Genomic DNA, 72,089 nt, shown 5'->3' on the forward strand with positions numbered 1-72,089 from the left:
TAGTAGCACTAGCTCTTCGAGGTCCTGCACCCTCAACAGTCAAGCCTTGAAATGATGTCCCTTCAGCAGACCCTGCTTCAACACAAGAGAAAGATGACACTTGGCTAACCAGATACGCCTCTTTACCATGTACAGTGACAAGCTTACCATTCCTCACAAACTTGAGTTTCTGATGTAGAGTAGAAGTTACTGCCCCAGCGTCGTGAATCCACGTTCTTTCAAGGAGACAACTGTAAGAAGCATTGATGCCCATGACCTGGAAAGTGATCTGAAATGTCTCAGGACCAATGGTAATTGGTAGATCCACCTCCCCAAGAACATCTTTACGAGACCCGTCAAAAGCCTTAACCAAATAGTTGCTTCCCCTTAGAGAAATTTCATGATGGCTCAACTGTCTCAGTGTAGACTCAGGCATTACATTTAAGGATGATCCAGTGTCCACCAGCACATTGGATATCATGTCGGACTTGCAGTGCACTGAGATATGCTGAGCCATGTTGTGGTGTTTCCCTGCTGCGGGGAGTTCATCGTCACCAAACCCCAAGTTATTGCAAGCAGTAATGTTACCCATTATTCCGTCGAACTGATCTACAGAGACTTCATGATCAACATAGGCCTGTTCCAGTACTTTCATCAACACTTTCTTGTGAGCTTCTGAGCTCAGGAGCAAAGACAAGATGGATATCTTCGATGGAGTTTGCAGCAACTGGTCAACAATCTTGTAATCGCTCTTTTTAATAAGCCTCAGAATTTCGTCCAGATTAGACTCTTCAATAGACTGGCCTGATGGGCCGGCATTCTTGTCAATAGGAGGGACAACTGGTGGAGTTACTGTGGCAATAGGCGTAACCACCTTCTTTTGAAACAAGGGTGGACGGACCTTTCCACTTCTCAGAGTTGTAATTTCTTCAGCAGCATTATCAACCGTAGCTGGGGATACCAAAGGCACTTCCACCCCATTCTCAACCATGGTTGCATCGTATTTGTAAGGGATTGCTTTAGGAGAGGCATAAGATACCGGGCCAGGTAACCTGATTATTAAAGGTTCAACATTCCTTGTCCGAGATGCACTTTCAGCAGGAGAATCATGAAACACTGGCACAATCACACAAACATCACTTACAATAAAATGTTTGCTATCCATTAGGCTTTGCATATCACCTTGCACCACATAACAACCCATAGGATTTTGAAGACATTCTGAACAGGAATCATGATCGTGATTAAACAAAAAAGCTTGGCAGAGCTTGACATGTAGTGGTACCAAAGGAGTAGCAACATTACGGACATCCAAGGCGGGGCCTTCTTGGGGAAGCTGAGCTCCCTCGAAAGCCTCAATCATATTAACAGCACCATGATTTGGAAGTGGATTGTCAAGCACATGAGGAACACTATTTTCAAAAGTCAATCGTCCTTTGTCTATCAGGTCCTTCACAACATACTTCAGAGCATAACAACCCTCAACATCATGGCCTTGAGCACCCTGATGGAATTCACATGTGAGATCCTGTCGGAACCTGGGAGGTAATGGTACAGGCGGAGGCTTGCCTGGTCTGGTGATACAATGTCCCTTAGCAAGTAGAGTCGGGAGCAGATCAGCGTACCGCATTGGTATTGGTGGAAAATAAGTTCTGGGCCGAGGACCCTGTTGTTGCGGGGGTTGCTGCTGAGCAAGAGGTTGTTGTTGTACTTGTTGAGCAATGGCATTAACGGACACTGATGGTTGACCCGGTGGCAGAGGATATTGCTGATAGAATGGTGGGAAGAAAGGATGTTGAGAGTACTGCATGTATTGGTAGGGTAGAGGTAACTGAGCAGCATTAATAGGAATGACAGTAGTTGTAGATTGGTTACCGGACACCATCCCTACTTCGGATTCCTTCCTCTTATGGTGGCCATTACCATACTTTTTCGGTTCACTAGCTGAGGACTCCCCTTTTTCAAGAACAATGATACCCTCTCTGACAGCCTCCTCTAGACGAGTTCCCATAGTAACCATGTCGGAGAAATTATGTAACACCCACGTCGTGGCTTTCGATATCCCGCTAGGTGGATACGAAAGGTTCCCGACCTAAGGGGAACGGTTTAAGCCGCAAGGGACCCCCACGACAATAGTAGGAACCGAAACACATCGGAATGAGAGGGATCCGGAGGCCGTGTAGGTATGAGACTACATGGTTGAAGGAAGGCTTATAAGAATTGTTAGGTACTACCCATATCAACAAGATGCATCTTCTTTTCGGGAGCTCAATCCATAGGAACTCCACAGTTAAGCGTGCTTGGCTTGGAGTAGTACTAGGATGGGTGACCTACCGGGAAGTTTCCGATAAGCATGTGAGTGAGGACAAAGCATGCTGAAAAGACTCGTGTTGGTTTGTGGGGTTAGTCGGCAATCCTGTAAGCAGTCTGGGATGTTACAAATTATTTGGTGCAGAGGCTATCATTCTTTCCATATATTCTTTCTTCAAAGTCTTCAGGAACGTCTGTGTCAATTCTTCCTTATCCAGCCGAGGAGAAACACGGGCAGCTGCCCCTCTCCATCTCTGAGCATATTCACGGAAAGTTTCATCTGACTTCTGAGACAAAGACTTAAGAGAATCCCTATTCAGCTTCAAGCGGGTGTTAAACTCATAGTGATTTTCAAAAGCAGCGGCGATTTCTTCAAAAGTATGGATATTGTCTTTGCTCAAACTAGTATACCAATCTGCCGCATCTTCTGCCAAGCTATCCTGGAAGCAGTGAATCATCAGAGCATCATTATCTGCGTAGTTGGCCATCTTTCGGACGTACCGAATGACATGGCTATGTGGACAAGAGGTTCCATTATATTTGTCAAAATCTGGCACTTTGAATTTCTTAGGAACCTCAAATCGGGATACCAAGCATAGATCACGAGCCTTAGCAGAAACACCGTTCCCACGGCTAGCTTTGACCTCACGGAGCTCTCCAGCTAGCTCTCTTAACTGTTTTCTCATAGCCTCCATTATAGGGTCTTGTCTATGCGGAGTATCAACATCAATTACCTGTTGCACAGTATGCACAATAGGATCGGTAACAACAGTAGTCACTTGAGGCATAGAGGTACTTGTAGGAGTAAAGGTTGTCACGGGAATCTGTCCTTGATTGCCAATACCAGAAACACCGGCTGCAGTATTAGGAGAATAGAAAGCTGAGAGTCCATAAGGATGGCCATTGGGCATAACAAAACGAGCATCAGCAGACACAGTGGATAGTGGGATAGATGGAATCACTTCTGTAGTAACTGGAACAGATGTAGTCAGTTGTTCTTGTGCAGCCAGTAGAGTAGACATAGTGTCATGAGCCTTAGCCAAGTCTTCTTTCATAGCAGCCAATTCGGCACGGAGCTGAGCATTCTCTTCTTCAACGTTAGCCATATTCTTTCTCTTGTATAACCTTATTTGATGAACTCTATCTGGTTGGTAAATCTTACGAGCACGAGCCACCTTTCAGACTGCGGCAGAAGAACCAGGAGGTAATGAGCACAATGGAAGTTTTGTGTTTTTGGTGACCAATGTATGATGCATATGATGCATGATATGCACATATGTATATGCAAAAGACTATTTTTCTGTGTTATCGAAGGGTTTTAGACGAATTAGAAATTTGTAAACACTACTAAACAACTGAAACATCATAACCAAATAGTATGCAAACATCATAAAAGTTTTACAGGATAATTCCCTTTGAAATGCTAAGCCAAGGGATAGACTTTGAAATGTAAAGCAACAACAGCTGGAAACAACAACAAGACATAGCAATCCTCAAGCATAGGAAGTGGAAGGATCATCCTCAGACTCAGACTCAGAGTCATAGCTGTAGTATCGGGCATAGAAATCATGGGCACCCCTAGCCCTCTTGTAATCTCTCATAAGCAACTTATCTTTTTCTTCAATCTCTTTTCTAGCCTTTGCCAACTCCTTCTTCAATGTCAAGACCTCATGAGTCTTTTGCTCATCCTTTCCATCCAAAGTCATGATCAAATTCTCAGCCTCATAGTATCTAGTCCTCCACTTATGCTTCTCTCGGCTCTCCATGGCTAGATGCTCCTGATACATCTCCTGAGTAGGTGGAAGTAGAGGTAAAGGCATGGTTGGGATAGATGCAGACACATATCTCATGGCGGGGTAAGGCATGCCAATCTTCTCGGCTTGGCTTATTACCCATTGGGTATAAGCCTCATGAGCAACACCGGATCTCACACCCATATGCTTCACATCTTTCTTCCGAAGCTTAGACCAAGCCCCTATGAAATCTTCTCTTATTCCTGTAGGTGCATTAGAGTAATGGAAGAAGTAAGGAGATGTAGCAAGATAGATGGGCTTCTCTTTCATCGGGAAACCAAATTGTCACAAGGCAAGCTCCGGATTATAGTTGATTCCACCCCGGGTACCAAGAAGAGGTACATTAAGAAACTTTCCACCACCGAAGATAATCTCCTTGACTCTAGCAGCGGGAGTGAGCCAAACCACCTCATTAGGAGTGAGAGCCATAATCCTCTGTGAAATAGACCAATTCTCTGGATTATCATGGAAAGACTTCAGAAGGTGCGAAATAAACCACCTATAGATAAGAGGTATACAACAAAGAATGTATCCACGACCCTTTTCGGATCGATCGTGAATAGCATGATATGTGTTAGCTAGCAAAGTAGGAACCAGATTCTTGGAACGGAAGATCATAATAGCATTCATATCCACGAAGTCATCAAGATTTGGAAAGAGAATAAGCCCGTAGATGAGTAGTGCAAGAATAGCCTCGAGAGTGTCCTGACAAGTGGTTTTGAGGTTGGCTTTCTCAAGTAGATACTCTAAAGTGAACCCTCGGATGTGAGCCTTAGTGACAAGATTCTTGGAGACATCGGTGGTCTTGAGATAGAGATCTTTAGCAATAACCAAGGGAGTAGGAGGATTCTCAAGTCCCGCGAAAGGTGTCCCCTTGGCTATAGGTAAGCCTGTCAAGGAAACATAAGCCTCTAGAGTAGGCATCAACTGAAAGTCGGCAAAAGTGAAGCACCGATAATCCCGATCATAGAATTGCACTAGAGTGTGCACAAGCTTCTCATCCACATTAGTCCGGAGAATAGTAAGTAAATCCCCATAACGATGTCGGAAACCAATCGGATCCTTGATCTTGAGTGCCAAATCTCTCAAACTAGCCAAATCAACCTCCTTGAACTTGTAGGATTTAGTCTTCCCCATTCCTACAATGTTTACAAATTCAAGTTTGTCTAAGCCCTTTGATAAATGCATGGAAAAAAGTTTATGCATGTATGCATGTATGCATGATCACATTCAAGTACGGAGAAAACATGGTGGGTTGGAATTCAAAGTCAAGGAGTTGAGGGTGGACACGGTGTCCGGTGAAACTAAGGCTTTAGGTAATAGTAACCGAGTTCTAAAAAGTTCCCAAGTCGCAACCTCTCCGACGTATATCATGGTGCCACGAGACGAACACTCGCTCCATGATTATCCGTAAGAAGGTTTAACTTGAGTGTAGTATTGCGTGATGACTAAAACTCGAGACAACACTCGGTTTAGCCTCCGCACTACATCCTAGAAAATAGGCCATGGATGGGTTTGGTTATCTACGGTTCATAGCGTCATAAAACAATTGGAAGTAAAGTGCCTAAACGCAAAAACACGCGCCGACAACATCACCCCCAAAATGCCTTAGCTATGTGTGATTGATCGCATAATCCAATACACGAGGTAACCCTCGGAATGAATTGTCGATTATATCCCCCCTAAATCCTAAGTTCACTCAGTCCGGGTGTAGGAATTTTGATATTCTCACCCCACACGTTAGCAAGAAATTAAACATTTATTCACGTAAGAAAACAAATAAAGGAAGCAAGCAAAAACAAGAGTGCAAGCGTAAAAATAAAGACTAGGCGTAACTCTCGAATTCCCCAGTGAAGTCGCCAGCAGTTTTATCTTGGTTTTTCGGGTGTCAAACATTGATTAAGTTTGAACCTTTCTAACCTTTGATATCTCATTTTTTCTTGGGAAGGGAAAAATAAGCAAAACCCTTGAGAATCGAGGTCCGGGAGTTGTTTTCGCTACGGGAAGGTGTTAGACACCCATAACGAATATAGTATCCTATAGGAACCGTCTTTACTTTCTACGCGGCGCTTTATTTTAAATGTTATTTGAAAGATGTTATTTACACCTAAGGGTTTACTAAGTGAAGAATTGGAGGGAGAAGAAAGTGTTTGAATTTTTATTTTATTTGAATTGAAGGAATATTGGTTCCTTGCCTACGTACCCTTTTAAGGGATCAAATCCATCGTAGTTCTCTTCCAAAAAATGTTTTTGTTTTTGTTGGTTGATTTTAAGTTTAAAAAGTGGAATTTTGAAGAATGAGAGAGAGAGGCCTCAAGGGCATAAGATTTGGAAAAGAGTGAGGTGGAATTGGTTATTTTGTAAAAGAAGTCAAAGTATTATTAGAATTCATTAAAGTTTTTGTTTAAGAAAATAAAAGGAAAATCAATGGGATTTTGATCCCAAGGTTTATTTAGAAAAATATTTGAGTGATGTTGTTCATATTTTTTTGGAAAAGGGATTTTTGTCTAAGTTTCAAAGTTCCTAAACATACATCTAAGCATACATTTCTAAACATACATCCAAGGCATGCATACCCTAAACATACATCTAAAGTACCTATGTGATGTGTGTGCATGTGTCGGTGCTTGTGTCGGTGTACATCATTAGAGTCCATTGTCCTTTACATCATTGGCCTAGATACATGCTATGGTCTTGCAAGAAATTAAAAGCATTAAGGAAATTACACAATTCCTAGGTCTTTACATTCTAAGTATTGGCATGAATTTTAAAGTGCAAACAAAAGACTCATAACCTTCACATGGTAAGAAAAGGTGTCAAAACGCACTTAACAAAATACCAAGATCCCAAGCAAACAAAAGACTCATAACCCTCACATTATAACATCTTTCAAAGAGTTTTAGGTTCAGCCTTAATATGAGAGTTACAAGAAAATCACAAGCCAAAGAGTTATGGTATATTCTTAAGTCTATTTTGCACTAATTCACATATTAAAATTCAAGTAACTTGCCATATAAGAAACCAATTATCATATATCACAAACAGCACCAAATATTTCAATTCAAACAACAAACAAGGTCTCCCAAACTACTCAACAATCACCAATTATTATGAGCCAAAAGATTGGAATTAGAACATGCAAAAAGTTTCACAAAATTGGACAAAACAACACAAAATCCAAGCAATTTCTCCATGTATTTTTCTATCAATTTTCAGCATTCAAAATTCACAAGAAACCATCCTAAATCAATCAACATTATTGCAATAAAGCTCACCAAATTTTTACAAGTTTTTGATCAAGGTTTTCAACAAAAATTAAAAAGAAATGAAATAAACCAAGGCAAAATAATCTTCCAATATTTCTTGATCAAACTTGACATGCAATATGTCAAAATTGATAAAAATATACTAGAAAAATTATAGGAATTTTTTCAGCATTTTATCAAAGGTTTTGAAACATGCAGTGGTGTAATTAGTCAAAACAGTGTTGAAATAGCACAAACATTAAAGGAAAACGAAATTCTGCAAGCTAAGAGCCCAGGCCCAAGGTCCCTCATGGATCTGGACTATCCATTGGCTTCACAGCCCTTGGATTGATCCAGGTCCATGTTTGACCTAGATCTGACGGTTATCAACACACAGCGCACAACAAGACACATCAGGTACACAGTAACATGCAATCTAGGCCGTACACGTACACCAGAAGCAAATTCAATGGTCAAAACGCAGAAGCATAGCAAGGGAGCATCACACGCGCGCGCGTGCGATCAAGGTAGGTATATAAACGTTGGAACAAACAGAAAAACACATAATCACACAACACTTCTCTCTCTAACATGCAAAGAAGAGAGAGAAGCTCTGCAACAGAGGTCTTCTTCTCCGGCGAGCTTAGTGACCGCCGGCGACGGTTACCGGCGCCGGCGAACTCCACCTACACCAATTCGAAATTTTTTTTTTGTGTTTCTGAAAGGTTTTTTCGCTCTTTTCTTGATTTTGCAAACGAATTCTTGAAAACAAATATGAATCGGTGTAGATCTAAGCTTTGAATCGTCGGAGTTTTTGAACAAAACGAAAAGCAGACGTGAGAGGAAGAGAACAACGTACCTGAGGTTGTGGATCGGAGAGGACAACAAACACGAAACGGAAAACTTTAAGAACTTCGGATTCTTTGAATTACAAACCGGAAATAAACCGTTTCTTGCCTTCTTCCACTCGATCTGGCTTGGCTCTTGAGAACGAAGCTCCGATAGTGAGCTTGTTGTTGCGTGAACTTGTTGATTAGTATTGCAGTCGTTGAGCTGGATTCGGATCTGGAATATTAGGTTTTCGAAGGAATTGTGATGGATTTTGAATCGGTTCAGTGGTGAATCTGAACTGGTGATGATGAATTCATGAAGAACAGTGTTGGAATTGGTTTTGGTGATTGTGATTTCTGGAATTTTATTGCGGTTGAAGATGAATATTCATGAAGATTCATGCGATATTCATCTTGTTCTTGAGCTTTTCGATTTTTTGATCTGAAAAAAAGAGAGAGAGAAACTTGTTTCTGTTTCTGTAACTGAATCCTTGGGGTTTGTGCAGAATGAGAATCTCTGTGTAGAAATGATTGAAAAACTGTGTATTTGACTTTGACTGGACCCACTTTATAGGCTGCTGAATGTGACCCTGGACCCTTAGGATTAGGACATGTGGCACCTGCAGATTGCATTGGACTAAAAAGGACTAAAGACTAAAAACAAAAGGACTAAAAATGTAAAAAAAATTAAAAATAAAATTGGTAAAAAAATGCAAATTGAAAATTAACGTAAAGTGCAACTTAATAAAACACAAAATGGACTAAAACGAACAAGCTACAAAAATGAGGTACTTCAAAGTAACCTCTCTCTGTCAAAATTTCATGTGAAATGACCAAAATGCGCCTAGGGACTAAACTGACTCAAAATGCCTCAGATGCAATTTTTGAAATGGGTTCTGACATGGGATTAAAGCAAAGATTCACAAACCAATTGAAAAGACTCAGAGACAATTTTCAAAGATTAAAAGGAATCTTAACACATGAAATGACTAAAATACCCTTTTTCATGTATTTTGCAAATAATATTGAAATAAAATGCAGAGAAATATGCAATTGATCAGAGACAAATTCAAATGACTTGAAATGCAAGAAAAGTATTTTGAATGACTTGAAATGCAAGAAAACATAGACAAATACACAGTTGGAAAGATTTTTAAAACTAAACTGGGAGATGAAGCAGAGTAAAGTGTCAGTGTAAACAATAGCAAATTGGCAATTCTTCAAGAGTAATAGACATATATCAAGCATGGAAAAATATTTTGAGCAAGTATTTTTAGGTCCAAAATTAGGGTATAACACCACGTAGCCCTGATCCTTGAAGAAGATGCATCTCGCGTAAGCGAGTTGGAAGCGAGCCAGCAGCGAGATCTGGTAGATGATCCCTGGAGAAATCTCGCGTAAGCGAGATTGACCTCGCGTAAGCGAGGTTGCTTAACCTTAAACCGCCTTTGAATCATGCTTGAGCGACATGGAAGCGAGATGGAAAGCGAGATTCACAATTGCTCCCTGGAGAAATCTCGCGTAAGCGAGATGATCTCGCGTAAGCGAGATTCTAAATTCCACAAGCGACCCTGGAAGCGAGATGTAAGCGAAATGTTCAGTTGCTCCCTGGAGAAATCTCACATAACCGAGATGATCTCGCGTAAGCGAGATTTGCTTGGTTCACACACTTGAGTTTTGGTCCTTGCTTGTCATTTTCTGCATAAATTGGGTAGAATTAGGCATATAAAGCATAAATGGTATAATTACAACAATTGATTGCTTTTCCGTAGATAACTTGCATAACAAGTCACTAAAAATGCCTCTTTTAACACATGAAATATATTACTTTTGAGCACTTATCAAACTCTCCCCAACTTAGCTTTTTGTTTGTCCTTAAACAAAAGAATCAAAAGGAAACTAACAAGGCTTTGGACAAGCTTTCCAGCACAGTACCAAACAATTGAAAACATTAAAAATTTTCAAGTGGTGATTCAAATGTGAATGCGCGGCAAGCATGAAGTTCTCCATTATTCTAAGCACAACTATGAATGTGAAACCAGTTCTAAACACAAAATTTACATCATAAACTTCAAAACATAAACATAACTAACTATGATAACTATGATACTTCAAAACTAAACATAACACACTTCTTTAAAAGTAAATGAATACTATGATAACAAAGCGAGGGTAATGAACACTCATCCAACAATCATGTTAACATCCTGATTAAATTAAGTGTCCATCCAAAAATCGTCTCAAAAAGCACAAAAGCATGGATCAAAAGGTCTTTCTAGGGTTATAACTTGGCCGGGTTGCAAAAGAAATGTCATATGTAGGGCAATTAATCAGAAAGCCTATCAAAGAGGAACATTCCTTGTATAAACAATTAAAACTCATTACCTTCCCTACCAATCATTACAAACCCTTGGTGATAAACAATCTAACCGATAACCTTGACAACTTATTCTATTTTTGATTTTTCTTTCTTTTTCTTCTTTTTTTTTTCTTTTCTTTTCTTTTTCTTTTTCTAATGTACAAAATTTTCTTTTCTTCAATGTTGTCAGGTTATTTTAACAAATCACCAAGATAATTGACATACAATGCCTCCTATTTCTCTCCAACTTGAATACAACAAAACTCTAATTGAATGTTCCCCTATCCTAAGGCAAGGGACAAAGTACAATAAGGTTAAGGGTTCAACAAAGTAAAAATATCAAAGTCCTATAAGAGTCAAGCATGAACTGGATTTTTGAAAAATTTCAGGCAAATTCAATGAGCATTGTGCTTATGAATATTGACAGTTCATGTTTGAGGACTTGATTCATTTGGCTCAGATTGGGGTATCAGATACTCGCTCTTCTCACAGGTAGGCTTTATGTGGTCAATTCGGTTAATCTCAATTCAAAAAGTGCCTTGATCCTTTCCATGCTTTCAAACAATTCAAAATAATTATCAGATTTAACATAATAAAAACAAGTTAGACAGTGATTATCGGTCTCCAGCATATATATACAACAGATTGAAGCTACCTCACATTTATGTTAAGTACTAAGTGGTTCAAAATTATTTATGTTTATGAAAAGAATTAAATGAGATACATTTTGTGCAAAGTACAAGTTTCAAATTCATAGTAACACCTAGAACAACAGGAAACCAATACCTTGGCTTTGCGCTTTCTCACAATTCATATCATTATCACTCACCTGCTTTTGCTCAATAATTGGCTCCTTGGAGCACTTTATACTTTGATGTTCATGAGCAATTTTTCTTTTGACGAAACACAAGCAAGATTAAACAACAATTTTCATCCAAAGCGATAAGTTAAAAACCAAACAACAAGCTAAGTTATTTAACCCAAAATGAAATTAAAACTAAACCAAAATGTTGAACACCCAAAACCGTGCTAAAAAAGTAAGAGTGCAAAAGCATAAAAATTGTTCCAACATAAAAATAAAAATATAAAATAAAGAGTCAAAGCAGAAGTCAAAGTAAACTAAGCATCACTAAAAAAACAAGAAATACAGTCAGTGTGCCGCATCATCATCTATATCCTCTTGAGATAAATGGACACTGGCTGTCCTCTCTGGATCATGATCAGCACCATGCAAGCTAGCAGTCATGTCCTGGGTATGAGCAGCACCTGCTCCACTGCCCCCTCTTGGGTAAATTGGCCTGTCCCCAGGCCACATGCAAGAATCATAGTACTGTGCATGAGTGAATGGGAAACACCGAGGATCCTGGTGAACATCATAAAGATGGGAATAAATGCCCTGGTTGCTGCGGAAGATAGCAGCCTGCTGATCCATTATGTGATTATCTCTCAGCTCTTGCCTCACAGCTCTATTCTGCGCATTCTGATCATGCTGTGTCATCTAAGCCTGCAAATAAGCAAAATCAAAAGTGCCGGGCTGCTGAGGTGGTGGCATAGTCTGGTGAGGATCATCATGCTCCGGAAAATCCGCAGGTGGGGGTACATCCTCAGGTGGGGGTACTTGAGAAGAAGAAGCGGCACCCTTAGATAGTGCTCTGGAAATGTAACCCCGAATGTACTTGTCATCAATGGGAGAAACCAGCTCTTCTGAAAAAGGCTCGGTGACGGGCTCCTGATGATGCCTAACTAAATTCATAATAAAGCCTGAAAAAGCTAGTCTGGTCTCTGGTCCTGCTACACCACCGAGAGCTGCATGCTTCAGCTCTCTTGAAATAATCGAAGCTAGATCCACCGGCCTTCCTTTGCAAATATGCCAAATCAGAGGAGGCATCACTTTCTTTGGAGTTGTGGTGACATGGCTTTTTGGCCAGACATTATGAACCAATAACTGAAAAATAATCCCAGCTTTTGGCCTCATATCAGTGAAGGCCGCCAAATTGCGGTTACCCACTTTGGATTCAGTGTACGTCCTTCCTGGTAGCAAAATCTCCCTTTCAATCTTACCAAGATCCCAATCAGCAGCATCATCTCTTTCCCCATAAGGACACAAGGCAGGTGTGTCAGGGTCATCGGAGTCGGGTAGGGTGTAAGGCTTGCCTAGGTAATCATTAATCGCATCCCTATCGAAGCGGATGGTCTTTCCTCTCACCATGGTGGTGTAAGAAAATGCAGCTTGCATTTCCTTAGCATCGCAATCTGGTAAGGCATTAGCATAAAACTCACACAGAAGGTCCAGGTTGATTTTGGGGTATGGGCTAAGGAGTTTCTCCCACTTTCTCTCAGAGAAAACGGCTGCAATGTCCGCATACTCAACCTTAGGGTTAATCCGGAAAATTTTGTCATGCCAAGTTTTCTCTTTTTTCAGCTCAAGAAACCTGGCATAGGTTTTGTTGGAAGTGTAAATGGTACGGTCCGGGTTTCTGGGTAAGTGTGCAGGACGGTTTACAACACCGGATGAGGAAGCAGTGGTTTTTCGTTTCTTGGTTTGTTGATTTTTGGGTGCCATCTGCAGAACAACCAGGAAAAACCATATACAGAATAGCAACAATTATCAGCATAAGTATGGAATGAAATGGGTTAAGATAGAAAGAACTTAAAACAATTTTCAGAGGAACAGAGAGATATCGCTTGAGACTCACTTAAGCGAGCTCAGAAGCGAGCTACCATCAGAATTTCTGGGAAAATTCGCTTGCGCGAGATTTTGAAGCAAGAACTTCGCTTAAGCGAGGTTTCTCTGTACCTGCGAAATTCAACCCATTTCCAGCATAACACAACCAACCCAACAATATTTTCAATAGAATTCAACCTTAATCCTCTACAAACAAAACCAATTCATGGAAAGGAACCAAAATCAAGAAATGTGCTCAACATTCAATCAAAACCCTTATTTTTCAAAGATTTCAAAATGGGTCAAAATTCACAAAATTGAATGTTGAAGGAAATCAGTTGTGATTTTGATTCACTTGCATTGTTATGAACCTATGGAACAGTCTCTAAACACACCAAAGTCTCTAACCTTAAGCCTAACCAATTCTACACATGCTAAGAACATGAAATTTTTAACATAAAAACAGAGAAATGGGTAGATTCAAACCTGTTAATGATGATGAATGCTGCAAGTACAAGATGAATATGATGAAGTGTGTGAGTGCTTGACTATAAAATGATTTGGGTTTGATTTGGTTGGACTTGGAATGTTGTAGAAGAAGTTTTAGGGTTTGTATATGTTTGAAAGGAAGAGTGTGTGTGTGTTTTGTGGCTTGGAACCGAAAAAGAGAGAAGTGGGGTGGTTGGGTGGTTTTAAGAGGAGTTATGGCATTGATATTGGGAACCGTTTTAAAACAACTCGCTTGAACGAGATAAACCTCGCGTGCGCGAGTTTAATGCCGTAACCAAATTCAAAAATAAACCAATCTCGTTTAAGCGAAATGCATCTCGCTTGCGCGAGATTTCCCCAGAACTGTCTCAAAAAGTTTGCTCTTTGTTTTGACTTCGCAATGCTCATGATAATATTCCTACATGCAATAAAACTAAAAATACTTACAAAACTGGGTGTGCCTCCCAGCAAGATCTTGTTTTACGTCATGAGCTCGACGTCTTTATCGTGAAGAAATCATGGTTCGATTAGTGAAATTGTCGACAAACTCCGATCAATTTCACCACCGAAATAGGGCTTAAGTCTTTGCCCATTAACTGTCCAGTTGACTTTTGTGACTGGATCCTTAAGTTCAACAGCTCCATATGGTTTGACCTCTTTAACCATGAAAGGTCCGGACCACTTAGACTTCAATTTGCCCGGAAACAGTCTTAGTCTTGAATTGAAAACTAACACCATTTGCCACGGCATGAATAGTCTTTGAATGATCTTCTTATCATGATATTTCTTGGTCCGTTCTTTGTAAAGCTTTGAAGACTCATAAGCTTGATTTCTCAATTCTTCAAGCTCATGCATTTGAATTTTTCGTCTTTCACCGGCCTTCTCTTGATCAAAGTTTAGGAACTTCAATGCCCAAAATGCTTTATGTTCGAGCTCGACCGGTAAGTGACAAGATTTGCCATAGACCATTTGGAAAGGAGTGAGGCCTATAGGAGACTGGTAAGAAGTCCTATATGCCCATAAAGCTTCATCAAGTTTAGCCGACCAATCCTTCCGAGATGTAGAGACCGTCTTCTCAAGTATTCGTCTGACCTCCCGGTTGGAAACTTCGGCTTGTCCATTCGTTTGCGGATGATACGGTGATGCTACCTTGTGCTTGACTCCATAGTGATCCAAGGCTTTGGCAAGTTGTGCATTGCAAAAGTGTGACCCTCCATCACTAATAAGAACTCTTGGTGTACCAAACTGGGTGAAAATATTCTTCTTTAGGAACTTCACTACCGTCTTGCTATCGGCTTTAGGCGATGCTACGGATTCCACCCACTTTGAAACATAATCAACAGCGACCAAGATGTACTCATTTGAATATGATGAAGGAAAAGGGCCAACAAAATCTATACCCCAACAATCAAACACTTCCACTTCAAGGATGATTTGTAGAGGCATCTCATTTCTTTTTGATATTGATCCGGTTCTTTGACATTCATCACAATGCTTGCAATGTGTATTAGCATCTTTGAATAAAGTTGGCCAATAGAACCCGGATTGAAGTACCTTTGTGGCGGTTCTTTCCCCGTTGAAGTGACCTCCATAGGGTGAATTGTAACATTGTCATAGGATCTTCTTTGCCTCTTCATCATCCACACATCTACACAAGAGATTGTCCGCTCCAATTTTGAACAAGTATGGCTCATCCCACACATAGTGATTAGCATCATGGAGTAACTTCTTGCGTTGTTGCCATTCATAATCTTCCGGAATGAACCGGATTGCTTTGTAGTTCACCATGTCGGCAAACCAAGGTCTCACATTGATTGCAAGCAACCTTTCATCGGGAAATTCTTCACGAACTTCCGGTTCATTCTTGGTTACCTCATTGTTTGTCAACCTTGAAAGGTGATCAGCTATAAGATTCTCCGTGCCTTTCTTATCTTTGATCTCTAAGTCAAACTCTTGAAGCAACAACATCCATCGGATGAGTCTTGTCTTTGAGTCGGACTTAGTAAGGAGATACTTGATAGCTGCATGGTCAGTATAGACAACAATTTTGGAACCTACAAGGTAAGAACGAAATTTCTCCATTGCATAAACTATTACAAGTAACTCTTTCTCAGTTGTGGCATAATTGATTTGTGCCTCATTTAAAACCTTACTTACATAGTGAATAGCATGAAAAATTTTGTCCTTACGTTGATCCAAGACCGCACCAACAGCATAATCACTTGCATCACACGTTAATTCAAAATTTAAGTCCCAATTAGGAGCAATGATTATTGGTGCGGTGGTCAACTTTTCTTTTAAAGCTTCAAATGCATAAAGACATTCATTATCAAAGACAAAAGACTTATCTTTGTTGAGCAAGTTGCTCATAGGCTTTGCAATCTTTGAGAAGTCTTTGATGAATCTCCGGTAGAACCCGGCATGACCAAGAAAACTCCGCACACCTTTGACATTCACCGGTGGTGGAAGCTTTCCAATGACATCGACCTTTGCTTGGTCTACCTCGATACCCTTTGAAGAAATTTTATGACCAAGGACAATACCCTCGGTAAACATGAAATGACATTTCTCCCAATTGAGCACCAAGCTAGTTTCAATACACCGCTTCAGCACGGTATCCAAGCTCTTCAAACACGTATCAAATGATGGTCCAAAAACTGAGAAATCATCCATGAACACCTCCATGCATTTACCAATTAAGTTGGAGAAGATTGCTTGAACACACCGTTGGAAAGTTGCGAGTGCATTACACAAGCCAAAACGCATTCTTCGATAAACAAAAATACCAAAGGGGCAAGTGAAAGCCGTCTTCTCGTGGTCATCTGGGTTCACGGTGATTTGATTGTAACCGGAGCAACCATCTAGGAAGCAATAAAAGGATTGAACGGAGAGTCTTTCAAGCATTTTATCCATGAAGGGCAATGGGAAGTGATCCTTCCTTGTTGCTTGATTGAGTCTTCTATAATCGATACACATCCTCCATCCGGTGACGGTTCTAGTTGGGATCAACTCATTTTTATCATTAGTGATCACCGTCATTCCTCCTTTCTTGGGAACTACTTGAACCGGGCTTACCCAAGCACTATCCGAGATTGGATAGATCATGCCGGCTTCAAGCAACTTCACTACTTCCTTTTGCACCACCTCTTTCATGTTTGGATTCAAGCGGCATTGCGGTTGTGCTACCGGTTTGAAGTTTTCTTCCATCATAATCTTGTGCATACAATAAGATGGACTTATCCCTTTCAAGTCCGATAACTTCCACCCTATCGCTTCCGTGTTGGCTTTGAGGACCTCTACCAACTTTGTTTCATCATTGATTGACAAGGAGCTACTAATGATCACCGGCTTTGTACCATCTTTCTCAAGAAAAACATATTTCAAATTAGATGGTAAAACATTTAATTCTACCTTGGTGTCATCAACTTTTGCTTCTTCCTTGGATTCTTCTTTCAAATCTTCAAGTATGGCTTGATTAGGAAGAATCTCCTTCAAGGAATCTAGCTCCTTCAAACACTCTTCAACGTCTCTTGCTTCATCTTCATCAATAACATTGAGTGTGTCCACCAAAGCACTCTCAAGGGGTGTTCTCTTGTGCAATTGCTTCCGAGTAGTCAAGATGACTTCTTCGGTTGCATCCATTTTGAAGCATGCACCCTTGTCTTTTGAGTACTTCAAGGCTTCCCGGATGTTGAAAGTAACCTCTTCATTATTTACCTTAACCTTCATGATATTATCATCAAGATCAATCATTATCCGAGCCGTTTGCATGAAATTCCTTCCCATTAAAAAAGGCACATCCTCATCTTCTTCGACATCCATAACCACAAAGTCAGCCGGAAAAACAAATTTATCCACTTTTACAAGAACATCTTCGGCCATACCTAGTGGTTTTGCAAAGGATTTGTCGGCCAATTGCAACATCATCCTAGTCCGCTTTATACAAAGGTCACCAACTCTTTTGGCAACGGACAAAGGCATGAGATTTATGCTTGATCCAAGATCAAGTAGTGCTTTACCTACATGGTTTGTGCCAATAGCTACCGGTAGAGTAACTCTTCCCGGATCTTGCTCTTTCTTTGGCAACCTTCTTTGAATGATAGCACTACAATTGGCATTAATTTGGATAGTCTCTTCATCATTGACTTTTCTCTTCTTAGAAAGGATGTCTTTCATGAATTTAGCATAGACCGGCATTTGCTCCAAGGCTTCTGAGAATGGTATGTCAATTTGCAACTTCTTGAAGAGTTCAAGAAACCTTGCGTATTGCCGCTCTTTATCTTTCTTCGATGGAGCATGTGGATACGGTAGACGTTGAGCCACCACTTGCTTATCAACTTCTTTCTTATTGCCTTTTTCTTGCACCACAGCTTTACTCTTTCTCTCCATCAACTCTTGTTCAACTAGTTCTCTTTTTTCATTTTTCTATTTTTCAACTAATTCACCTTTATTTTCTATGTACACATCATTCTCTATCTCCACTACATCCTCCTCGAACTTCACTAGATCCTCCTCGTTAACAACATCTTCAACCTTCTTTTCAAATACAATCTCTTCACCTACCCCTTTACCGATCACTCTCCCACTCCGTGTCGCAATAGCTTTTGATTGCTATGCTTTGTTATGCTCCTTAGGATTTGCTTGAGTGTTGGCGGTGAAAGTTCCCGTTTGCGGATTACCTTGAGACATTTGTTGTGCTTATTGACCAACTTGCGTTTCACGGCCTTTGATTGACGCGTCGGTATTCTTTTGATTCGCCATTGACATTTGCATAAATTGCTTCAAAGTCTCTTCGGTGCTTTGGGAATTGTTAGGTTGTTGGGGGTTATTTTGTGGTGGGAATTGATATTGGTTGTTGAATGGTTGTTGGAATTGAAGGTACGGTTGTTGATAGAAGTTGGATTGTGGATGTTGGTAGTTATTGTTGTAAGGGGTTCTCCATGGCCTTTGAAAGTTTTGGTTACCCGGATATCTTCCTTGAAAGTTGGAAGTACCCGGATTTTGAGCTTGTTGTGAGCTTCCGGCTTGTTGTGGATGGTTAGGTCTTTGTTGTTGATTTCCCACATAGTTGACCCCTTCTTCTTCAAAAGATCCAGGTGTGGGACAATAGCCGGTGGGATGATCTCCCGTACAAAGCTCACATGAGTTGACTTGAGATGTACCTCCTTCTTTCATGAGAGATTCAAGAATTTGTTTTGGCATAGCTCTCATCTCCTTTTGCATAGCTTCTATTTGTTGAGTGAGAAGCTTATTTTGAGCCAAAACCACATCATTTGCTTCTAGTTCAAGAATACTGGCTTTCCGTTGTTGAGGATTCCGGTTGTGAGATGATTTTCTAGTGTTGAGAGCCATTTGGTTTATGATTTTGACAGCATCAGCTGGACTTTTCAAAGAAATAGATCCTCCAGCACTTGCATCTAACATCGTCTTGGACATGTCTTGAAGCCCTTGACGGAAAAGGTAGATTTGCATCTGGCTATCATAACCGTGCTTCGGACAATTCCTAAGCAAAGATTTGTATCGCTCCCAAGCTTCACATAGAGACTCACTTTGGCCTTGAGAAAAAGTGGTGATTGATGTTTTAGCATCAAGATGCCTATCCTCCGGAAAAAACCTCTCTTGAAACGTTTTCTCTAGTTCTGGCCACTTTTTCATCAAAGAAGTAGCTTGATCAAGATACCATTCCTTAGCCTTACCAATTAGAGAATGAGGAAATAATTGGCAAAACATGTTTTCTTCCTCATCTTCCTTCATACCAAGAGTACCGGCGGTAACGTAGAAGTTTGTGAGATGCTTGTAAGGGTCTTCATGATCCATTCCGGTGAACGGATTTTGAGTGATCAAATGTATCAACCCCAATTTCAACTCGACTTGCTTGGTACCAGTTTGATTACCAAGGCTTGCAAGCCTTCTTGGACTAACCCACATCGGAAAAGCATTCTCATCTTCATTAGCCATTGTTACACTAGTTTCCCTTGGTGGTGATGATGGTGGTGTTGAGTGTAGAGAACCTCCCGGAGATAGTGTATGAACGACCCCGAAGGAGAGTGAATAGAACTAGATGAGTCCGGCTGAGCCAGCCTGGCTAATCTCTTAGCTTCCTTTGCTTGTGCCTTAAGTAACCTAGTAGTTTTCTCAATCTCAGGATCACATTGAAGGTCTTCTTTAGCAACGGTACCTCGCATAAACAAAGTTCACCAAGACTATACCAGGTGGTTAGCATAAAAAAAAATGAATGATATAAGTGTATAAGTATATGCATGAAAGAATTATGTGCAAAATTGACTTAACATGACAAAATTGTTTCAATACTTATGATAAAATTCCGTTACACCCCGGCAACGGTGCCATTTTGATGTAGTTTTTCTACATGTCATATAACTATGTACACGTGAGTATATATAGGATCGTTTTCCACAGGGAGTTGCGTTAATCATAAGCATTTTCACAATCTTTCACATTAAGGTATCGTTTATAAAATGTTTGTTTGTAACACTATATCCAAAAATGACAGAAAAGTAAAAACGAGAGAGGATCGAACTATTTCGCTTGCGGTATAAGATAACACGCAAGCATAACAACGGCAATCTCTAGATCGATTAACAGACTCTAGCTTTATAACCAATATTATCACAATCATTTCTACAACATCCTTCGTGTCCAAAGCGACATCGTTATTTCTAAGTTAGCGTTTAAACATTCGTGTCTAAATCCCTTAAACGATAACAAAGTCGATCGGATAACTTAATCGACCGTGTCCAGTCTGATTAAGTATCCGAAAGCATTAAATTCTTGATTAAAAGTAATTATCAAAGGTTTACAAACTTGTCAAGAGTGTTATAACATAAGATAGATTGTTATTCTAGTTCTAGATTCAAGAGTTTGTGTCCAAATCATCTTGAATCTCATTGAAAGCATTAAACATAAGAATAACAACAATATTGAATCATTAAGCTAGAACCTTATACATTAAAAGATCAAAAGATTACATAATAGCTTGTTTGTTACCTCAATACTACAAAGTAGATGATAGCTACACATAGACATGTATACTACACAAGGGATGAAGGAAAGATGAAGATTCCATGTCAAGATCCTTCGTGTCCAAAGTGATCTTGAGTTGAATCTACTCCTAAACCACTTGCTTTGTGTTTCTCTCTTGGAAATAGCTCTGACCTCTCTCTTAGAATTTATAAAATTATCAATGGAATAGTGAATAGTCCAAAAGAGAGGTAAAACTTCTATTTAAATGGGCTATTTTCATGTAATCTCACTTAAGCGAGGTAAATCTCGCTCAAGCGAGAAGCAATATATCTAAAACTGGCCAATGAAGCCTTGCCACGTAGCCCTGATCCTTGAAGAAGATGCATCTCGCGTAAGCGAGTTGGAAGCGAGCCAGCAGCGAGTTCTGGTAGATGATCCCTAGAGAAATCTCGCGTAAGCGAGATTGACCTCGCGTAAGCGAGGTTGCTTTACCTTAAACCGCCTTTGAATCATGCTTGAGCGACATGGAAGCGAGATTCACAATTGCTCCCTGGAGAAATCTCGTGTAAGCGAGATGATCTCGCGTAAGCGAGATTCTAAATTCCACAAGCGACCCTGGAAGCGAGATGTAAGCGAAATGTTCAGCTGCTCCCTGGAGAAATCTCGCGTAAGCGAGATGATCTCGCGTAAGCGAGATGATCTCGCGTAAGCGAGATTTGCTTGGTTCACACACTTGAGTTTTGGTCCTTGCTTGTCATTTCCTGCATAAATTGGGTAGAATTAGGCATATAAAGCATAAATGGTATAATTACAACAATTGATTGCTTTTCCGTAGATAACTTGCATAACAAGTCACTAAAAATGCCTCTTTTAACACATGAAATATATTACTTTTGAGCACTTATCATCCACTGACTTTCCCAAATTCCGAACATCCTCCGACAACACCTTTTTATCATGAACCATCAACCAATTTTCCAAATCTTTATTAACCGAAGAATGGAGAAGTCTTAATATTTGCAGAATTTAAAGGAGAGCCCGAAGTTGTAACCTCAATTGTTTGTAAATGATCATTGCTAGCCTGCCCTTTCCTTTTAACGTAACGCTTGTGTTTCTTCAAAATGTGAATGATTTGCTTCCGATCAACATCCGGCATACGTGCAATTTTTTTTCATAAACCCAACTGATTGCTTAAAACGCCTACCCTTCCTCTGCCCCGAATTTAATTGTACAGCTTGTGAAGGAATTTTATCCGAGCCAAAAATGAGCATTGATAAATAACATGCCAAAGAATTCTCTTGCCTTGTTGAAAACTTGCCACACATCTTCCCCTTCGAGACAATGTATAAAAACTCTATCACCCCCATTGGAATAACAACCAAATTAGAAAAACCTGTGTCCTCTACCTTTTGCTGTAACTCCACCGCTGATTCTCCTGAAACTAGCATTGCAGTCGCCCACTTCAAATCCTCCTCTCGTGAATTAAACACAGGAACATATTCGTTTACAGTTTGAACAACTTTTGATGGCCCATCCTTTTTCTTCTTCCCTTCCAATCGTTTAAGAACATTCCCCACTGGCACCGGAACTTCCCCAACCGTCATGGAACAGTCTCCCTCAACCTTCTTCTATGCCACTGATAGTTTACTGCCTCCACCTACCGCCTTACTCCCTCCGACCTTGTCAACCACAAGCTCCTTCCTCACACCAGCACGTGAAGGAGAAACAACCACGTCGTTACGAGCGAATCTGTCAAACTTAGCTTCCATTGCCCATATTTGACATTACTCCACCCACACATTATTCAAAGTCTGTAGTAGTTTGTCTGAGTTTTTCACATTAACATACCTTACAAAACCAAATTCTTGCCCGCGAGCATTTCAGTGCCTTGCAACATAGACATCTGATAACATTCCACACACCTCGAAAGGTTGCCGTAATCGAAACAGTGGCATTTTGTCAGGAAAGTTTATGACATAGAATGACGCTTTCTGACCTTGATTGCCATATACCAACGCAGCACCAGTACCATGCCACTCTGAAGAAGCAACACGTCCTCCCACAAAATTGGAAGACCTACCATTAACCCTACCTTCTTTTGCTTGCATGTCTCGATAATGATCCTCAGAATCCCAATCCAAAACCTGTTGTCGAGCCTGCCCTTTACCTATCGCCGCCTTTCCATGTCTGTAGTCGCCTCTTGATCTGTCCCTTCCTCGAATCATCGGTTCTGTCGCTTTCCTCTTCCTAGACCTCACCACAGTCCAATCTCCCATATCCCCCTAATATCTGCCACCCTGGCGGGACCCCTCTCCCCCCTATGTGTCTCACTGCCGGAGAATAGCTCCAGCGCGGTTGCCGTAGGATAACCCTAAGGTTTCCGCCACTCTGTCGCTCACTAGCTCTCATGTTTCCTGGTATGATTAGTGTGCTTAGTATTAAATGCTTTATTTTAGGGGGCTTAATATTAAATGATATGGTTATGTCTGGTCTTGCTATAAAATTAGCTGCGTTATACTCTTTTTCTTCCACATTACGTCATTTTAACAAAAAAAACTATTCTAAATTATATGTCATTTTACAATATCAACGAGGAATTAATGTTTATATTTCCATTATGCCCTTTACTATTTATTACTTTATCATTTTTCAATTCTTTTGATAAATGCATTATAGTTACTCTTTTCTATACAAAAATGAATTATATTTCTTAATATATGTGAAATTTCTAAAAAGACATAATTTAGAACGGCGAAAATACACGTAAAGATCTGAGTTCGAAACTCGCATTATCTACTTATTCACCTTAAAACGTGAATTGTAGTCACTAGATTACTTGATAAAAAAGTCAATTACAACAAATATTATGAGTGAATTTTAAATAGTTTGAATATTATAAAGTCAAACAATTTTAAGCAATCAAGGATTACAATTATAATGGATTATAGTGTAAAAAATCTTTACACTACTTACAAGTATATCAATTATTCAATAAAGTTCGGGGAAAAATTCTATCATCACTACTAGAAAATATACATTTGACATCCGGGTATCCACATCAGTGGTCAAAAACCTGAGGTGAAAAGTAACACGGTGGTAATATCACATCAGTTGAATAAATGCCTGAGGGGAAAATTAGTCATGAAAGTTGTCATAAATGGTTGTACATATATCACTACTCTAAATAGAAAGGCCTTATCGTTTGTTTTTGCGTTAAAAAAAATAAAACACTAGTTGAAGTCCACACTATCTTAGATCGGAAAAATCATTTAATAAAACAAAAAGACAATTTTAGCCATCATTTACCCCCAACAAAAAGTGTTGCAAAGATGATAATAGTATGTTAAATTGGTGATTTGCCTCAAAAATGTTAGATTGGTGCTGAAATAAGACAATACATAATATATTGAAATCATTATAGAGAAAGTTAGACAACTCTATTGTAAAAAATAAATAAATAAATAAATAATCGTAATTGTTTTCTTTTAGGGCAATATGAGGAAAATATCCACTAAAGCACCATTACTAAAAAAATCCACTAAGGCAATAGTAAGCAGATTAGATTAAATATGGGGTTGGCCACTTGGTTTGGGATCTTAGAGTTTGATCTTTTCAAGGTTTTAGATTCGATTTCCGCTGGTACCAATTTCGGTGGGCAAGCCTAAACTATGGTCTGACTTTAAATGGGACCCCATAAGTGGGTTTGGTCCCCTCAAATTAGTCGATTCTTGGATCGGATACCAAGTTAAAAAAAAAAAAAAAAAGATTAGATTAATCAGATAAAAATCAAAAAATTAGAAGACCGATAGTATACTATAAACCCCTCAAAAAGAAATATTGTACTATAATCAAGTTATATAGATATCTAGAAGGAAAATAGTGTACTGTGTATATATATACACTAAAGCATTAACTACGTTAATGTTAAGAATCCAAAAGAAAACCCTTAATAAGCTTGATATAATAAAACAATCAACTGAATGAAGTCAGCACACAACCTAGAGTGCAAGAAAGAATATCAAAAGAGGCAAAATAATTTCAATTCAATTAGTTAGTGCTTGCAAGAAATCCAAACATGTGATGTTTGGTATACATGGCTCCTACACCTGAATCAAACCCACAATAACCACAGCACGTAAATGGGGAAGTGATATATAGAAGTTATAAATAGGTGACATTTTTTTATTCTTCAGTTTTGAAATGTTCTTGCTTTGAGCTTAGTGGCCCGTTTTTAGTGCAATAATAGATAGCATGACACGTGAATAGAAGTGAAAGCATACAAACTTGCGATTACCTTCAGTAAAATCAACCAGCAAAAAAATCAGGTGTTTAGAATCTAAACGTGTAACACAGTAAAGTTGTAGTTATGGATATATATGTACACTCAATAATTGACTTTGGTACCGACCATACACATTTCCTTAATGACGAAAAACACTACTTAAGCTTAAGCTACAACCATGACTTTCATCAATTGCATACTTTTTCTTGAATAAGAAACTACATTTCTCTGTTACAAACTTCAATAGCCCAGAATTGACTTAGTTGATTGACTTAAGCTTAAGCTACAGTATTTGCTGGTTATACAAGAATGGAATCATGCCAAGCTACAAGATACTCTTATTCATCAGCAGAAGACAATTTTTGCTTCTTCCATTTGTAAGCAGCTTCGAAGAACTTGAGATTGGTTGTCTGTGTTTCCTCAGGGAATAGATAGTCGATGATTTCTCCGATTCTGCAAAATCAAATTGAGAAGAATGAAGTAGGAAAAAAGAAATTGTTTTATTAACAAATTTAACACAGAATATCGTTCGTAGTCAACAAACAAGCCTAATGCTAACGATACCAGAAAATAGCAGTGACCAAATTGCAAACAAGGCCATATAAACTAACCCTTGGAAACCACTCAAAAGACAAACAATGAGTTAGTAACATATACCTAGAAGAACCATTTTCAGTAGAAACTTGTCTTCTCTTCTTGAGCTTCTTGGGCAGCTTAGACTGGACTAAGCTGACATCACCTAGCTCCCCAGATGAAGCCTCCAAGTTGAGCCATTTCTCCAATAGCATTGCCCTTTCTTCTTTTAAATCTGGAGCTGATGATCTGAAGTGGTTTAGAGCATTCTCAAACACCTCTATAAACAGGCACAAAACAAAATATGATGAGAATCACAAAACAAAACATACAATCATGATTTATAGCATACGCTTAAAGCTGTGATCACATACTTCTCGCACGAATAAGGCATTGCTCCTTTTGTTCCTGTTCGGATAAGTCTAAACTCTCATCTATAGCTGTTGCTTCAAACTCTGCATAGCTCATCCATACCTTCAAGTGCTTTGTTCGATCAAGAAGCCTTTCATAAAGCACTCTTGCTCTCTCAAATTCACACTCAACAGTTTCAAAATCAATGTATGGCTGTTATATACTCACAATTTTACAGTTAGGTTATGACCAGCATGCATAGATGGTTCATAGATGTGGTATGCATCAGAAGATGACAACAAAGGAGAAAGAGAAATCACATAGGGCACGGCACAATTATATTAGAAGCTTCCATAGGACATAAATGCTATGATTTGGCTTTTGTACAATAAAATAATAAATTTTATGTGTACCTTCCATAACAACTCAGGCATGTCCAGTGCTGGTTGGGCAATTGCAAGCTCAAATATTGCTCTAGCTCGTTCGGTCTCAGCTAAAGATCTCTCTAGTTCTGCATACTTGCTCCATGCATAGCAATTTTCAGGTGACCACTCCAAATACTTTTCATATAGTTTTCTGCATCGATCTATATTACCAAGCTGCAGTTCTATCTCTATATACTTCTTAAATATCTGTTGACAAAGATAAAAGGTGTCTGTGAAGTTAACCATGCAGCAATGAAAGTAAGCAATATAATATTTCATCTAGATAGATATTAGTATGTTACCTTATCTTTTTGAGCCTTTCCAATAGCATTTCCTAATATTTGACGAGCACCGGTGAGATTCAGCTGACGTATTTCAAACTGGGCTGCTAGAAGCCATATCTTTGCAAATGAGAACTTCTGGTGAGGTATCTGGTTGAGACACTCCCTAAGGAAATGAAAGTAGTGTCAATACTCAATAGTATAATACCGCAACGATAAATTTAATAATTTTGTATCTTGCCACATTAAGCATCTATTTTTACTTAATATTTGAAATAAAAATAAGAATCAGAATGAATAACAGGGTCTCATCTTAATACTTTTACTAGAGATTTAACATAATCCAAATATAACGTCAAGGTTTCGAATTTTGGAGTCACCACTAAGTTGAGAGCCTTACTTACCACTGACTACTACTAGAGGGTTAATCCAAAGAACAATAAAAAAAAAAAAACAGCTACTATGTATATAGAGTAAAGCATGGACAGAAAGTACTACAAATCCAACAAAACAGAGACTTAAACAAAATACTTGGAAGTTCACAAAAGGCTGCTTACTTGTACACATCTCTTGTTCGCTCCATATCTCCAGCATCAAGTTCTTCATAAAGTGCATAATTAATCCTACGATACACACAGAAAATAATAAATACCACTAGAAAATGCAAAATCACTAAATAATAAATAAACAAACCGATAACAAAACAGAATTCAAATCAAACGTACCACAAATAAATATAGCGCTGCCAGTATCGCTTCTCCTCAGCTGGAGGAACATTAGCTATAGCTCTCTCATAAACCTCCCTAGTTCTTTCCTTATTCCCGACACTCTCTTCCAATCTTACATAATCAAACCATAAATCATAATTCAATGGATTTTTCCTAACTTCATCTTCATACTGAAACCTTCTCTTCCCAACAATAGCATCCTCAATCCCTTCCCTATCACCATACTGTTTCTCAAATGCCACAAACTTCCGATACAAATCCTCAGCCCTCCCCTTCGGAATATGATCAAGTGCAAATTTATAAATACACCTCGCACGCTCTGCCTCCTTACATCTTTCCTCAAACTCCGCAAACGCCACAAAAAGAAGCTCTGCTTCGTCATCATCCACTAGCTTCTCCACCGCTCTTTCATAAACATTCCTCGCCTTAGGAACCTCGCCATTCTTCATCTCAAACTTGGCATAACGAATCCAAGCACCAACCCTAGGATGACACAAAACAAATCTCTCGAAAATCCCTCTCGCTCGTTCAATCTCATTATATCTAAGCTCAAATTTTATATAAGATAACCATCCTTGCTGATCCGGCATCCACTTGATCCATCTCTCGAAAACCTGCCTCGCCCCCGCAACATTGCCAAGCATCTCCTCCATATGAATATACTTATACCACAACTGATCAACCCGCGGCAAAAGAGTAACAGCGCGATCCCAAACATTCCGCGCATGATTAATAAACTTATTCTTCATCTCAACTTGAGCATACTTCAACCACAAAGTATGATTCTTATAATCAACTTCCAATGCTCGTTCCCAAACCGAACGTGCACGTGTAGAATCCTTCTGCGACTCTTCCCACTGTGCATACTTAATCCAAACACTAACATTCCACCTCACTCGCCGAATTAAATCCTCGAATTCCTTTCTTTTCCGGAGACGATACTCGCCGAGTTCGGTTGAATCGGTGATTTTCTGCTTTGGAGGACGGATCTCAGCTTCTTGACGCTCCCTAGCTTCACGAAGAATTTGCTCCGCTGTGATTTGAATAGGAGCGGGGGTTTTGTTCTTAACCCTAGTTGGACGTGGAAGTTTTACTTCAGTGTCTTTTCGAGTGAGGTAACCTAGGGTTGGGTCTGCAACTTTGGAAGAAGACATGGCAAGGGTTTGGAAAACCCTAACGATAGAGAAAGAGGAAGAAGACGATACAAGAAAAGAAGAAGAATGTGTTTTTGCTGAATGTGTAAATCTTATTCAAAGAGGTTTATTGATGGGCTTTTCGGCTCAAAAATATGCAAAGGTTAATTTTTTTTATTACTTGAATCTTACGTATCTTTCTTAGTAATTTAAAAATATATATTTTGAAAAATAAAAATTGATAATGTTTTCACAACCAAAATGAAGCTTGATGCTATTATCCATTTGTTGACAAAGCATGCTTTTAATGATCCTGGTAAAATCTGAATAGGTTTCAATCTTCATTCATGAATCTTGTGCTTTGTGTTGTTTCAAGTATCAACTCTTTCTTCTTTGTTGATGTTTCTCTTTCTAAAATGATAAAAGAAGAAAAAATCACAATATTTTTTTTGTTAAGTAATTTAGTGAATAGAAACTAACCTCTTAAAGTGAACAAGTAAGGAATTCGAGATTCGAACTCTGACTAACCTATCTTCATAGTGAGACGTGTTCTCTTTTTCTTTTTTAGACTTAGGTTACGCCAACAAAATCTGACAACTCGATGATGAAAAATATATACATCCACTTAACCCTCTTAAGATAGTCCATTTGATAGTTTATTACAAACAAAAAAAGAGTTTTAGAACTATCAAGTTGTACAACTTGTCTTTCAAAAAAAAAATTGTACAACTTGTGTTCTAAAAACTTAAGGATTAAAGAGATTTGAATCCAATTAAAAAAAATGTTGGTGATTAGGAGCAGGAACAAGTACAACGAGAAAATAGAGCATATTTTCAATGTTGAATAAGACGATAATCGAGGTGACATGTGTGAGGAGCGACAACGATCATGGTGGTTGCAAACCGTCACAATGGTGGTGGAAACTCTCTCTGTTTCGTTTTTGGTTTATATTGGTTATTTTTGTTGAAATGGATTTGAGTAGATTTTGAAATGTTTTTACTTAGTGAAATGTTAACAAGTGCCCTAAAGGCACTTGATAAGAAATTCAAAAAAGAAACTTTATCTTATAAATGGTGCATTTAACACCTTTAATTTTTAAAAGTTTACTTTTTTTTTTATCATAAATTTGTCACTTATTTCCATTTTAAGCTTCTTAACAAGTACTCTAAGGGCACTTAGGACACTTGTTATCATTACCTTTTACTTATCGTTTGAAGAAGAGATTACGTGGAAACTCTCTCTGTCAAATCCCAAACATAATTTATTTCAGAGGCCATTTGCTTTTCGTGCAAACTAGAAATGTATTTCCCTTCGTATTCCTTTGATTTCTGAGATACATAGCAATAATTACATCTATTTCACTCTATTTCATTGGAATGTAAGTGTATATTTGTGGAAAACATGTTTTGATTGGATGTATGACTACTGCGGATCAAGCAAAAATCTACATGATATAATTAAGCGTGTTCAAGGATGCGCCACGCCTTCCTGTTTAACTTCCAATTGTTGTCAACGAAACGAGTCATCAAAGACATACAATGATAATTCTTGGAAGATGTCCTTAACCTCAAATAGGCTTACCTACTATAAGATCTTTTTGAATACATCAAGATCACTTTTCTTCTTGTTTTCATTTCGGAAGCCAACTTCTGATACTTGGCTTTCACTTTTCTTCTTGTTTTCACTTTTCTTACCGAATGACCTCTAGTTTTCATCACAGTCAACTTTGTTTCCTGAATACACAACACCAACGGAAGTTTCTCATTAACCAGCCTCTGAATCTCCGCCCTCTTCTCACCACCCCCTAAACCCCTCACATTATAACCAATAATCTTCATCGATAATAACCTTCCATCCCAACACACGCCGACATACCCACCCTTCTTACTCCTCTACACCTCCCTCGTAACCCTTTCCTAACTCCCTCACCACCTCACACCCTCCTTCTGCCCTCCACTTTCTTCTACCCTCCTTAGACAACAAATTGAAACAATTAGAGGTGTCACAATGATATTCTAACCCCACTGATGTAGTTTTTCTACATGTCATATAACTACGTTCACGTGAGTATATATTGGATCGTTTTCCACAGGGAGTTACGTTAATCATAAGCATTTTCACAATCTTTCACATTAAGGTATCGTTTATAAAATGTTTGTTTGTAACACTATATCCAAAAATGACATAAAAGTAAAAACGAGAGAGGATCGAACTATTTCACTTGCGGTATAAGATAACACGCAAGCATAACAACGGCAATCTCTAGATCGATTAACAGACTCTAGCTTTATAACCAATATTATCACAATCATTTCTACAACATCCTTCGTGTCCAAAGCGACATCGTTATTTCTAAGTTAGCGTTTAAACATTCGTGTCTAAATCCCTTAAACGATAACAAAGTCGATCGGATAACTTAATCGACCGTGTCCAGCCTGATTAAGTATCCGAAAGCATTAAATTCTTGATTAAAAGTAATTATCAAAGGTTTACAAACTTGTCAAGAGTGTTATAACATAAGATAGATTGTTATTCTAGTTCTAGATTCAAGAGTTTGTGTCCAAATCATCTTGAATCTCATTGAAAGCATTAAACATAAGAATAACAACAATATTGAATCATTAAGCTAGAACCTTATACATTAAAAGATCAAAAGATTACATAATAGCTTGTTTGTTACCTCAATACTACAAAGTAGATGATAGCTACACATAGACATGTATACTACACAAGGGATGAAGGAAAGATGAAGATTCCATGTCAAGATCCTTCGTGTCCAAAGTGATCTTGAGTTAAATCTACTCCTAAACCACTTGCTTTGTGTTTCTCTCTTGGAAATAGCTCTGACCTCTCTCTTAGAATGTATAAAATTATCAATGGAATAGTGAATAGTTCAAAAGAGAGGTAAAACTTCTATTTAAATGGGCTATTTTCGTGTAATCCCGCTTAAGCGAGGTAAATCTTGCTCAAGCGAGAAGCAATATATCTAAAACTGGCCAATGAAGCCTTGGCACGTAGCCCTGATCCTTGAAGAAGATGCATCTCGCGTAAGCGAGTTGGAAGCGAGCCAGCAGCGAGTTCTGGTAGATGATCCCTGGAGAAATCTCGCGTAAGCGAGATTGACCTCGCGTAAGTGAGGTTGCTTAACCTTAAACCGCCTTTGAATCATGCTTGAGCGACATGGAAGCGAGATGGAAAGCGAGATTCACAATTGCTCCCTAGAGAAATCTCGCGTAAGCGAGATGATCTCGCGTAAGCGAGATTCTAAATTCCACAAGCGACCCTGGAAGCGAGATGTAAGCGAAATGTTCAGCTGCTCCCTGGAGAAATCTCGCGTAAGCGAGATGATCTCGCGTAAGCGAGATTTCCTTGGTTCACACACTTGAGTTTTGGTCCTTGCTTGTCATTTCCTGCATAAATTGGGTAGAGTTAGGCATATAAAGCATAAATGGTATAATTACAACAATTGATTGCTTTTCCGTAGATAACTTGCATAACAAGTCACTAAAAATGCCTCTTTTAACACATGAAATATATTACTTTTGAGCACTTATCAAACTCTCCCCAACTTAGCTTTTTGTTTGTCCTCAAACAAAAGAATCAAAAGGAAACTAACAAGGCTTTGGACAAGCTTTCCAGCACAGTACCAAACAATTCAAAACATTAAAAATTTTCAAGTGTTGATTCAAATGTGAATGCGCGGCAAGCATGAAGTTCTCCATTATTCTAAGCACAACTATGAATGTGAAACCAGTTCTAAACACAAAATTTACATCATAAACTTCAAAACATAAACATAACTAACTATGAACCACACCTAACACACTTCTTTAAAAGTAAATGAATACTATGATAACAAAGCGAGGGTAATGAACACTCATCCAACAATCATGTTAACATCCTGATTAAATTAGGTGTCCATCCAAAAATCGTCTCAAAAAGCACAAAAGCATGGATCAAAAGGTCTTTCTAGGGTTATAACTTGGCCGGGTTGCAAAAGAAATGTCATATGTGGGGCAATTGATCAGAAAGCCTATCAAAGAGGAACATTCCTTGTATAAACAATTAAAACTCATTACCTTCCCTACCAATCATTACAAACCCTTGGTGATAAACAATCTAACCGATAACCTTGACAACTTATTCTATTTTTGATTTTTCTTTCTTTTTCTTCTTTTTTTTTCTTTTCTTTTCTTTTTCTTTTTCTAATGTACAAAATTTTCTTTTCTTCAATGTTGTCAGGTTATTTTAACAAATCACCAAGATAATTGACATACAATGCCTCCTATTTCTCTCCAACTTGAATACAACAAAACTTTAATTGAATGTTCCCCTATCTTAAGGCAAGGGACACTGTACAATAAGGTTAAGGGTTCAACAAAGTAAAAATATCAAAGTCCTATAAGAGTCAAGCATGAACTGGATTTTTGAAAAATTTCATGCAAATTCAATGAGCATTGTGCTTATGAATATTGACAGTTCATGTTTGAGGACTTGATTCATTTGGCTCAGATTGGGGTATCAGATACTCACTCTTCTCACAGGTAGGCTTTATGTGGTCAATTCGGTTAATCTCAATTCAAAAAGTCCCTTGATCCTTTCCATGCTTTCGAACAATTCAAAATAATTATCAGATTTAACATAATAAAAACAAGTTAGACAGTGATTATCGGTCTCCAGCATATATATACAACAGATTGAAGCTACCTCACATTTATGTTAAGTACTAAGTGGTTCAAAATTATTTATGTTTATGAAAAGAATTAAATGAGATACATTTTGTGCAAAGTACAAGTTTCAAATTCGTAGTAACACCTAGAACAACAGGAAACCAATACCTTGGCTTTGCGCTTTCTCACAATTCATATCATTATCACTCACCTGCTTTTGCTCAATAATTGGCTCCTTGGAGCACTTTATACTTTGATGTTCATGAGCAATTTTTCTTTTGACGAAACACAAGCAAGATTAAACAACAATTTTCATCCAAAGCGATAAGTTAAAAACCAAACAACAATCTAAGTTATTTAACCCAAAATGAAATTAAAACTAAACCAAAATGTTGAACACCCAAAACCGTGCTCAAAAAGTAAGAGTGCGAAAGCATAAAAATTGTTCCAACATAAAAATAAAAATATAAAATAAAGAGTCAAAGCAGAAGTCAAAGCAAACTAAGCATCACTAAAAAAACAAGAAATACAGTCAGTGTGCCGCATCATCATCCATATCCTCCTGAGATAAATGGACACTGGCTGTCCTCTCTGGATCATGATCAGCACCATGGAAGCTAGCAGTCTTGTCCTGGGTATGAGCAGCACCTGCTCCACTGCCCCCTCCTGGGTAAATTGGCCTGTCCCCAGGCCACATGCAAGAATCATTGTACTGTGCAGGAGTGAATGGGAAACATCGAGGATCCTGGTGAACATCATAAAGATGGGAATAAATGCCCTGGTTGCTGCGGAAGATAGCAGCCTGCTGATCCATTATGTGATTATCTCTCAGCTCTTGCCTCATAGCTCTATTCCGCGCATTCTGCTCATGCTGTGTCATCCAAGCCTGCAAAGAAGCAAAATCAAAAGTGTCGGGCTGCTGAGGTGGTGGCATAGTCTGGTGAGGATCATCATGCTCCGGAAAATCCGCAGGTGGGGTACATCCTCAGGTGGGGGTACTTGAGAAGAAGAAGCGGCACCCTTAGATAGTGCTCTGGAAATGTAACCCCGAATGTACTTGTCATCAATGGGAGAAACAAGCTCTTCTGAAAAAGGCTCGGTGACGGGCACCTGATGATGCCTAAGTAAATTCATAATAAAGCCCGGAAAAGCTAGTCTGGTCTCTGGTCCTGCTACACCACCGAGAGCTACATGCTTCAGCTCTCTTGAAATAATCGAAGCTAGATCCACCGGCCTTCCTTTGCAAATATGCCAAATCAGAGGAGGCATCACTTTCTTTGGAGTTGTGGTGACATGGCTTTTTGGCCAGACATTATGAACCAATAACTTAAAAATAATCCCAGCTTTTGGCCTCATATCAGTGAAGGCCGCCAAATTGCGGTTACCCGCTTTGGATTCAGTGTACGTCCTTCCCGGTAGCAAAATCTCCCTCTCAATCTTACCAAGTTCCCAATCAGCAGCATCCTCTCTTTCCCCATAAGGACACAAGGCAGGTGTGTCAGGGTCATCGGAGTCGGGTAGGGTGTAAGGCTTGCCTAGGTAATCATTAATCGCATCCCTATCGAAGCGGATGGTCTTTCCTCTCACCATGGTGGTGTAAGAAAATGCAGCTTGCATTTCCTTAGCATCGCAATCTGGTAAGGCATTAGCATAAAACTCACACAGAAGGTCCAGGTTGATTTTGGGGTATGGGCTAAGGAGTTTCTCCCACTTTCTCTCAGAGAAAACGGCTGCAATGTCCGCATACTCACCCTTAGGGTTAATCCGGAAAATTTTGTCATGCCAAGTTTTCTCTTTTTTCAGCTCAAGAAACCTGGCATAGGTTTTGTTGGAAGTGTAAATGGTACGGTCCGGGTTTCTGGGTAAGTGTGCAGGACGGTTTACAACACCGGATGAGGAAGCAGTGGTTTTTCGTTTCTTGGTTTGTTGATTTTTGGGTGCCATCTGCAGAACAACCAGGAAAAACCATATACAGAATAGCAACAATTATCAGCATAAGTATGGAATGAAATGGGTTAAGATAGAAAGAACTTAAAACAATTTTCAGAGGAACAGAGAGATCTCGCTTGAGACTCGCTTAAGCGAGCTCAGAAGCGAGCTACCATCAGAATTTCTGGGAAAATTCGCTTGCGCGAGATTTTGAAGCAAGAACTTCGCTTAAGCGAGGTTTCTCTGTACCTGCGAAATTCAACCCATTTCCAGCATAACACAACCAACCCCACAATATTTTCAATAGAATTCAACCTTAATCCTCTACAAACAAAACCAATTCATGGAAAGGAACCAAAATCAAGAAATGTGCTCAACATTCAATCAAAACCCTTATTTTTCAAAGATTTCAAAATGGGTCAAAATTCACAAAATTGAATGTTGAAGGAAATCGGTTGTGATTTTGATTCACTTGCATTGTTATGAACCTATGGAACAGTCTCTAAACACACCAAAGTCTCTAACCTTAAGCCTAACCAATTCTACACATGCTAAGAACATGAAATTTTTAACATAAAAACAGAGAAATGGGTAGATTCAAACTTGTTAATGATAATGAATGCTGCAAGTACAAGATGAATATGATGAAGTGTGTGAGTGCTTGACTATAAAATGATTTGGGTTTGATTTGGTTGGACTTGGAATGTTGTAGAAGAAGTTTTTAGGGTTTGTATATGTTTGAAAGGAAGAGTGTGTGTGTTTTGTGGCTTGGAACCGAAAAAGAGAGAAGTGGGGTGGTTGGGTGGTTTTAAGAGGAGTTATGGCATTGATATTGGGAACCGTTTTAAATCAACTCGCTTGCGCGAGATAAACCTCGCATGCGCGAGTTTAATGCCATAACCAAATTCAAAAATAAACCAATCTCGCTTAAGCGAAATGCATCTCGCTTGCGCGAGATTTCCCCAGAACTGTCTCAAAAAGTTTGCTCTTTGTTTTGGCTTTGCAATGCTCATGATAATATTCCTACATGCAATAAAACTAAAAATACTTACAAAACTGGGTGTGCCTCCCAGCAAGAGCTTGTTTTACGTCATGAGCTCGACGTCTTTATCGTGAAGAAATCATGGTTCGATTAGTGAAATTGTCGACAAACTCCGATCAATTTCACCACCAAAATAGGGCTTAAGTCTTTGCCCATTAACTGTCCAGTTGGCTTTTGTGACTGGATCCTCAAGTTCAACAGCTCCATATGGTTTGACCTCTTTAACCATGAAAGGTCCGGACCACTTAGACTTCAATTTGCCCGGAAACAGTCTTAGTCTTGAATTGAAAACTAACACCATTTGCCCCGGCATGAATTGTCTTTGAATGATCTTCTTATCATGATATTTCTTGGTCCGTTCTTTGTAAAGCTTTGAAGACTCATAAGCTTGATTTCTCAATTCTTCAAGCTCATGCATTTGAATTTTTCGTCTTTCACCGGCCTTCTCTTGATCAAAGTTTAGGAACTTCAATGCCCAAAATGCTTTATGTTCGAGCTCGACCGGTAAGTGACAAGATTTGCCATAGACCATTTGGAAAGGAGTGAGGCCTATAGGAGACTGGTAAGCAGTCCTATATGCCCATAAAGATTCATCAAGTTTAGCCGACCAATCCTTCCGAGATGTAGAGACCATCTTCTCAAGTATTCGTCTGACCTCCTGGTTGGAAACTTCGTCTTGTCCATTCGTTTGCGGATGATACGGTGATGCTACCTTGTGCTTGACTCCATAGTGATCCAAGGCTTTGGCAAGTTGTGCATTGCAAAAGTGTGAGCCTCCATCACTAATAAGAACTCTTGGTGTACCAAACTGGGTGAAAATATTCTTCTTTAGGAACTTCACTACCGTCTTGCTATCGGCTTTAGGCGATGCTACGGATTCCACCCACTTTGAAACATAATCAACAGCGACCAAGATGTACTCATTTGAATATGATGAAGGAAAAGGGCCAACAAAATCTATACCCCAACAATCAAACACTTCCACTTCAAGGATGATTTGTAAAGGCATCTCATTTCTTTTTGATATTGATCCGGTTCTTTGACATTCATCACAATGCTTGCAATGTGTATTAGCATCTTTGAATAAAGTTGGCCAATAGAACCCGGATTGAAGTACCTTTGTGGCGGTTCTTTCCCCGTTGAAGTGGCCTCCATAGGGTGAATTGTAACATTGTCATAGGATCTTCTTTGCCTCTTCATCATCCACACACCTACACAAGAGATTGTCCGCTCCAATTTTGAAAAAGTATGGCTCATCCCACACATAGTGATTAGCATCATGGAGTAACTTCTTGCGTTGTTGCCATTCATAATCTTCCGGAATGAACCGGATTGCTTTGTAGTTCACCATGTCGGCAAACCAAGGTCTCACATTGATTGCAAGCAACCTTTCATCGGGAAATTCTTCAGGAACTTCCGGTTCATTCTTGGTTACCTCATTGTTTGTCAACCTTGAAAGGTGATCAGCTACAAGATTCTCTGTGCCTTTCTTATCTTTGATTTCTAAGTCAAACTCTTGAAGCAACAACATCCATCGGATGAGTCTTGGCTTTGAGTCGGACTTAGTAAGGAGATACTTGATAGCTGCATGGTCAGTATAGACAACAATTTTGGAACCTACAAGGTAAGAACGAAATTTCTCCATTGCATAAACTATTACAAGTAACTCTTTCTCAGTTGTGGCATAATTGATTTGTGCCTCATTTAAAACATTACTTACATAGTGAATAGCATGAAAAATTTTGTCCTTACGTTGACCCAAGACCGCACCAACAGCATAATCACTTGCATCACACATTAATTCAAAATTTAAGTCCCAATTAGGAGCAATGATTATTGGTGCGGTGGTCAACTTTTCTTTTAAAGCTTCAAATGCATAAAGACATTCATTATCAAAGACAAAAGACTTATCTTTGTTGAGCAAGTTGCTCATAGGCTTTGCAATCTTTGAGAAGTCTTTGATGAATCTCCGGTAGAACCCGACATGACCAAGAAAACTCCGCACACCTTTGACATTCACCGGTGGTGGAAGCTTTCCAATGACATCGACCTTTGCTTGGTCTACCTCGATACCCTTTGAAGAAATTTTATGACCAAGGACAATACCCTCGGTAAACATGAAATGACATTTCTCCCAATTGAGCACCAAGCTAGTTTCAATACACCGCTTCAGCACGGTATCCAAGCTCTTCAAACACGTATCAAATGATGGTCCAAAAACTGAGAAATCATCCATGAACACCTCCATGCATTTACCAATTAAGTTGGAGAAGATTGCTTGAACACACCGTTGGAAAGTTGCGAGTGCATTACACAAGCCAAAAGGCATTCTTTGATAAGCAAAAATACCAAAGGGGCAAGTGAAAGCCGTCTTCTCATGGTCATCTGGGCTCACGGCGATTTGATTGTAACCGGAGCAACCATCTAGGAAGCAATAAAAGGATTGACCGGAGAGTCTTTCAAGCATTTTATCCATGAAGGGCAATGGGAAGTGATCCTTCCTTGTTGCTTGATTGAGTCATCTATAATCGATACACATCCTCCATCTGGTGACGGTTCTAGTTGGGATCAACTCATTTTTATCATTAGTGATCACCGTCATTCCTCCTTTCTTAGGAACTACTTGAACCGGGCTTACCCAAGCACTATCCGAGATTGGATAGATCATGCCGGCTTTAAGCAACTTCACTACTTCCTTTCGCACCACCTCTTTCATGTTTGGATTCAAGTGGCGTTGCGGTTGTGCTACCGGTTTGAAGTTTTCTTCCATCATAATCTTGTGCATACAATAAGATGGACTTATCCCTTTCAAGTCGGATAACTTCCATCCTATCGCTTCCTTGTTGGCTTTGAGGACCTCTACCAACTTTGTTTCATCATTGATGGACAAGGAGCTACTAATGATCACCGACTTTGTACCATCTTTCTCAAGAAAAACATATTTCAAATTAGATGGTAAAACATTTAATTCTACCTTGGTGTCATCAACTTTTGCTTCTTCCTTGGATTCTTCTTTCAAATCTTCAAGTATGGCTTGATTAGGAAGAATCTCCTTCAAGGAATCTAGCTCCTTCAAACACTCTTCAACGTCTCTTGCTTCATCTTCATCAATAACATTGAGTGTGTCCACCAAAGCACTCTCAAGGGGTGTTCTCTTGTGCAATTGCTTCCGAGTAGTCAAGATGTCTTCTTCGGTTGCATCCATTTTGAAGCATGCACCCTTGTCTTTTGAGTACTTCAAGGCTTCCCGGATGTTGAAAGTAACCTCTTCATTATTTACCTTAACCTTCATGATATTATCATCAAGATCAATCATCATCCGAGCCGTTTGCATGAAATTCCTTCCCATTAAAAGAGGCACATCCTCATCTTCTTCGACATCCATAACCACAAAGTCAGCCGGAAAAACAAATTTGTCCACTTTTACAAGAACATCTTCGGCCATACCTAGTGGTTTTGCAAAGGATTTGTCGGCCAATTGCAACATCATCCTAGTCCGCTTTATACAAAGGTCACCAACTCTTTTGGCAACGGACAAAGGCATGAGATTTATGCTTGATCCAAGATCAAGTAGTGCTTTACCTACATGGTTTGTGCCAATAGCTACCAGTAGAGTAACTCTTCCCGGATCTTGCTCTTTCTTTGGCAACCTTCTTTGAATGATAGCACTACAATTGGCATTAATTTGGATAGTCTCTTCATCATTGACTTTTCTCTTCTTAGAAAGGATGTCTTTCATGAATTTAGCATAGACCGGCATTTGCTCCAAGGCTTCTGAGAATGGTATGTCAATTTGCAACTTCTTGAAGAGTTCAAGAAACCTTGCGTATTGCCGCTCTTTATCTTTCTTCGATGGAGCATGTGGATACGGTAGACGTTGAGCCACCACTTGCTTATTAACTTCGTTCTTCTTGCCTTTTTCTTGCACCACAGCTTTACTTTTTCTCTCCATCGACTCTTGTTCAACGAATTCTCTTTTTTCATTTTTCTATTTTTCAACTAATTCACCTTTATTTTCTATGTACACATCCTTTTCTATCTCCACTACATCCTCCTCGAACTTCACTAGATCCTCCTCGTTAACAACATCTTCAACCTTCTTTTCAAATACAATCTCTTCACCTACCCCTTTACCGATCACTCTCCCACTCCGTGTCGCAATAGCTTTTGATTGCTATGCTTTGTTATGCTCCTTAGGATTTGCTTGAGTGTTGGCGGTGAAAGTTCCCGTTTGCGGATTACCTTGAGACATTTGTTGTGCTAATTGACCAACTTGTGTTTCAAGGCCTTTGATTAACGCGTCGGTATTCTTTTGATTCGCCATTGACATTTGCATAAATTGCTTCAAAGTCTCTTCGGTGCTTTGGGAATTGTTAGGTTGTTGGGGGTTATTTTGTGGTGGGAATTGATATTGGTTGTTGAATGGTTGTTGGAATTGAGGGTACGGTTGTTGATAGAAGTTAGATTATGGATGTTGGTAGTTATTGTTGTAAGGGGTTCTCCATGGCCTTTGAAAGTTTTGGTTACCCGGATATCTTCCTTGAAAGTTGGAAGTACCCGGATTTTGAGCTTGTTGTGAGCTTCCGGCTTGTTGTGGTTGGTTAGGTCTTTGTTGTTGATTTCCCACATAGTTGACCTCTTCTTCTTCAAAAGATCCAGGTGCGGGACAATAGCCGGTGGGATGATCTCCCGTACAAAGCTCACATGAGTTGACTTGAGATGTACCTCCTTCTTTCATGAGAGATTCAAGAATTTGTTTTGGCATAGCTCTCATCTCCTTTTGCATAGCTTCTATTTGTTGAGTGAGAAGCTTATTTTGAGCCAAAACCACATCATTTGCTTCTAGTTCAAGAATACCGGCTTTCCGTTGTTGAGGATTCCGGTTGTGAGATGATTTTCTAGTGTTGAGAGCCATTTGGTTTATGATTTTGACAGCATCAGCTGGACTTTTCAAAGAAATAGATCCTCCAGCACTTGCATCTAACATCGTCTTGGACATGTCTTGAAGCCCTTGACGGAAAAGGTAGATTTGCATCTTGCTATCATAACCGTGCTTCGGACAATTCCTAAGCAAAGATTTGTATCGCTCCCAAGCTTCACATAGAGACTCACTTTGACCTTGAGAAAAAGTGGTGATTGATGTTTTAGCTTCAAGATGCCTATCCTCCGGAAAGAACCTCTCTTGAAACGTTTTCTCTAGTTCCGGTCAGTTTTTCATCAAAGAAGTAGCTTGATCAAGATATCATTCCTTAGCCTTACCAATTAGAGAATGAGGAAATAATTGGCAAAACATGTTTTCTTCCTCATCTTCCTTCATAGCAAGAGTACCGGCGGTAACGTAGAAGTTTGTGTGATGCTTGTAAGGGTCTTCATGATCCATTCCGGTGAACGGATTTTGAGTGATCAAATGTATCAACCCCGATTTCAACTCGACTTGCTTGGTACCAGTTTGATTACCAAGGCTTGCAAGCCTTCTTGGACTAACCCACATCGGAAAAGCATTCTCATCTTCATTAGCCATTGTTACACTAGTTTCCCTTGGTGGTGGTGATGGTGGTGTTGAGTGTAGAGAACCTCCCGGAGATAGTGTATGAACGACCCCGAAGGAGAGTGAATAGAACTAGATGAGTCCGACTGAGCCAGCCTGGCTAATCTCTTAGCTTCCTTTGCTTGTGTAACACCCCGTTTTCCCAACATAGAAATTTCATAAATAAATCAGAGTTTTTCAACATAAAACGGAATGTCACATTCTTTTCTTAAAAATCATAAATGGAATAAATAATAATTTATCCTTCAAAAATCATTCAACATAAGTATTTCTAAACTTTGCAGCGGAATTAGTTCAACATCATAAAAATAGTCTTTGACACCAAGGCCTCATCACTATAGTGTTCGTTTCAAGTTCAACAATTAAAAAAATCTGCATCTAATGGATATAAGCTCAATCAACTACAAATCTAGCACATAAAAATAGTGAAGTCAGATATAAGGATATACCCAAAAGCACAATAAATTAGAGCATGAATTTAAACTCATTAAAAAGAAAAAGATCATAAAAAAACAATGAAAAACAAAACCCTTCACTACCCATATGTTTATACAATCTTTATGATGAATATAGACTCCCCCTTACATCAATTCAACGGTTTTTCATCACCTAATCATCAATTCTCACTCAAACCCTAATTCTCATAATCTTACAAAACTCATCCTAAAACACGTTAGATGCAATCTAATGATCTACAGACTTAATATTAGTGAAATATAGTCTCACCCTTACCTTAGATTAATTCCTGAATCAGCAGCAGCGTTCTTCTTTCCTAAGGTATTCTCCTCTTCTCTTGACTTTTCTCTTCTCTTCTCTTCTTTCTTGTTCTCCTCTTTTCCAAAAAGCGGTTTAAGGTAAACTCTTTCCAACCTAAGCTTCTCTATTTATAATACTAAAATATTCTTCCCAAATCTATTTAGGCCCAACAACTTATTCTTCTTTCTATTCTAACCCCCAAATCCACTCACACTAATAACCCTCATATTCTAATAAATAATATTTCTCTACTAAATATAGTCTTCCACTAAATATATAATAATACACCATATAACAAATAATAGCATATTTTATCAAAATATATATGTATATAATATTTTAACACCAAATAACAAATATACCTCTTCATTGAATAATAAATATATTTCTACACCAGATAACATATATATTTCCACAAAAAATAACAAATATATTTCTACACTAAATAACATATATATTTCCACACAAAATAACAAATATATTTCTACACCAAATAATATATATATTTCTACACAAAATAACAAATATATCTCTTCATCAAATAACAAATATATTTCTACACAAAATAACTCCACAACTTAATATTTATTTTATTTTATTTTCGAATCTTATTTTATTAAACAATAAAATAAGTCACAACGTCTCATAAATTTCTCTAAAATCATATAAATCACATAAATCATATAAATCACACAAATCATATAAATATATTCTAAAACTCATTTAAAATAATTAAATAAAAAGGAGGGCGTTACAACTCTCCCCAACTTAAAGGAATTTCGTCCTCGAAATTCAAGCACAATAGAAAATAAGTTTAGTCATTACTTCATCAAACAAAACATAAAAACTACATCAAGTTGGTCAGTTAAACATGATCACATAAAAAAAACATAACAGCTAACTAGAAAACATGACGACACGACACAACGACTCATCTACTTGGCCGGACGGACCAACCTGCTCTGATACCAATTGTAACACCCCGTTTTCCCAACATAGAAATTTCATAAATAAATCAGAGTTTTTCAACATAAAACGGAATGTCACATTCTTTTCTTAAAAATCATAAATAGAATAAATAATAATTTATCCTTCAAAAATCATTCAACATAAGTATATCTAAACTTTGCAGCGGAATTAGTTCAACATCATAAAAATAATCTTTGACACCAAGGCCTCATCACTATAGTCTCATAAATAGTCTAAACATCATGATTTGTTAAATCCGACAACTTCATTATAATTCTCATAAAAACAATACGTAAGGAATAGAAAGTAAAGACATAATTCTCATCCCGTTACGTATCAGAGCACCTAAGACGACACGGCGGAGATTACTCACAACAACAGCTAGTCCTGGTTACGTGCGCGTTACCAACATAAGGGCAACATTCCAACAGAAGGGGTGAGATTTCTCAAACAATAATATTAAGCTCATAAATCATAAATTACATTTAACAACATAAACATCTTATAATTTAACAACTATAATTAAACACATAAACATCATCATTTATCTTAGCAAAATATCATCATATAGCAGTCACAGTCATTGTCACATATCATCATACTAAAAGACATCACAAAGTAATTCGTTAAAACATCACAACTTATAAATATACTCCTAGGGCATAAGCCCCCATCGTCGTGGTTGAGCATAAGCTCCATCGTCGTGGTTGAGCAAAAGCTCCATCGTCTTGGTTGAGCAAAAGCTCCAGGGCATGAGCCCTCATCTTTAAATGAGTATGCATGGACTCAACATCTTACGTCTTAGAAACTTCATGAACATCTATGACATCTTAACATCTTGACAACATAACATCTTAACAACTTGATGACTTCATAACGACTCGACGACTTAACAAACTCTTTGACTTATCCCGAAACTTACATCTTAAATAAGACTCAACAGTATATAAATAATTCGTATCACATCAGCATCACAACATAACAACAAACGGTAATCCACAACATCTTAAACATCGCATCATCATAAGCATCATAATTAACACATAATAACACATAATTATTTATGCAAATTAAAAGAACTAACGAAGTTAGTTATCCTCAGCTAATTAAATTAAGATGATTGGCTAAACAAACATGTTCAAAAAAAACAATAATTTATCACGTGACTATTTTAGTTCATCAAAAGTAGCACTATCAATTTATTTAGAAAGAAATCATGTTTCCCTTTTTAATCCCCTAATCTAAAACTAATGGCTATTATCACGGTTGAAAAAAAAGAGCAACAATTAAAATTCAATTATGATGAACTATTCTCCATTGAGTTTTTAAGTAACAAATCGAACAGCAAGTATTGGCCGTTTATAAATTAACAGAGTAGTGTATATATGGGTAAGCACAACACATACAACTAAATCAATAGGGAAGAAAACACAAAATGACACATTCCTCGGCAAAAGCGTTAATTAATAACAGTACTTGCTCAAACATTATTTGATCAAAATAAAGTAACTGATATCATTATGGGTTTTCCCTCGTGGTAAAATATTTTGTCTCGTTCGTTTCAAGTTCAACAATTAAAAAAATCTGCATCTAATGGATATAAGCTCAATCAACTACAAATCTAGCACATAAAAATAGTGAAGTCAGATATAAGGATATACCCAAAAGCACAATAAATTAGAGCATGAATTTAAACTCATTAAAAAGAAAAAGATCATAAAAAAAAAATGAAAAACAAAACCCTTCACTACCCATATGTTTATACAATCTTTATGATGAATATAGACTCCCCCTTACATCAATTCAACGGTTTTTCATCACCTAATCATCAATTCTCACTCAAACCCTAATTCTCATAATCTTACAAAACTCATCCTAAAACACGTTAGATGCAATCTAATGATCTACAGACTTAATATTAGTGAAATATAGTCTCACCCTTACCTTAGATTAATTCCTGAATCAGCAGCAGCGTTCTTCTTTCCTAAGGTATTCTCCTCTTCTCTTGACTTTTCTCTTCTCTTCTCTTCTTTCTTGTTCTCCTCTTTTCCAAAAAGCGGTTTAAGGTAAACTCTTTCCAACCTAAGCTTCTCTATTTATAATACTAAAATATTCTTCCCAAATCTATTTAGGCCCAACAACTTATTCTTCTTTCTATTCTAACCCCCAAATCCACTCACACTAATAACCCTCATATTCTAATAAATAATATTTCTCTACTAAATATAGTCTTCCACTAAATATATAATAATACACCATATAACAAATAATAGCATATTTTATCAAAATATATATGTATATAATATTTTAACACCAAATAACAAATATACATTTTCATTGAATAATAAATATATTTCTACTCCAGATAACATATATATTTCCACACAAAATAACAAATATATTTCTACACTAAATAACATATATATTTCCACACAAAATAACAAATATATTTCTACACCAAATAATATATATATTTCTACACAAAATAACAAATATATCTCTTCATCAAATAACAAATATATTTCTACACAAAATAACTCCACAACTTAATATTTATTTTATTTTATTTTCGAATCTTATTTTATTAAACAATAAAATAAGTCACAACGTCTCATAAATTTCTCTAAAATCATATAAATCACATAAATCATATAAATCACACAAATCATATAAATATATTCTAAAACTCATTTAAAATAATTAAATAAAAAGGAGGGCGTTACAACTCTCCCCAACTTAAAGGAATTTCGTCCTCGAAATTCAAGCACAATGGAAAATAAGTTTAGTCATTACTTCATCAAACAAAACATAAAAACTACATCAAGTTGGTCAGTTAAACATGATCACATAAAAAAAACATAACAACTAACTAGAAAACATGACGACACGACACAACGACTCATCTACTTGGCCGGACGGACCAACCTGCTCTGATACCAATTGTAACACCCCGTTTTCCCAACATAGAAATTTCATAAATAAATCAGAGTTTTTCAACATAAAACGGAATGTCACATTCTTTTCTTAAAAATCATAAATAGAATAAATAATAATTTATCCTTCAAAAATCATTCAACATAAGTATTTCTAAACTTTGCAGCGGAATTAGTTCAACATCATAAAAATAATCTTTGACACCAAGGCCTCATCACTATAGTCTCATAAATAGTCTAAACATCATGATTTGTTAAATCCGACAACTTCATTATAATTCTCATAAAAACAATACGTAAGGAATAGAAAGTAAAGACATAATTCTCATCCCGTTACGTATCAGAGCACCTAAGACGACACGGCGGAGATTACTCACAACAACAGCTAGTCCTGGTTACGTGCGCGTTACCAACATAAGGGCAACATTCCAACAGAAGGGGTGAGATTTCTCAAACAATAATATTAAGCTCACACTACAAGAAATTTGCCATATAGCAACGGTGACCTTTAGCAACTCTAGAAGAAGGCGTTGATATAGGCAACCTATAACAACCGAAATTCCAAACCATCCGTTGCTATAGGATCCGAGATAAAACGCGCCCAAATTTTCCCAATTTTCACCAAATATTCAGATACCGCGAAATACCAAGCGCTCAATTTTTTCACCCTCTTTTAATTGTTTTTCTTCGTATTTCTCTCTCTCTCACCATAAAACTCCTCACAGAACAAAAACTTCAATCCCTAGTTTGAGAATCTCAATCCCAAATCGATCCTCACCCCAAATCAAATCCAGATCGTCTCAGATTCAAGATCCCACCTTCCCTGAACGCAATCGCACATCCTTTCAATTGATTTCCAATAGAATCGCTTCTCACAACCTAAATCAATTCCAGATTGCCCGGTTAGAAGATCCCAACTCTGGCGATCTCTTCGCCGCGTGTTTTGTTTTTCCTGGTCAGCGTGTGGGTTCGGTTGAACCGGTTCTCGATTCGTCGATATATTTCGTGCTTAAGATTGAGGATGGACAAGGGAAGCATGCGTTTATTGGATTAGGGTTTGCGGAGAGGAATGAAGCTTTTGATTTCAATGTGGCGCTTTCTGATCATGAGATGTATGTGAGGAGGGAACATGATAAGGAGTCTGGTGATGCTGATGCCGCGGAGGATTCGCAGATCGATATTCATCCTGCTGTTAATCATAGGCTTAAGGTAGTTTCTATCAGCAATTTTGTGCGGTCAATCTAATTCGCTTGATTATGCAGTTGAACTTTAATTAATTGTAGCGGTTATCATTATGATGATTTGCTTACTATTTTCAGTTTAAAAGTAGTTTATAATAGAAATTTAGTGAGATAAGTTTATTTTTAGTATGCATAAATGATTGATTAGTTTGTGTAATTTTTGTTAGTGTTAATTGTTGTGGATAAGTAGATCACTTCGATGCTTGTGTTTTGATTACAATTGCTTTGTGATATTATCATGATCATGGTGAATTGTTTGAGGGTGTTTTTTTTGGCCACATCGGATGTTTAGAGTAGTTTCTAGTTGTGTTTATGTTTCTCAAACAATGTTTTAAATCATGGTTGTGGTCGCATCATGATTTGCTATTGCAAATGATCGTGGTCAAATGGGGCCAATGTAGTCTCAATAGTGGTTGCAGAGACATCATATTTCTAAAACCTTGATGTCGCAACCCATATCGAAAACCCTTTTTCAAAACCATGTTTACAAATCACGGTCTTCTCTTAACAGTGTTTTTTGTAAGTTCTCCCAAACTTTCTCACAAAATCTATATCAGTAGATAAGCTCAAAAAAGCCAATCCAATCAGGGTCTTGGAGTGTTTTAATTATCTGGTCGTAATGGGTGGAAGTGATTGTGACTAAATTCTTTCATGTGCTGTGCTCAACTTCCAATGTGCATTTAGTTGTAGTTCTCTTGTTCTTCTCTGATTCAAATCTTCAATTAGCATGACTAAGAATTTGTATTTATGCTATGTTTTAATCTTGGGATAAAACCTGGTTGTAGGAACGTGTTAAGAAGCTGAAGAAAGAGCATGGAAGTGTTGAATTGGGAAAAATCACTGCTGATATGGTAATTATATTACATGTTTATTAGCTACAGAGTTTCTAGTTACTAGCAGTATTAAATGAAGTCCCACTTTCTTAGCTATAAGCTTGCAATGTAACTTATTTTTGGAACTGCATTTTCTAATTAAAAGGTACTTGATGGAATGAGAGGAATGACAGCTTTAGTGTGGCTAGGCTCAGCTGTTGACCCAGATGATGTAAATATTTCAATTGACTCAGGCTTTGCTTAGTATATTTGCGAAAGAGTAATGTAAGTGAGTTATGACATGCTAATGACTATTGATTAGTTATAGAATCTCAGATGTAGTATTTGTTTGTTATTGTTCTCTAATTGGATCTGAGGTTAGCATGTTTTCCCACCTTCCCTGAACGCAATCGCACATCCTTTCAATTGATTTCCAATAGAATCGCTTCTGACAACCTAAATCAATTCCAGATTGCTTCTCAGATTCGCTAGTCTCAACCATACTCGATTCAGATTTTTGTTTTCTCCACCGATTCATCCAAATCTCATCTTCACAAATCACAAACCTTACTCGTACACAGGGAAAGCGTCATCGAACCAAATCGTGCTAAGTGTGCTGCTCGTGAAGTTAATTATGCTCCTACTCGACCTCGGTCCCATAAGAGGAAGGTTAATTCGAAGAAAACTGGTACGAATCATTGAATCCCTTCATTCTTGTTTGATTATTTATTTTATTAATTGAAATTAATGTTTTTTGTGTTGGTTATGGTTGCAGTTAAGATTGGGAGGCCTGGGTATTGTGTGATATTTGATCCTGATACCAAGCAAAGATATCTGCTTTTTCAGGTTTTTTTTAATCCTCTTTGAAGTTTGAAGTGGATTTTGTTTGTTAGATACATGCAAATATACTAATAAATGTGCCTTGAGGCATATGTTAAATTATTATATGTGAAATTGTTTTTGTGGTCATTTATGCTATTTAATTATAATGAATTAGTGATTAGGGATTTAATTGGACTGAAACTTGGGCTGTGTTTGGAGAAAGAGCTTATTTGGTAGCTTATGACATAAGCTTCTATCATTTAAGAGCTGATGATTAAGCTATTTCTATAACACAAGATAAAATAAATTCAAAATATTTTTGGAAAAGCTATAAGTTGTTTTTATGAGTTATCCTAGAGAGTGTATGTAACAACTAATGGACATGATATAAGTTGTTTTCATAAGTTTTCTCAAACATTGTCACAATTTAATTGTTGTGAGAGTGAGACTTAGGCCTTTTTTCGATAAAAAGCTTACTTTGTTGCTTATAGCATAAAGGGTCTTTATAAATAAGTTATTTCTATAGCAAAAGATAAAGTAGAGTTGAACTATTTTTCTTATAAAATTGCCATTGTGACATGTCCAAGTGAAATGAATATCTGCAGTCACTTTGTAAAATTAGGTACTCAGTTCTCTTACTCTCAAGTGTGGTTAAATTTGAGGATGTGAGTAATGTAAAATTGTCTTGCTGACTTACTTTTAGGTTCATTAATGTAGACCTACTTTTCAGTTGAGGATGTGAGTTTGAATAATATTCTTAAGATGTAGATGTCTCTAATTTTGATATTTGAAGTTGATTTTGTATTATACCTACCTCACTGATTCTCACTTTTGTTTTGAATGATTCAGCGCAGGGGATAGCAAAAGCTGTGAACTGATTAACTTTGAAGCTTGCATTAACTTTATGGATCTTTTCTGTGAATAATCCACATGCTTATTTTCTACATTTGTTTTCTTGTTGAATATGTCTCTCACTAATTGATATTGGTTCTTACTGGGTAAATGAACACTAAAGGTTCAACTATTGTGTTTGCTTGACTTAGATAATGATTGGCATGAGAGTTATTGTACTCAATACTCTTTTTGATCATTTTTGTTCTTGAGGTCATAAATCTGTTCCGATTTGCTTATATGGTGTAGTAATACCCTTCTATATTTATGCTGAAATCATCCATATAACTAGATTGTGGGCAAAACATTTTTTAACAATTTATGCGCAAATTTTGTTGTGGATGAAAGCACTATAAACTTGGGATTATAGGATGTTGTTGGTAACAATTAGACAAAATTAAGCAACATTTTCTGCTTCTTGTTTGTTTTTTGTGGTTTAAATTATTGTTTGGTTAACAGGTCAGGAAGATTAACATGTTCAACTTTTTGTTCTTGTTTGTTTCAGCCTTTTTTTCCTTGTTGCTTTCATATTTTATTTTCTAACAGTCCAGATGATTATGTTCCCATTTCATTATCTTATCAATTAATGCGAAGACATGATACATATTTTTTTGGTTCTTTTATTTACACAATTAGATATCACTGAACACCAGTTTATACAATGATGTCCATGTCCTTTGTCTTCTAAGGCTCTTTCAAAGAGTTCCAAAGAGGTATTAAAAATATAAATTGGTTTATGAATGATGTTGTTAACTGAGTCGTTAGATGTGTTGCAGAAAACTTATTTAATTCTTCTTTTTAGATTATAAGAGTGCAGTTTGGAAGTTCCTTGAAGAATCAAACTACCAAGTTTCAACACTTCATGCGAATTTTTACAAAGAGAAAGCCACTTCTCTTCAGACCTTGCAAGGTACTTCGTATACCATTATCATTTGAGGGACTATTTAGCATTATTTGTTGAGAGTTGACTAGAATAGACATTCTGATTGTGTTTTGTTGTGCTGAGTGAATACTGATATTAAAATATGACCGGGATGATAACGGGCAAAATGTTACACCCACCTTTACATGGCATAAGCGTTTTTTGTTGATGAGAATTCTTTTAGGATTGATTGCATTTTCTCCCTATTGTGTTTTGTTATTGTAGGACGTAGGCTTTTTGTGTGCTTTGTGTTTCCTGTTCGGTGTTGTGTAAACCAAAGGATCCTGACTGTGTTGTACAAGAAAGAGAACATTAAGACTTATCTCTTTTTATGATAATCTGCAATTTTTCTGTTTTCAGTTTGATAACTACATCTCCATTAAGAGTTATAATATACTTGTTCAGCGTGATTAAAATACTTGCAATTATATGTCTGAAATTGTAATTATTATTGCAGGTTTGCTATCCTCGGATGACAAGGATTATAGAGACTGCTAAATTTCAAAAGAATAAGAATGGAGAGCACAATGAATTGACATCAGGTCATCAGAATCTTGTAGAAGAGTGAAAGTGGCAAGTTCGAAGTTTACTTCCTCACAACATCTGCTGATGTGTGTGCCGGGCTCAAATATGATTCAAAGATTGTGTTGATAACCTTCTCCGTTCCAGTTTCTTAAGAGAATATGATTAAATCGTTAATAGAAATCCAAACATAAGTCATCAATAGTTAGTCTTAAGTAAGTTCTATAAGCATAAGAGCTTGGTATGTAGCTTTGTTATTTTGTAAGATGTTAGTTCCACATGTTTGTAAGACTTGTTAATTTGGCAAATATAATTGAAATTTTCTTTTATTTTGCTTTAAATATTGTGCGGTGCATATAAAAAATATTTTATTTTCGACAAAAATATTATTTGTAAAAAAAAAAAAAAACAGAAGCAGACCTATAGCAACGGACAGTCTGGACTTATACCAACAGCGGGCTAAATCTATTAAATAGGGGTAAAACGCCGTTGCTATAGCTCCAAATATTTTTCCAACGCTCCAAATTTCAGTTGGTATAGGCTATTGCAACTGCATTTTGCCGTTGGTATAGGCATATTATTGTAGACGGCAACAAGTGGCCGTTGGTATAGGTTTTTGACCTATAGCAACGGTTTTTTGGACCTTTACCAACTGTTTTTGCCGTTGCTATATGGCAAGTTTCTACATTTAACAACATAAACATCTTATAATTTAACAACTATAATTAAACACATAAACATCATCATTTATCTTAGCAAAATATCATCATATAGCAGTCACAGTCATTGTCACATATCATCATACTAAAAGACATCACAAAGTAATTCGTTAAAACATCACAACTTAACAACTTGACTTGACAATGCATCTAAACTCGACTATGCAACTCTTAACGTCTTAAACCATCTTGAATCATCATGAAATGCAAATGCATGTGGTACCATTTTAGGGCATAAGCCCTCATCGTCGTGGTTGAGCATAAATATACTCCTAGGGCATAAGCCCCCATCGTCGTGGTTGAGCATAAGCTCCATCGTCGTGGTTGAGCAAAAGCTCCATCGTCTTGGTTGAGCAAAAGCTCCAGGGCATGAGCCCTCATCTTTAAATGAGTATGCATGGACTCAACATCTTACGTCTTAGAAACTTCATGAACATCTATGACATCTTAACATCTTGACAACATAACATCTTAACAACTTGATGACTTCATAACGACTCGACGACTTAACAAACTCTTTGACTTATCCCGAAACTTACATCTTAAATAAGACTCAACAGTATATAAATAATTCGTATCACATCAGCATCACAACATAACAACAAACGGTAATCCACAACATCTTAAACATCGCATCATCATAAGCATCATAATTAACACATAATAACACATAATTATTTATGCAAATTAAAAGAACTAACGAAGTTAGTTATCCTCAGCTAATTAAATTAAGATGATTGGCTAAACAAACATGTTCAAAAAAAACAATAATTTATCACGTGACTATTTTAGTTCATCAAAAGTAGCACTATCAATTTATTTAGAAAGAAATCATGTTTCCCTTTTTAATCCCCTAATCTAAAACTAATGGCTATTATCACGGTTGAAACAAAAGAGCAACAATTAAAATTCAATTATGATGAACTATTCTCCATTGAGTTTTTAAGTAACAAATCGAACAGCAAGTATTGGCCGTTTATAAATTAACAGAGTAGTGTATATATGGGTAAGCACAACACATACAACTAAATCAATAGGGAAGAAAACACAAAATGACACATTCCTCGGCAAAAGCGTTAATTAATAACAGTACTTGCTCAAACATTATTTGATCAAAATAAAGTAACTGATATCATTATGGGTTTTCCCTCGTGGTAAAATATTTTGTCTCGTTCGTTTCAAGTTCAACAATTAAAAAAATCTGCATCTAATGGATATAAGCTCAATCAACTACAAATCTAGCACATAAAAATAGTGAAGTCAGATATAAGGATATACCCAAAAGCACAATAAATTAGAGCATGAATTCAAACTCATTAAAAAGAAAAAGATCATAAAAAAACAATGAAAAACAAAACCCTTCACTACCCATATGTTTATACAATCTTTATGATGAATATAGACTCCCCCTTACATCAATTCAACGGTTTTTCATCACCTAATCATCAATTCTCACTCAAACCCTAATTCTCATAATCTTACAAAACTCATCCTAAAACACGTTAGATGCAATCTAATGATCTACAGACTTAATATTAGTGAAATATAGTCTCACCCTTACCTTAGATTAATTCCTGAATCAGCAGCAGCGTTCTTCTTTCCTAAGGTATTCTCCTCTTCTCTTGACTTTTCTCTTCTCTTCTCTTCTTTCTTGTTCTCCTCTTTTCCAAAAAGCGGTTTAAGGTAAACTCTTTCCAACCTAAGCTTCTCTATTTATAATACTAAAATATTCTTCCCAAATCTATTTAGGCCCAACAACTTATTCTTCTTTCTATTCTAACCCCCAAATCCACTCACACTAATAACCCTCATATTCTAATAAATAATATTTCTCTACTAAATATAGTCTTCCACTAAATATATAATAATACACCATATAACAAATAATAGCATATTTCATCAAAATATATATGTATATAATATTTTAACACCAAATAACAAATATACCTCTTCATTGAATAATAAATATATTTCTACACCAGATAACATATATATTTCCACACAAAATAACAAATATATTTCTACACTAAATAACATATATATTTCCACACAAAATAACAAATATATTTCTACACCAAATAATATATATATTTCTACACAAAATAACAAATATATCTCTTCATCAAATAACAAATATATTTCTACACAAAATAACTCCACAACTTAATATTTATTTTATTTTATTTTCGAATCTTATTTTATTAAACAATAAAATAAGTCACAACGTCTCATAAATTTCTCTAAAATCATATAAATCACATAAATCTTATAAATCACACTAATCATATAAATATATTCTAAAACTCATTTAAAATAATTAAATAAAAAGGAGGGCGTTACAACTCTCCCCAACTTAAAGGAATTTCGTCCTCGAAATTCAAGCACAATAGAAAATAAGTTTAGTCATTACTTCATCAAACAAAACATAAAAACTACATCAAGTTGGTCAGTTAAACATGATCACATAAAAAAAACATAACAACTAACTAGAAAACATGACGACACGACACAACGACTCATCTACTTGGCCGGACGGACCAACCTGCTCTGATACCAATTGTAACACCCCGTTTTCCCAACATAGAAATTTCATAAATAAATCAGAGTTTTTCAACATAAAACGGAATGTCACATTCTTTTCTTAAAAATCATAAATAGAATAAATAATAATTTATCCTTCAAAAATCATTCAACATAAGTATTTCTAAACTTTGCAGCGGAATTAGTTCAACATCATAAAAATAATCTTTGACACCAAGGCCTCATCACTATAGTCTCATAAATAGTCTAAACATCATGATTTGTTAAATCCGACAACTTCATTATAATTCTCATAAAAACAATACGTAAGGAATAGAAAGTAAAGACATAATTCTCATCCCGTTACGTATCAGAGCACCTAAGACGACACGGCGGAGATTACTCACAACAACAGCTAGTCCTGGTTACGTGCGCGTTACCAACATAAGGGCAACATTCCAACAGAAGGGGTGAGATTTCTCAAACAATAATATTAAGCTCATAAATCATAAATTACATTTAACAACATAAACATCTTATAATTTAACAACTATAATTAAACACATAAACATCATCATTTATCTTAGCAAAATATCATCATATAGCAGTCACAGTCATTGTCACATATCATCATACTAAAAGACATCACAAAGTAATTCGTTAAAACATCACAACTTAACAACTTGACTTGACAATGCATCTAAACTCGACTATGCAACTCTTAACGTCTTAAACCATCTTGAATCATCATGAAATGCAAATGCATGTGGTACCATTTTAGGGCATAAGCCCTCATCGTCGTGGTTGAGCATAAATATACTCCTAGGGCATAAGCCCCCATCGTCGTGGTTGAGCATAAGCTCCATCGTCGTGGTTGAGCAAAAGCTCCATCGTCTTGGTTGAGCAAAAGCTCCAGGGCATGAGCCCTCATCTTTAAATGAGTATGCATGGACTCAACATCTTACGTCTTAGAAACTTCATGAACATCTATGACATCTTAACATCTTGACAACATAACATCTTAACAACTTGATGACTTCATAACGACTCGACGACTTAACAAACTCTTTGACTTATCCCGAAACTTACATCTTAAATAAGACTCAACAGTATATAAATAATTCGTATCACATCAGCATCACAACATAACAACAAACGGTAATCCACAACATCTTAAACATCGCATCATCATAAGCATCATAATTAACACATAATAACACATAATTATTTATGCAAATTAAAAGAACTAACGAAGTTAGTTATCCTCAGCTAATTAAATTAAGATGATTGGCTAAACAAACATGTTCAAAAAAAACAATAATTTATCACGTGACTATTTTAGTTCATCAAAAGTAGCACTATCAATTTATTTAGAAAGAAATCATGTTTCCCTTTTTAATCCCCTAATCTAAAACTAATGGCTATTATCACGGTTGAAACAAAAGAGCAACAATTAAAATTCAATTATGATGAACTATTCTCCATTGAGTTTTTAAGTAACAAATCGAACAGCAAGTATTGGCCGTTTATAAATTAACAGAGTAGTGTATATATGGGTAAGCACAACACATACAACTAAATCAATAGGGAAGAAAACACAAAATGACACATTCCTCGGCAAAAGCGTTAATTAATAACAGTACTTGCTCAAACATTATTTGATCAAAATAAAGTAACTGATATCATTATGGGTTTTCCCTCGTGGTAAAATATTTTGTCTCGTTCGTTTCAAGTTCAACAATTAAAAAAATCTGCATCTAATGGATATAAGCTCAATCAACTACAAATCTAGCACATAAAAATAGTGAAGTCAGATATAAGGATATACCCAAAAGCACAATAAATTAGAGCATGAATTCAAACTCATTAAAAAGAAAAAGATCATAAAAAAACAATGAAAAACAAAACCCTTCACTACCCATATGTTTATACAATCTTTATGATGAATATAGACTCCCCCTTACATCAATTCAACGGTTTTTCATCACCTAATCATCAATTCTCACTCAAACCCTAATTCTCATAATCTTACAAAACTCATCCTAAAACACGTTAGATGCAATCTAATGATCTACAGACTTAATATTAGTGAAATATAGTCTCACCCTTACCTTAGATTAATTCCTGAATCAGCAGCAGCGTTCTTCTTTCCTAAGGTATTCTCCTCTTCTCTTGACTTTTCTCTTCTCTTCTCTTCTTTCTTGTTCTCCTCTTTTCCAAAAAGCGGTTTAAGGTAAACTCTTTCCAACCTAAGCTTCTCTATTTATAATACTAAAATATTCTTCCCAAATCTATTTAGGCCCAACAACTTATTCTTCTTTCTATTCTAACCCCCAAATCCACTCACACTAATAACCCTCATATTCTAATAAATAATATTTCTCTACTAAATATAGTCTTCCACTAAATATATAATAATACACCATATAACAAATAATAGCATATTTCATCAAAATATATATGTATATAATATTTTAACACCAAATAACAAATATACCTCTTCATTGAATAATAAATATATTTCTACACCAGATAACATATATATTTCCACACAAAATAACAAATATATTTCTACACTAAATAACATATATATTTCCACACAAAATAACAAATATATTTCTACACCAAATAATATATATATTTCTACACAAAATAACAAATATATCTCTTCATCAAATAACAAATATATTTCTACACAAAATAACTCCACAACTTAATATTTATTTTATTTTATTTTCGAATCTTATTTTATTAAACAATAAAATAAGTCACAACGTCTCATAAATTTCTCTAAAATCATATAAATCACATAAATCTTATAAATCACACTAATCATATAAATATATTCTAAAACTCATTTAAAATAATTAAATAAAAAGGAGGGCGTTACAACTCTCCCCAACTTAAAGGAATTTCGTCCTCGAAATTCAAGCACAATAGAAAATAAGTTTAGTCATTACTTCATCAAACAAAACATAAAAACTACATCAAGTTGGTCAGTTAAACATTATCACATAAAAAAAACATAACAACTAACTAGAAAACATGACGACACGACACAACGACTCATCTACTTGGCCGGACGGACCAACCTGCTCTGATACCAATTGTAACACCCCGTTTTCCCAACATAGAAATTTCATAAATAAATCAGAGTTTTTCAACATAAAACGGAATGTCACATTCTTTTCTTAAAAATCATAAATAGAATAAATAATAATTTATCCTTCAAAAATCATTCAACATAAGTATTTCTAAACTTTGCAGCGGAATTAGTTCAACATCATAAAAATAATCTTTGACACCAAGGACTCATCACTATAGTCTCATAAATAGTCTAAACATCATGATTTGTTAAATCCGACAACTTCATTATAATTCTCATAAAAACAATACGTAAGGAATAGAAAGTAAAGACATAATTCTCATCCCGTTACGTATCAGAGCACCTAAGACGACACGGCGGAGATTACTCACAACAACAGCTAGTCCTGGTTACGTGCGCGTTACCAACATAAGGGCAACATTCCAACAGAAGGGGTGAGATTTCTCAAACAATAATATTAAGCTCATAAATCATAAATTACATTTAACAACATAAACATCTTATAATTTAACAACTATAATTAAACACATAAACATCATCATTTATCTTAGCAAAATATCATCATATAGCAGTCACAGTCATTGTCACATATCATCATACTAAAAGACATCACAAAGTAATTCGTTAAAACATCACAACTTAACAACTTGACTTGACAATGCATCTAAACTCGACTATGCAACTCTTAACATCTTAAACCATCTTGAATCATCATGAAATGCAAATGCATGTGGTACCATTTTAGGGCATAAGCCCTCATCGTCGTGGTTGAGCATAAGCTCCATCGTCGTGGTTGAGCAAAAGCTCCATCGTCTTGGTTGAGCAAAAGCTCCCGGGCATGAGCCCTCATCTTTAAATGAGTATGCATGGACTCAACATCTTACGTCTTAGAAACTTCATGAACATCTATGACATCTTAACATCTTGACAACATAACATCTTAACAACTTGATGACTTCATAACGACTCGACGACTTAACAAACTCTTTGACTTATACCGAAACTTACATCTTAAATAAGACTCAACAGTATATAAATAATTCGTATCACATCAGCATCACAACATAACAACAAACGGTAATCCACAACATCTTAAACATCGCATCATCATAAGCATCATAATTAACACATAATAACACATAATTATTTATGCAAATTAAAAGAACTAACGAAGTTAGTTATCCTCAGCTAATTAAATTAAGATGATTGGCTAAACAAACATGTTCAAAAAAAACAATAATTTATCACGTGACTATTTTAGTTCATCAAAAGTAGCACTATCAATTTATTTAGAAAGAAATCATGTTTCCCTTTTTAATCCCCTAATCTAAAACTAATGGCTATTATCACGGTTGAAACAAAAGAGCAACAATTAAAATTCAATTATGATGAACTATTCTCCATTGAGTTTTTAAGTAACAAATCGAACAGCAAGTATTGGCCGTTTATAAATTAACAGAGTAGTGTATATATGGGTAAGCACAACACATACAACTAAATCAATAGGGAAGAAAACACAAAATGACACATTCCTCGGCAAAAGCGTTAATTAATAACAGTACTTGCTCAAACATTATTTGATCAAAATAAAGTAACTGATATCATTATGGGTTTTCCCTCGTGGTAAAATATTTTGTCTCATTCGTTTCAAGTTCAACAATTAAAAAAATCTGCATCTAATGGATATAAGCTCAATCAACTACAAATCTAGCACATAAAAATAGTGAAGTCAGATATAAGGATATACCCAAAAGCACAATAAATTAGAGCATGAATTTAAACTCATTAAAAAGAAAAAGATCATAAAAAAACAATGAAAAACAAAACCCTTCACTACCCATATGTTTATACAATCTTTATGATGAATATAGACTCCCCCTTACATCAATTCAACGGTTTTTCATCACCTAATCATCAATTCTCACTCAAACCCTAATTCTCATAATCTTACAAAACTCATCCTAAAACACGTTAGATGCAATCTAATGATCTACAAACTTAATATTAGTGAAATATAGTCTCACCCTTACCTTAGATTAATTCCTGAATCAGCAGCAGCGTTCTTCTTTCCTAAGGTATTCTCCTATTCTCTTGACTTTTCTCTTCTCTTCTCTTCTTTCTTGTTCTCCTCTTTTCCAAAAAGCGGTTTAAGGTAAACTCTTTCCAACCTAAGCTTCTCTATTTATAATACTAAAATATTCTTCCCAAATCTATTTAGGCCCAACAGCTTATTCTTCTTTCTATTCTAACCCCCAAATCCACTCACACTAATAACCCTCATATTCTAATAAATAATATTTCTCTACTAAATATAGTCTTCCACTAAATATATAATAATACACCATATAAAAAATAATAGCATATTTCATCAAAATATATATGTATATAATATTTTAACACCAAATAACAAATATACCTCTTCATTGAATAATAAATATATTTCTATATATGTATATAATATTTTAACACCAAATAACAAATATACCTCTTCATTGAATAATAAATATATTTCTACACCAGATAACATATATATTTCCACACAAAATAACAAATATATTTCTACACCAAATAATATATATATATTTCTACACAAAATAACAAATATATCTCTTCATCAAATAACAAATATATTTCTACACAAAATAACTCCACAACTAAATATTTATTTTATTTTATTTTCGAATCTTATTTTATTAAACAATAAAATAAGTCACAACGTCTCATAAATTTCTCTAAAATCATATAAATCACATAAATCTTATAAATCACACTAATCATATAAATATATTCTAAAACTCATTTAAAATAATTAAATAAAAAGGAGGGCGTTACAGCTTGTGCCTTAAGTAACCTAGCAGTTTTCTCAATCTCAGGATCAAATTGAAGGTCTTCTTTAGCAACGGTACCTCGCATAAACAAAGTTCACCAAGACTATACCAGGTGGTTAGCATAAAAAAAATGAATGATATAAGTGTATAAGTATATGCATGAAAGAATTTTGTGCAAAATTGACTTAACATGACAAAATTGTTTCAATACTTACGATAAAATTCCGTTACACCCCGGCAACGGCCCCATTTTGATGTAGTTTTTCTACATGTCATATAACTATGTACACGTGAGTATATATAGGATCGTTTTCCACAGGGAGTTGCGTTAATCATAAGCATTTTCACAATCTTTCACATTAAGGTAACGTTTATAAAATGTTTGTTTGTAACACTATATCCAAAAATGACAGAAAAGTAAAAACGAGAGAGGATCGAACTATTTCGCTTGCGGTATAAGATAACACGCAAGCATAACAACGGCAATCTCTCGATCGATTAACAGACTCTAGCTTTATAACCAATATTATCACAATCATTTCTACAACATCCTTCGTGTCCAAAGCGACATCGTTATTTCTAAGTTAGCGTTTAAACATTCGTGTCTAAATCCCTTAAACGATAACAAAGTCGATCGGATAACTTAATCGACCCTGTCCAGCCTGATTAAGTATCCGAAAGCATTAAATTCTTGATTAAAAGTAATTATCAAAGGTTTACAAACTTGTCAAGAGTGTTATAACATAAGATAGATTGTTATTCTAGTTCTAGATTCAAGAGTTTGTGTCCAAATCATCTTGAATCTCATTGAAAGCATTAAACATAAGAATAACAACAATATTGAATCATTAAGCTAGAACCTTATACATTAAAAGATCAAAAGATTACATAATAGCTTGTTTGTTACCTCAATACTACAAAGTAGATGATAGCTACACATAGACATGTATACTACACAAGGGATGAAGGAAAGATGAAGATTCCATGTCAAGATCCTTCGTGTCCAAAGTGATCTTGAGTTGAATCTACTCCTAAACCACTTGCTTTGTGTTTCTCTCTTGGAAATAGCTCTGACCTCTCTCTTAGAATGTATAAAATTATCAATGGAATAGTGAATAGTCCAAAAGAGAGGTAAAACTTCTATTTAAATGGGCTATTTTCATGTAATCTAGCTTAAGCGAGGTAAATCTCGCTCAAGCGAGAAGCAATATATCTAAAACTGGCCAATGAAGCCTTGCCACGTAGCCCTGATCCTTGAAGAAGATGCATCTCGAGTAAGCGAGTTGGAAGCGAGCCAGCAGCGAGTTCTGGTAGATGATCCCTGGAGAAATCTCGCGTAAGCGAGATTGACCTCGCGTAAGTGAGGTTGCTTAACCTTAAACCGCCTTTGAATCATGCTTGAGCGACATGGAAGCGAGATGGAAAGCGAGATTCACAATTGCTCCCTAGAGAAATCTCGCGTAAGCGAGATGATCTCGCATAAGCGAGATTCTAAATTCCACAAGCGACCCTGGAAGCGAGATGTAAGCGAAATGTTCAGCTGCTCCCTGGAGAAATCTCGCGTAAGCGAGATGATCTCGCGTAAGCGAGATTTCCTTGGTTCACACACTTGAGTTTTGGTCCTTGCTTGTCATTTCCTGCATAAATTGGGTAGAGTTAGGCATATAAAGCATAAATGGTATAATTACAACAATTGATTGCTTTTCCGTAGATAACTTGCATAACAAGTCACTAAAAATGCCTCTTTTAACACATGAAATATATTACTTTTGAGCACTTATCAAACTCTCCCCAACTTAGCTTTTTGTTTGTCCTCAAACAAAAGAATCAAAAGGAAACTAACAAGGCTTTGGACAAGCTTTCCAGCACAGTACCAAACAATTCAAAACATTAAAAATTTTCAAGTGTTGATTCAAATGTGAATGCGCGGCAAGCATGAAGTTCTCCATTATTCTAAGCACAACTATGAATGTGAAACCAGTTCTAAACACAAAATTTACATCATAAACTTCAAAACATAAACATAACTAACTATGAACCACACCTAACACACTTCTTTAAAAGTAAATGAATACTATGATAACAAAGCGAGGGTAATGAACACTCATCCAACAATCATGTTAACATCCTGATTAAATTAGGTGTCCATCCAAAAATCGTCTCAAAAAGCACAAAAGCATGGATCAAAAGGTCTTTCTAGGGTTATAACTTGGCCGGGTTGCAAAAGAAATGTCATATGTGGGGCAATTGATCAGAAAGCCTATCAAAGAGGAACATTCCTTGTATAAACAATTAAAACTCATTACCTTCCCTACCAATCATTACAAACCCTTGGTGATAAACAATCTAACCGATAACCTTGACAACTTATTCTATTTTTGATTTTTCTTTCTTTTTCTTCTTTTTTTTCTTTTCTTTTCTTTTTCTTTTTCTAATGTACAAAATTTTCTTTTCTTCAATGTTGTCAGGTTATTTTAACAAATCACCAAGATAATTGACATACAATGCCTCCTATTTCTCTCCAACTTGAATACAACAAAACTTTAATTGAATGTTCCCCTATCTTAAGGCAAGGGACACTGTACAATAAGGTTAAGGGTTCAACAAAGTAAAAATATCAAAGTCCTATAAGAGTCAAGCATGAACTGGATTTTTGAAAAATTTCATGCAAATTCAATGAGCATTGTGCTTATGAATATTGACAGTTCATGTTTGAGGACTTGATTCATTTGGCTCAGATTGGGGTATCAGATACTCACTCTTCTCACAGGTAGGCTTTATGTGGTCAATTCGGTTAATCTCAATTCAAAAAGTCCCTTGATCCTTTCCATGCTTTCGAACAATTCAAAATAATTATCAGATTTAACATAATAAAAACAAGTTAGACAGTGATTATCGGTCTCCAGCATATATATACAACAGATTGAAGCTACCTCACATTTATGTTAAGTACTAAGTGGTTCAAAATTATTTATGTTTATGAAAAGAATTAAATGAGATACATTTTGTGCAAAGTACAAGTTTCAAATTCGTAGTAACACCTAGAACAACAGGAAACCAATACCTTGGCTTTGCGCTTTCTCACAATTCATATCATTATCACTCACCTGCTTTTGCTCAATAATTGGCTCCTTGGAGCACTTTATACTTTGATGTTCATGAGCAATTTTTCTTTTGACGAAACACAAGCAAGATTAAACAACAATTTTCATCCAAAGCGATAAGTTAAAAACCAAACAACAATCTAAGTTATTTAACCCAAAATGAAATTAAAACTAAACCAAAATGTTGAACACCCAAAACCGTGCTCAAAAAGTAAGAGTGCGAAAGCATAAAAATTGTTCCAACATAAAAATAAAAATATAAAATAAAGAGTCAAAGCAGAAGTCAAAGCAAACTAAGCATCACTAAAAAAACAAGAAATACAGTCAGTGTGCCGCATCATCATCCATATCCTCCTGAGATAAATGGACACTGGCTGTCCTCTCTGGATCATGATCAGCACCATGGAAGCTAGCAGTCTTGTCCTGGGTATGAGCAGCACCTGCTCCACTGCCCCCTCCTGGGTAAATTGGCCTGTCCCCAGGCCACATGCAAGAATCATTGTACTGTGCAGGAGTGAATGGGAAACATCGAGGATCCTGGTGAACATCATAAAGATGGGAATAAATGCCCTGGTTGCTGCGGAAGATAGCAGCCTGCTGATCCATTATGTGATTATCTCTCAGCTCTTGCCTCATAGCTCTATTCCGCGCATTCTGCTCATGCTGTGTCATCCAAGCCTGCAAAGAAGCAAAATCAAAAGTGTCGGGCTGCTGAGGTGGTGGCATAGTCTGGTGAGGATCATCATGCTCCGGAAAATCCGCAGGTGGGGTACATCCTCAGGTGGGGGTACTTGAGAAGAAGAAGCGGCACCCTTAGATAGTGCTCTGGAAATGTAACCCCGAATGTACTTGTCATCAATGGGAGAAACAAGCTCTTCTGAAAAAGGCTCGGTGACGGGCACCTGATGATGCCTAAGTAAATTCATAATAAAGCCCGGAAAAGCTAGTCTGGTCTCTGGTCCTGCTACACCACCGAGAGCTACATGCTTCAGCTCTCTTGAAATAATCGAAGCTAGATCCACCGGCCTTCCTTTGCAAATATGCCAAATCAGAGGAGGCATCACTTTCTTTGGAGTTGTGGTGACATGGCTTTTTGGCCAGACATTATGAACCAATAACTTAAAAATAATCCCAGCTTTTGGCCTCATATCAGTGAAGGCCGCCAAATTGCGGTTACCCGCTTTGGATTCAGTGTACGTCCTTCCCGGTAGCAAAATCTCCCTCTCAATCTTACCAAGTTCCCAATCAGCAGCATCCTCTCTTTCCCCATAAGGACACAAGGCAGGTGTGTCAGGGTCATCGGAGTCGGGTAGGGTGTAAGGCTTGCCTAGGTAATCATTAATCGCATCCCTATCGAAGCGGATGGTCTTTCCTCTCACCATGGTGGTGTAAGAAAATGCAGCTTGCATTTCCTTAGCATCGCAATCTGGTAAGGCATTAGCATAAAACTCACACAGAAGGTCCAGGTTGATTTTGGGGTATGGGCTAAGGAGTTTCTCCCACTTTCTCTCAGAGAAAACGGCTGCAATGTCCGCATACTCACCCTTAGGGTTAATCCGGAAAATTTTGTCATGCCAAGTTTTCTCTTTTTTCAGCTCAAGAAACCTGGCATAGGTTTTGTTGGAAGTGTAAATGGTACGGTCCGGGTTTCTGGGTAAGTGTGCAGGACGGTTTACAACACCGGATGAGGAAGCAGTGGTTTTTCGTTTCTTGGTTTGTTGATTTTTGGGTGCCATCTGCAGAACAACCAGGAAAAACCATATACAGAATAGCAACAATTATCAGCATAAGTATGGAATGAAATGGGTTAAGATAGAAAGAACTTAAAACAATTTTCAGAGGAACAGAGAGATCTCGCTTGAGACTCGCTTAAGCGAGCTCAGAAGCGAGCTACCATCAGAATTTCTGGGAAAATTCGCTTGCGCGAGATTTTGAAGCAAGAACTTCGCTTAAGCGAGGTTTCTCTGTACCTGCGAAATTCAACCCATTTCCAGCATAACACAACCAACCCCACAATATTTTCAATAGAATTCAACCTTAATCCTCTACAAACAAAACCAATTCATGGAAAGGAACCAAAATCAAGAAATGTGCTCAACATTCAATCAAAACCCTTATTTTTCAAAGATTTCAAAATGGGTCAAAATTCACAAAATTGAATGTTGAAGGAAATCGGTTGTGATTTTGATTCACTTGCATTGTTATGAACCTATGGAACAGTCTCTAAACACACCAAAGTCTCTAACCTTAAGCCTAACCAATTCTACACATGCTAAGAACATGAAATTTTTAACATAAAAACAGAGAAATGGGTAGATTCAAACTTGTTAATGATAATGAATGCTGCAAGTACAAGATGAATATGATGAAGTGTGTGAGTGCTTGACTATAAAATGATTTGGGTTTGATTTGGTTGGACTTGGAATGTTGTAGAAGAAGTTTTAGGGTTTGTATATGTTTGAAAGGAAGAGTGTGTGTGTTTTGTGGCTTGGAACCGAAAAAGAGAGAAGTGGGGTGGTTGGGTGGTTTTAAGAGGAGTTATGGCATTGATATTGGGAACCGTTTTAAATCAACTCGCTTGCGCGAGATAAACCTCGCATGCGCGAGTTTAATGCCATAACCAAATTCAAAAATAAACCAATCTCGCTTAAGCGAAATGCATCTCGCTTGCGCGAGATTTCCCCAGAACTGTCTCAAAAAGTTTGCTCTTTGTTTTGGCTTTGCAATGCTCATGATAATATTCCTACATGCAATAAAACTAAAAATACTTACAAAACTGGGTGTGCCTCCCAGCAAGAGCTTGTTTTACGTCATGAGCTCGACGTCTTTATCGTGAAGAAATCATGGTTCGATTAGTGAAATTGTCGACAAACTCCGATCAATTTCACCACCAAAATAGGGCTTAAGTCTTTGCCCATTAACTGTCCAGTTGGCTTTTGTGACTGGATCCTCAAGTTCAACAGCTCCATATGGTTTGACCTCTTTAACCATGAAAGGTCCGGACCACTTAGACTTCAATTTGCCCGGAAACAGTCTTAGTCTTGAATTGAAAACTAACACCATTTGCCCCGGCATGAATTGTCTTTGAATGATCTTCTTATCATGATATTTCTTGGTCCGTTCTTTGTAAAGCTTTGAAGACTCATAAGCTTGATTTCTCAATTCTTCAAGCTCATGCATTTGAATTTTTCGTCTTTCACCGGCCTTCTCTTGATCAAAGTTTAGGAACTTCAATGCCCAAAATGCTTTATGTTCGAGCTCGACCGGTAAGTGACAAGATTTGCCATAGACCATTTGGAAAGGAGTGAGGCCTATAGGAGACTGGTAAGCAGTCCTATATGCCCATAAAGATTCATCAAGTTTAGCCGACCAATCCTTCCGAGATGTAGAGACCGTCTTCTCAAGTATTCGTCTGACCTCCTCGTTGGAAACTTCGTCTTGTCCATTCGTTTGCGGATGATACGGTGATGCTACCTTGTGCTTGACTCCATAGTGATCCAAGGCTTTGGCAAGTTGTGCATTGCAAAAGTGTGAGCCTCCATCACTAATAAGAACTCTTGGTGTACCAAACTGGGTGAAAATATTCTTCTTTAGGAACTTCACTACCGTCTTGCTATCGGCTTTAGGCGATGCTACGGATTCCACCCACTTTGAAACATAATCAACAGCGACCAAGATGTACTCATTTGAATATGATGAAGGAAAAGGGCCAACAAAATCTATACCCCAACAATCAAACACTTCCACTTCAAGGATGATTTGTAAAGGCATCTCATTTCTTTTTGATATTGATCCGGTTCTTTGACATTCATCACAATGCTTGCAATGTGTATTAGCATCTTTGAATAAAGTTGGCCAATAGAACCCGGATTGAAGTACCTTTGTGGCGGTTCTTTCCCCGTTGAAGTGGCCTCCATAGGGTGAATTGTAACATTGTCATAGGATCTTCTTTGCCTCTTCATCATCCACACACCTACACAAGAGATTGTCCGCTCCAATTTTGAAAAAGTATGGCTCATCCCACACATAGTGATTAGCATCATGGAGTAACTTCTTGCGTTGTTGCCATTCATAATCTTCCGGAATGAACCGGATTGCTTTGTAGTTCACCATGTCGGCAAACCAAGGTCTCACATTGATTGCAAGCAACCTTTCATCGGGAAATTCTTCAGGAACTTCCGGTTCATTCTTGGTTACCTCATTGTTTGTCAACCTTGAAAGGTGATCAGCTACAAGATTCTCTGTGCCTTTCTTATCTTTGATCTCTAAGTCAAACTCTTGAAGCAACAACATCCATCGGATGAGTCTTGGCTTTGAGTCGGACTTAGTAAGGAGATACTTGATAGCTGCATGGTCAGTATAGACAACAATTTTGGAACCTACAAGGTAAGAACGAAATTTCTCCATTGCATAAACTATTACAAGTAACTCTTTCTCAGTTGTGGCATAATTGATTTGTGCCTCATTTAAAACATTACTTACATAGTGAATAGCATGAAAATTTTTGTCCTTACGTTGACCCAAGACCGCACCAACAGCATAATCACTTGCATCACACATTAATTCAAAATTTAAGTCCCAATTAGGAGCAATGATTATTGGTGCGGTGGTCAACTTTTCTTTTAAAGCTTCAAATGCATAAAGACATTCATTATCAAAGACAAAAGACTTATCTTTGTTGAGCAAGTTGCTCATAGGCTTTGCAATCTTTGAGAAGTCTTTGATGAATCTCCGGTAGAACCCGGCATGACCAAGAAAACTCCGCACACCTTTGACATTCACCGGTGGTGGAAGCTTTCCAATGACATCGACCTTTGCTTGGTCTACCTCGATACCCTTTGAAGAAATTTTATGACCAAGGACAATACCCTCGGTAAACATGAAATGACATTTCTCCCAATTGAGCACCAAGCTAGTTTCAATACACCGCTTCAGCACGGTATCCAAGCTCTTCAAACACGTATCAAATGATGGTCCAAAAACTGAGAAATCATCCATGAACACCTCCATGCATTTACCAATTAAGTTGGAGAAGATTGCTTGAACACACCGTTGGAAAGTTGCGAGTGCATTACACAAGCCAAAAGGCATTCTTTGATAAGCAAAAATACCAAAGGGGCAAGTGAAAGCCGTCTTCTCATGGTCATCTGGGCTCACGGCGATTTGATTGTAACCGGAGCAACCATCTAGGAAGCAATAAAAGGATTGACCGGAGAGTCTTTCAAGCATTTTATCCATGAAGGGCAATGGGAAGTGATCCTTCCTTGTTGCTTGATTGAGTCATCTATAATCGATACACATCCTCCATCTGGTGACGGTTCTAGTTGGGATCAACTCATTTTTATCATTAGTGATCACCGTCATTCCTCCTTTCTTAGGAACTACTTGAACCGGGCTTACCCAAGCACTATCCGAGATTGGATAGATCATGCCGGCTTTAAGCAACTTCACTACTTCCTTTCGCACCACCTCTTTCATGTTTGGATTCAAGTGGCGTTGCGGTTGTGCTACCGGTTTGAAGTTTTCTTCCATCATAATCTTGTGCATACAATAAGATGGACTTATCCCTTTCAAGTCGGATAACTTCCATCATATCGCTTCCTTGTTGGCTTTGAGGACCTCTACCAACTTTGTTTCATCATTGATGGACAAGGAGCTACTAATGATCACCGGCTTTGTACCATCTTTCTCAAGAAAAACATATTTCAAATTAGATGGTAAAACATTTAATTCTACCTTGGTGTCATCAACTTTTGCTTCTTCCTTGGATTCTTCTTTCAAATCTTCAAGTATGGCTTGATTAGGAAGAATCTCCTTCAAGGAATCTAGCTCCTTCTGTAACGCCCACTTTGATATTTAATTATTTTTATTAAGTTAGAATCTATTTATGTTATTTATTTATATATATGAGGTGTTAGTATTTTATTAAGTGGCTTTATTCTATTATTTATTAGAATATGAGAATTATTAGAGTAAGTAGATTTGGGGGTTAGAATAGAAAGAAGAAAAAGTTATTGGGCCTAAATAGATTTAGGAAGAGTATTTAGTATTATAAATACAGAAGCTTAGGTTAGAAAGAGTTTTACGTTAAACCGCTTTTTGGAAAAGAGGATAACAAGAGAGAACCCTAGGAACGAAGAACGCTGCTTTTGATTTCAGAAAAACAATCTAAGGTAAGGGTGAGACTATCTTTCACTAATATTAGGTCTGTGAATCAATAGATTGCATCTAACATGCTTCAGGATGAGTTTGTGAGATTATGAGGAATTAGGGTTGTATGAACATATGGGTAGTGAAGGGTTTGTGTTTTTCTTCCTTGTTTTCATGATCTTTCAATGAACCTATGTTAAATTTGTGCTCTAATTGCTACTTTGATTTTAGGTATATTATTGTCTTTGAGTTGATTATTTTTATGTCGTAAAGTCGTGATTTAATTGTGGTTACGTTGTTTATTTTGTTATAAAAGTCACCGTGATTTCAAGCAGTACGACATTGTTTTTTTATTATGCCTGTGAAATTGAATTTGATTCAATCGATGTTGCTATTCCTTTTGATTTTGAAAGAAACATGTAGCTATTTATACCGTGATTGTCATATGGGTTTTGAAAGTGTTAGTATAATTAATTTTACAAGAACCATCAATTATGCTGTTGCGATGCGTATTCATCAGTCTCATGAATATTTGCTTAATGGCTATTCTTGTGAGTATAATATCATATATGTGGTTAATAATTAACCTTAATGATTTAGCAAATATATTGTTTTCAGATTTACACTATTTTTTTTATAACAAGTAGGTATTAAAGAGTCTATCAAAAAAAAAGTAGGTATTAAAGAGGGAAACTTCAATGGTTTATCATGTTTACCATACTGTGTAATCCAAGCAGATTTTCACTCCACACTATCATTGGTCAAGTTGTTTCTAAATTCATGATCACTCTAAAATTTAAAGATATTTAGTTAGTTTATTTTGGCCTTGCAAAGAATAAAACTTTTGGCTGTGGTTATATTTGTACATTGACCATTATATGATTGAATTCTTATTGCTAATTGATTAGTATAATTAAACTACAAACTTTGATTGAATTTACATGCTAGAAATTTAACACTATGTCGTGTCAATCCCTTCAAATTGCTATTTTGTATCTATTATGTTTCATGTGTATTAGTTTAATATGTTCATTTTCATGATTTTGATCTCATATGATTTAGTGATGTGTATTAATGTGTTATTTGAAGATGTGTGATTTAAAGATGAGTTATATAAAGATGTGATATTGTTATTTATGCACTATATGTGTTAATTAAGATGCTTATGATGATGCGATATTTAAGATGTTGTTGATTATCATCTGATGCTGTTATACTATGATGCTGATATGAGATGAATTATTTATATGCTGCATATACTGCTGAGTCTTATTTAAGATGTAAGTGTCGGTCTAAGTTAAGATGTCATAGATGTTCATGAAGTTTCTAAGACGTAAGATGTTGAGTCCATGCATACTCATTTAAAGATGAGGGCTCATGCCCTGGAGCTTTTGCTCAACCACGACGATGGAGCTTTTGCTCAACCACGACGATGAGGGCTTATGCCCTATGAGTATATTTATGCTCAACCACGACGATGAGGGCTTATGCCCTAAAATGGTACCACATGCATTTGCATTTTCATGATGATCAAAGATGGTTTAAGACGTTAAGAGTTGCATAGTCGAGTCAAGATGGTTTAAGACATTAAGAGTTACATAGTCGAGTTTAGATGCATTGTCAAGTCAAGTCGTTAAGTTGTGATGTTTTAACGAATTACCTTGTGATGTCTTTTAGTATGATGATATGTGACGATGACTGTGACTGCTATATGATGATATTTTGCTAAGATGAGTGATGATGTTTATGTATTTAATTATAATTGTTAAATTATAAGATGTTTATGTTGTTAAATGTAATTTATGATTTATGAGCTTAATATTATTGTTTGAGAAATCTCACCCCTTCTGCGTATATGTTGCCTCGACCGTGGGTAATGTGCAGGTAATAAAGACTAGATGTGTTCGTGAGTAGACTCCTCACATCGTGTCGTCTAGGATGCTCTGATACGTAACGGGATGGGGATTATGTCTTTACTTTCTATTCCTTACGTATTGTTTTTATGAGAATTATAATGAAGTTGTCGGATTGAACAAATCATGATGTTTAGACTATCTATGAGACTATAGTGATGAGGCCTTGGTGCCAAAGACTATTTTTATGATGTTGAACTAATTCCGCTGCAAAGTTTATAAATACTTATGTTGAATGATTTTTTTAAAGATTATGTTGTTATAT

General features: G+C 36.8%; 2 protein-coding genes across 2 annotated transcripts; one reads left to right on the forward strand and one right to left on the reverse strand.

Annotated features, from left to right (window-relative positions):
- Positions 1-25,029: 25,029 nt before the first annotated feature.
- LOC146949248 (uncharacterized) lies at positions 25,030-28,470 on the reverse strand. The gene is made up of 7 exons (XM_085745335.1): positions 27,292-28,470; positions 27,124-27,189; positions 26,588-26,732; positions 26,274-26,492; positions 25,884-26,073; positions 25,594-25,789; positions 25,030-25,389 (listed from the first exon to the last, which is right to left on the reverse strand). The coding sequence occupies exons 1-7, from the start codon at positions 28,446-28,448 to the stop codon at positions 25,275-25,277; spliced, it is 2,088 nt and encodes a 695-aa protein (XP_085601461.1). The 5' UTR covers positions 28,449-28,470; the 3' UTR covers positions 25,030-25,274.
- Positions 28,471-44,591: 16,121 nt separating this feature from the next.
- LOC146949249 (uncharacterized) lies at positions 44,592-51,825 on the forward strand. Its single transcript, XM_085748503.1, has 8 exons — positions 44,592-44,606; positions 46,908-47,483; positions 48,301-48,366; positions 48,494-48,559; positions 48,799-49,015; positions 49,103-50,753; positions 50,851-50,950; positions 51,420-51,825. The coding sequence occupies exons 1-5, from the start codon at positions 44,592-44,594 to the stop codon at positions 48,817-48,819; spliced, it is 744 nt and encodes a 247-aa protein (XP_085604629.1). The 3' UTR covers positions 48,820-49,015; positions 49,103-50,753; positions 50,851-50,950; positions 51,420-51,825.
- The last annotated feature ends 20,264 nt before the right edge of the window (positions 51,826-72,089 follow it).

Source organism: Medicago sativa, chromosome 2 (genome assembly GCF_051527215.1).
Source record: "Medicago sativa cultivar Bolivia chromosome 2, Bolivia_mono, whole genome shotgun sequence".
NCBI lineage: Eukaryota > Viridiplantae > Streptophyta > Magnoliopsida > Fabales > Fabaceae > Medicago > Medicago sativa.

Excerpts from the sequence above, each read along its gene's own strand:
- LOC146949248 (XM_085745335.1), bottom strand. The coding sequence starts at position 28,448 with ATGTCTTCTTCCAAAGTTGCAGACCCAACCCTAGGTTACCTCACTCGA. Across the intron at positions 26,733-27,123 it reads CGAACAAGAGATGTGTACAA|GGAGTGTCTCAACCAGATAC; the intron begins GTAAGCAGCCTT and ends TCATTTCCTTAG. Across the intron at positions 25,390-25,593 it reads ACTGAAAATGGTTCTTCTAG|AATCGGAGAAATCATCGACT; the intron begins GTATATGTTACT and ends TTGATTTTGCAG.
- LOC146949249 (XM_085748503.1), top strand. Across the intron at positions 48,367-48,493 it reads GAAAAATCACTGCTGATATG|GTACTTGATGGAATGAGAGG; the intron begins GTAATTATATTA and ends TCTAATTAAAAG. Across the intron at positions 48,560-48,798 it reads CAGCTGTTGACCCAGATGAT|ATTGCTTCTCAGATTCGCTA; the intron begins GTAAATATTTCA and ends AATCAATTCCAG.